Raw genomic sequence first — 72,089 nt, 5'->3', positions numbered from 1 at the left:
ATTAAAATTAAATACACACTCAAATACAATTATTTGCACACATACTAAAATATTTCAAAACAGGTAAAGTCAAACCAAATAAAATCACGGACGAAAATGCCTATTCATGATTTTCTATTTAACGACCGGATTACGGTTTGAATTATGCAGGACACATATATTTTTTTTGAATTTTATTTTAATGAAGTAAATAAATAAAAATGGGTCAAAGTCACAAATAAATCAACAAGGTGCCGCACAGAAATCCGAAAATTGTACAGCAGGGCCAATTATATTTTTTTTATTTCTTTTTGGAGCGATTGTCGCGCGAAAACAAAAATCACGTGCTCACAGCTGCCCCTCTTTGTTCGGAAACACGAAGAGTTTTCGTGCAAAGATAAAGTGAGCGTGTATGAGCGATTTTTGCCTATGGACTACTCCGTATGAAGCATGTTTCTGAAAGATTTGACCGAATCTTGCTTCAAAAATTTCCTACATATCCTGGGCTAAATAGGAATCAGGTCAATGTAGTTCGGGAAGTTTTGGTAGCTGGGACTACCATGGGATTGCAATGCTTGCTGCTACTGCTGCTGCTGTTGTCACTGCTACGTCACTGACCGCCTTATTACAAACAAACGAAAATTAGAAACTGAACTAACTACTTATATGTATGTCAACTGCTAGTTACAAGATTCCTATCTATGATTCTTTTACGACTTGATCTTGGGTCTTAGCTGATTCTGCTTGTAGACTCCGATCTGAATCTTGATGCTTGCGAGTTGCGGCGACTTGTGTAACCTCTGGGATACTGAGTGAGACGCGATTGGCAAGGTTCAGGCCCTTAATTAAACGTTGGAGTCAATCCGCTCTCCATTCACTCTGATATCTCGGAATGTCTTTTTTTTGTCTTTTTCTTCTTTGATTCTGAGTTGAGACTCGTCTCGTAGGTCATTTCGATCCGTGTGGCTCGAGGTTAGACCTGCGGGAAAAAACAAACAAACGAACGAAATTTTCTGCCCCAGTTTCACTAGGAAAATTTCGTTAATTATTCACCAGGAAGTTCATAAAATTGATGAAAGAGGATATGCATGCTCAGTTCAGGGTTGGAGCCCTAACACCGGCTAGCTGGGGAGAGGTTCGGTTTGGGGTTTAAAACCCTAATGCCGAACAAAGGAAGAATTCAGTTTAGGGTTTAAAACCCTAATGTCGATTGCATGGAAAAACTCAGTTTAGGGTTTAAAACCCTAATGCTGGCTGGAAGAAAAAGTTCAGTTTAGGGTTTAAAACCCTAATGCTGACTAAAAGAAAAAGTTCAGTTTAGGGTTTAAAACCCTAACGCCGAACAAAGGAAGAATTCAGTTTAGGGTTTAAAACCCTAATGCTGACTAAAAGGAAAATTCAGTTTAGGGTTTAAAACCCTAATGCTGATTGCATGAAAAAGCTCAGTTTAGAGTTTAAAACTCTAATGCTGGCTGAAAGGAAAAAGTTCAGTTTAGGGTTTAAAACCCTAATGCTGACTAGAAGGAAAATTCAGTTTAGGGTTTAAAACCCTAATGCTGATTTCATGGAAAAGCTCAGTTTAGAGTTTAAAACTCTAATGCTGGCTGAAAGGGAAAAGTTCAGTTTAGGGTTTAAAACCCTAATGCTGACTAAAAGGAAAATTCAGTTTAGGGTTTAAAACCCTAATGCTGACTAAAAGGAAAATTCAGTTTAGGGTTTAAAACCCTAATGCTGATTGCATGAAAAAGCTCAGTTTAGAGTTTAAAACTCTAATGCTGGCTGAAAGGGAAAAGTTCAGTTTAGGGTTTAAAACCCTAATGCTGACTAAAAGGAAAATTCAGTTTAGGGTTTAAAACCCTAATGCTGATTGCATGGAAAAGCTCAGTTTAGAGTTTAAAACTCTAATGCTGGCTGAAAGGAAAATTCAGTTTAGGGTTTAAAACCCTAATGCTGATTGCATGGAAAAGCTCAGTTTAGAGTTTAAAACTCTAATGCTGGCTGAAAGGAAAATTCAGTTTAGGGTTTAAAACCCTAATGCTGATTGCATGGAAAAGCTCAGTTTAGAGTTTAAAACTCTAATGCTGGCTGAAAGGAAAATTCAGTTTAGGGTTTAAAACCCTAATGCTGATTGCATGGAAAAGCTCAGTTTAGAGTTTAAAACTCTAATGCTGGCTGAAAGGAAAATTCAGTTTAGGGTTTAAAACCCTAATGCTGATTGCATGGAAAAGCTCAGTTTAGAGTTTAAAACTCTAATGCTGGCTGAAAGGAAAATTCAGTTTAGGGTTTAAAACCCTAATGCTGATTGCATGGAAAAGCTCAGTTTAGAGTTTAAAACTCTAATGCTGGCTGAAAGGAAAATTCAGTTTAGGGTTTAAAACCCTAATGCTGATTGCATGGAAAAGCTCAGTTTAGAGTTTAAAACTCTAATGCTGGCTGAAAGGAAAATTCAGTTTAGGGTTTAAAACCCTAATGCTGATTGCATGGAAAAGCTCAGTTTAGAGTTTAAAACTCTAATGCTGGCTGAAAGGAAAATTCAGTTTAGGGTTTAAAACCCTAATGCTGATTGCATGGAAAAGCTCAGTTTAGAGTTTAAAACTCTAATGCTGGCTGAAAGGAAAATTCAGTTTAGGGTTTAAAACCCTAACGCTGATTAAAAGAAAATTCAGTTTAGGGTTTAAAACCCTAATGCTGATTGCATGGAAAAGCTCAGTTTAGAGTTTAAAACTCTAATGATTGAAGGTTCTCAACGGGGATTTTATTGGAGGTGTTCTGTGGGAACTTGTACAAGAGGAAGCTATGCGGGGGAAATATTTACAAAATGGATTCTTTGTGCGGATTCTGTACAATGGGGTATGCTGGGTTTTGGTTTCAAAACGGGTTTCCCAGGGTTTGTTGGGGTAAGCTTGTTGGGGAGTATTTACAAAAGAAACTCGCTGGGGATGTGCTGATGAAATTCCAGCAGGGATTTTTTTTTTTTTTTTTTTTTGAGATACTTTGTGGGAGATTGTGCAAAAAGAGAGACTCTGTGGGGTTTTGTACAGGAGGAGACTCTGTGGGGATTTGTCCGAAGGTGGACTTGCTGGGGAAGATTTCAAGATTTCTCTCTTTTTCCTCTACTCCGGGACGTCATGACTCATCATGCTTGGGTAATCATATCAACGAGATGAGGTGCTTTCCTTCATGAGACGGGATTCCGTGCGAACAAACCTGCCACCTGCTCTTTCCGGTGTGTCCTGAACTCGGGGTTAAAATGCAAAAGGGATCCGAAAAGAAACAAAGAAGGGGGAAACAAATCAGAAAAGGAATACCCTTTTCGGGACGAGAAAGACTTATCTGAGGAAGATAACGCTGGATTTAAATGACATGACATGCTCTTTGGACTGGACGTCCGACCTTCCATGAACTTGCGTTTTCCTGAACCAGAACAGATCTGTGATTCCAAAACCGGTGGAACTTTGTCGAGACCTTCTTGGGGTGGCGTCATTCCTTTTCGGCCAACAGCGCCCTTTGCGGGTTTTCGCTGGCTGACCTCTCTCATTTCTCTTCCTGTCATCGCTTGATAGCACTCTTTGCGAGTTTTTACTAAACAAGCTCTCTCATTTTGGTTTCTCTACTCCCGTCGCCTCGTGGTGCCCGAAGGTTTTCACCGCCGAGACTCTCTCATTTTATCTCTCTCAATTCAGAGTGTGCTGGTCTCCATTTGTGACGCTTATTGATTCCCCACCATATTTGGTAATTGATTTGAAGGCTCGTGCTTGGTAAAGAGGGGTAGTGATACTAACTTCTCAACTACTCGATGTGCCCCGGTTTTCAATTTCAGGGTGGATGGGATTTTATTGTTGGTGTGACTGAACCTCAGGGAGAGGCTGCCTACGTATCCTTTCGGAATCAAGTCAAACGTAGTTCAGGCCTCAATCAATGTTTGTTTTGTTTTTATTCTCTTTTTTTGTTTTGTAAGCGGCTCAAAAGTTGGTAGAGAGAATTGGGTAGTTTTTGGGGAGTAGTGGGGAATAAAACCTTCGCCATTTTCAATCGTGTCAGGGCCACTTGGAGTATGATCTAGACGTAGTATCTCTTGACTGCATCTGCATTTACTGCTGTGTCGGGGTCATTTCCTTCGATATCACCCAAATACAATGCTCCTCTCGGCAATATCTTCCTTACGATGTATGGGCCTCTCCAATTTGGGGCAAACTTTCCTTTTGCTTCTTCATGATGCGGCAAAATACGCCTTAGTACCAGCTGACCTACTTCGAAATTCCGGGGTCGGACTTTCTTGTTGTAAGCACGGGCCATCCTTCGTTGGTATAACTGTCCGTGACAAACTGCAGCCATCCGCTTTTCATCAATCAACGTCAATTGCTCTAACCGAGTCTTAACCCACTCGCTGTCCTCGATTTCTGCTTCGACAATGATTCGAAGCGAAGGAATTTCTACCTCTGCCGGTATTACAGCCTCGGTCCCATAAACCAAAAGATAAGGAGTCGCTCCCACCGATGTGCGTACCGTAGTGCGGTACCCCAATAATGCAAAAGGTAACTGCTCATGCCACTGTCGGGAACTTTGTATTGTTTTCCTCAAAATCTTCTTGATGTTTTTATTTGCAGCTTCCACAGCACCATTGGCTTTTGGCCGATAAGGAGTGGAATTCCTGTGTGTTATCTTGAATTGCTCGCACACATCTCCCATCAAGTGACTGTTCAAGTTTGCTGCATTATCTGTAATGATAGTCGCAGGAATACCGAAGCGACAGATAAGATTTGAGTGTACAAAATCCACCACAGCTTTCTTGGTGACCGACTTGAGAGTGACAGCCTCTACCCATTTTGTGAAGTAATCGATGGCAACCAGTATAAACCTGTGTCCATTCGAAGCCTTTGGTTCAATTGGTCCAATGACGTCCATGCCCCAAGCGACAAATGGCCAAGGTGCGGACATGGGATGCAGTTCCGTGGGAGGTGCATGAATCAAATTACCGTGCACCTGACACTGATGACACTTCCGAACGAAACTAAAGCAATCCTTTTCCATGGTCATCCAGTAATAACCTGCTCGAAGGATTTTCTTTGCCAAGACATACCCGTTCATGTGAGGTCCGCACACACCTGCGTGTACTTCGTGCATGATCTTTCTCGCTTCCTCGATATCGACACATCTTAGGAGATTGAGGTCCGGAGTCCTCTTATATAACAATTCACCGCTCAAAAAGAAACCACTTGCATGTCGCCTAATGGTCCTCTTTTGATCTCCAGTTGCATGCTCGGGGTATTCTTGTGTCTTCAGGAATTTCTTGATGTCATGGTACCAAGGCTGCGTATTTGATCCCGCCTCGATTACACTGCAGTAACCGTGTCTTTCCTTGATTTGGATTTCCAAAGGATCGACGTGGGCGTTGCCCGGGTAGGGTAGCATAGAAGCCAGAGTAGCAAGTGCATCTGCCAGTTCATTGTGACACCTCGGAATATACCTGAACTCTATTGAGGTAAAGCGCTTGCTGAGGTCCTCTACATGTTGTCGGTATGGGATAAGCTTGACATCCCGAGTTTCCCACTCGCCTTGAACTTGCCGGATGATCAGGTCAGAATCTCCCATAATCAGTAAGTCTTTGACATCCTGATCGATTGCCATATGTATGCCCATAATGCAGGCTTCATATTCAGCTGTATTATTTGTGCAGAAGAAACGAAGTCTAGCTGTGGCGGGATAATGCTGACCGGCAGGTGAGATCAAAATTGCCCCAATCCCTATACCCTTGGCGTTCACGGCTCCGTCAAAGAACATCTTCCAAACATGAGCTTCCTCTCGAGATCACTTCTACGGTGTTTACCTCTTCATCTGGAAAGTAGGTATCCAATGGCTGGTATTCCTCATCGACCGGGTTTTCGGCCAAATGATCTGCTAACGCCTGGGCTTTCATTGCCGTGCGAGTGACATAAACTATGTCGAATTCCGTAAGCAAGATTTGCCATTTAGCCAGTCTCCCAGTAGGCATTGGTTTCTGAAATATATATTTCAAGGGATCCAACCTGCTTATGAGGAATGTAGTGTGGGCTTGGAGATAATGCCTCAGCTTTTGAGCAACCCATGTGAGAGCGCAGCATGTCTTTTCCAACAGAGTGTATTTGGCCTCGTAGCTGGTGAATTTCTTGCTCAGGTAGTAGATCGCCTGCTCCCTTTTCCCGGTTACGTCGTGTTGCCCGAGGACGCAGCCAAAAGAGTTCTCCAAGACTGTCAGATACAAGAAAAGTGGCCTCCCTGGTTCTGGAGGGACCAAGACTGGGGGATTCGAAAGGTACTCTTTGACTTTATCAAAGGCTTCTTGACACTCCGTTGTCCACTTAATCGCCGCATCTTTTCTTAACAACTTGAATATGGGCTCACACGTGCTTGTCAGCTGGGCAATAAATCGACTGATGTAGTTCAGCCTGCCCAAAAGACTCATCACGTCTTTCTTCGTTCTCGGGGGAGGTAGATCTTTGATAGATTTTATCTTAGTCGGATCTAGCTCGATACCTCTCCTGCTTACGATGAAACCCAAAAGTTTACCCGACGGAACTCCGAAAGCGCATTTGGCTGGATTTAGCTTCAAGTCATACTTTCTTAGCCTCTCGAAGAATTTCCTCAAGTCTTGGATGTGATTATCCTGCGTCCTGGACTTGACTATTACATCGTCCACGTACACCTCTATTTCCTGATGCATCATGTCATGGAAAATGGCGGTCATGGCCCTCATGTAAGTAGCCCCAGCATTCTTTAGACCAAATGGCATGACCCGATAACAGTAGGTGCCCCAAGGCGTGGTGAAAGCGGTTTTCTCGGCGTCCTCTTCATCCATCAGTACCTGATGATACCCAGCATAACAATCTACAAAAGACTGTATCTCGTGTTTGGCACAATTATCAACGAGGATGTGGATGTTGGGCAGCGGGAAATTATCTTTGGGACTTGCTCTGTTCAGATCTCGGTAATCTACACATACCCGAGTTTTCCCGTCCTTTTTCGGTACTGGAACCACATTCGCCAACCATGTTGTGTATTGGACTACCCGGATCACTCCTGTTTTCAGTTGCTTGGTGATCTCCTCTTTAATTTTGTCACTGACCTCGGTTTTGAACTTTCGTTGCTTTTGTTGAACCGGAGGACAATCAGGATGAATCGGCAATTTGTGAACCACTAGATCGACACCTAGTCCCGGCATGTCATCATATGACCAAGCAAACACGTCTTTGAATTCGAAAAGAAGTTGAATTATCGCCTCTCTCGTTTTCTTGTCCGTGTGAATGCTTATCTTGGTCTCCCGGATTTCTTCCGGGGTTCCTAAATTTACCGGTTCAGTGTCATTTAGATTCGGCTTAGGTTTATTCTCAAAATATTCCAACTCTCGGTTTATCTCCCTAAAAGCCTCTTCCGCATCATATTCTGGTTCTGGGTTCATTAATTCGCAGTTAAATAGCTCATTGTGATCTGGGCGTGAAGTCCGCAAGCATGTCATATTTAAAGCCGCATTATTAGGACTGAAAAGGAAGATGAAAGGAAAACTAATAAAAATCAGAACAAAGAAAGAATAGGAAAGCAATGATGATTTTTTTTGTATTGTATATTTTCTTTGGAAAATTGGAAGACAACAACGTTTACAACTAGGAACAACAATTGAAAAGAAGAAAACGTTCAAGTCATGTCCCGGAGATAACTTGTGATACAGGAAAGGTGGCAGGACAGGTCTACCCGGACTTCCGTCTAGTTGGGAATGGCGTGATCTCCCAGTTTTGGAGTTTGGCGTTTGGCCCCATGTACATCATCTCAGCAGTGCTCGTGCCTTCGCCTGGTTGAACCATGTGGACCTCGTAGAGCATTTCCCTCATTGCCCCACATATTTCCTCGATTTCCTCAGCTGTGAAGACCTCATCATCTTCTTCTTCAGCGTACCTTGGCCTGACGAAAGTCGCATGTAAATCCGGCAGTGGTTGAGGCAACTTCCAGCCCTCATTTCTCCTTTTCTTTGCCCATTTTTCGTCTGTTGGGGTAGGTTTGAAACCTAGTCCAAAAGGTTTCTTGATGACTGGTAAAGTAATGGGTTCCGTCATTCCCTGAAGGGTTCGTCCAAGCCCCTTCCCCGGCCTAAATCCGTGTCGGATCATCTCTTTGGCCACCATAACCGAAGCGTTAGACAAGAAAGGCTGGGGGCAAGGTACTCCCTCTTCGTGCTGCTCTGCCAGTACCACTTCGAAAGCTTGATAGACCGTATGTTCGCTCCCTTCTCTCGGTTCAAGATACGGGATGGATGGGTCCCGATAAATGGCATGTTCGTCTTCCCCATGGACCACGATCTCCTGGTCTTCGTACTCGAACTTCACCATCTGGTGAAGAGTGGAAGGCACGGCTCCTGCCGCATGGATCCAAGGCCTGCCAAGGAGGAAATTGTAGGATGTGTCCATGTCGATCACTTGGAAAGTGACTCGAAATTCGACTGGTCCTATGACCAGCAGCAGGTCTATTTCTCCCATGGTGTCTCTCTTGATGCCGTCGAAAGCTCTTACGCAGATGTTGTTGGATCGGATTCTTCCGGTCTCAATTTCCATTCTTTGCAGCGTGGAGAGCGGGCAAATGTCAACACCTGATCCCCCATCCAGCATTACCCGCTTGACATAGTAGTCCTCACATTTGACTGTTAAATGCAATGCCTTGTTGTGTGCTGCTCCTTCCGGGGGTAGATCGTTCTTGCTGAAGGAGATTTGGTTGACGGCGAAGAATCTTTCTGTCATCCGCTCTAATTGCTCCACCGAGGTTTCAACCGGCACATATGCCTCATTCAGGGTCTTCAGTAAGATCTTTTGATGCTCGGCCGACCTTGTCAATAATGATAGCATGGACACCTGCTCAGGGTGCTTGCGCAGTTGATCTATCACTTCGTAATCCGGCATCTTCATTTGTTGGAAGAACACTTCCGCCTCTTCAACACTCACAGGCTTCTTCGGAGGAAAGCGCCTTTGTGTGGCGTTGTTCAGTTCTTGGGTATTTGAGTACCCTCTAATGAAAGTATTTTCTGGAAGTTCTCCCACGACCTCTTTTCCTTTGTACATCACCAAGGTCTTTTGATAATTCCACGGCACTGTGGTCGGGTTGGTCATTGGCTTTTGTGGCACGCGTCCGATAACCACTGGCTCATTCAGCCGAGGTGGTTGAATCGTCCCCCGGACCACATAGGCCCCTTTTGGCACATACATAGGTTTTGTCTTTTTGATCCCGGATCTCTGCGTCTTCTCAGCTTGACCTCGCGGTACGTAAAGAACTCCGCCCTTTGCTGGTACCACTTTCTTTTCCACCTTCTTTTCAGACTTGCTCTCTGCGACCTTGGCCTCCTCCCCTTTTTCTGATTTTTGGTCTATTTCAGGCCTCTTCCCCGTGTCGACAATGGCAATTATGGCTTTCAAAGCAGGGTCGAACTCTTTGTCTTCACAAATCATGCCGATCAACGGCCCATTATTGTGAGCGGGCAATGGATTGTTTGTTACATTCGGGATCTCCTCGTCCCTTAGCACTATTTTCCCCTGCTCTATCAAATTTTCGACCACTCTTTTCAATGACCAGCAGTCGTTTGTATCATGTCCCTCGGCCCCTGAATGATAGGCGCATCTGACTCCGGCTTTGTAAGAAGGAGATGTCGGGTTTTGCCTTGTTTGAGGGATGGGTTGCAAGAAACCCAACTGGACCAACTTTGGGAACAAAGTTGAGTATGGCTCACCGATGGGCGTGAAAGTCCGCCGTCGAGGTGGCTCTTGGGGGCGGTAGTTATTCTGCGGGGGTTGTGGGTTATAGTGGTTGCGGTAGGAGGCTGATTTCTGGGAGGTGGAGCTGGGCCTCGGTTGGCTTGTTGTGGTGGATGGTTATAAGGTTGGGCATTCATGACCATATAAGGTTGATGAGCATATGCCGAATTTGAATGGGGGTAATAGTGTTGTGGGGCTCTTTCCGGAAAATGGGGCCTGGGATGACGATACTCCCTTGCTTCAGAGGCTGCCATAGTCGTTTCTTCTTTCTTCTTCCCCCTTGTTGTTCCTCCAGACCCACTTTGGACGGCCTGGGAGGTTGCCCTTATGGCTGCTTGACTCAAAATCCTTCCCGTTTTCAAACCGTTCTCCACCATCTCTCCAATCTTGATCGCTTCCGCGAATGGCTTACCCATGGCCGACATCATGTTCTGGAAATAGTCAGACTCTTGAGCCTGGAGAAAGGTAGTGACCATTTCCACTTCATCCATGGGAGGCTTCACTCTCGATGCCTGTTCACGCCACTTAATAGCATACTCTCTAAAGCTTTCTGAAGGCTTCTTCTTCAAATTTGAAAGAGAGTTTCGGTCTGGCGCAATGTCGATGTTATACTGGAATTGTTTTACAAAATCTCTGGCAAGATCATCCCATATATGCCATCGGGACATTTCCTGATCCATATACCATTCCGAAGCTATCCCTACTAAACTTTCCCCAAAGCATGCCATTAGTAGTTCTTCTTTTCCGCCGGCTCCCCGCAATTGGTTGCAGTATTTCTTAAGATGTGCGATGGGGTCACCGTGCCCATCGTACTTCTCAAACTTGGGGGTCTTAAAACCCGTTGGCAGGTGTATGTGAGGAAACATGCATAGGTCGGCGTAAGAGACGCTCTTTTGCCCGCTCAATCCTTGCATATTTTTCAGACTTTGCTCAAGGCTTCTCATCCTTTTGGCCATCTCATTTTGTTCTACAACTCCGGGGTTCTGATCCTGCCCTGGTACGAGCTCGCATTGAGGTGGTAGAGGATTAGTACTGGTAGCGAACCTATTTGGTTCCATTGAGAATGACAGTGCTTGGAATGTAAAAGAGGATGAGTCAAGGCTTGGCTTGTATGTGGCAGGCTGTGCCGTAGCTGGGCAAGGCGATGCAGAAAAGATGTTCATGCTTGCATCATTGGCCGACATTCGGGGATGAGGCTCAGAAGGTGATCCTGCAGAGAAGGCGGAGGTGGCTGGGTACCCAAATGGGGTGGCAGGGTAATTTATGGGAACATTAGAAGTCCCACTTGACCTGGAGAATAGTTCAGGGAATCCGGGGATGACACTTGGCGGCTCTTTCCCATTGTTCCAGTCATCCAACATTTCCAACATGCGGAGCCGTAGGATTCTATTTTCCTCCGCAGTTGCGGATTCAGGTGTGAGGACGGCTGAGATTGAGCTCTCCTCAGAGACGGGGACTGTTTGCAATGGAATTTCCGAAGACATTTCCACACTTCCTTTTGACCTGGTGAAGTAAGTGTGAGTACTGCTTCTGGTCCTAACAACAGGTAGTTGAACACCTCTCCTTGACCTCGTGAAGTATGAGTGCGAGGCCAGACTTTCACCAAACCAACCGTCTTTTCAAAAACCCTGGAAAAAAACATGCTCAATGACAAGCGCACGGTTAATTTGCAGCAAATAACAGATAGTTAATCTCACGTTGGGCATGATGCACCTATACAGTTAAGTGGATTACTATATGTCTGCTACGAGAGCATGCGTCATTCCGGTATTTTTCCTCTTATTTCCCTTTTTTTTCTTTTTTTTTTCTTTTGTTTTCCTTTTATTTTATTTATTTTATTTTTTGTAGTAAAAGAAAATGTGATCGGATCCGATGAGGATTGCCTACGTATCACGATACTCACGTGAATCAGATCATTACGTAGTTCGAAAACACAAATGAGCGTGAAAGAAGCAAACTCTTTATTATTGAAGCAGTCTATTACAAACTACATTTTGCAAAAGAAAAAGCAAACTTTGAAAATAAACCTAGACTCAAAAAATAGACTAAAAATCACCCTGATGAAAAAACAGGCAGAAGATGCTAAGATACAGATTTGACCTATGAATGCATTATGGTTTTAAAAATTGGTTTCCGCGGGGCGTCGTTCGGCCTCGCCGCGGTCCTAGGCGTGAGATCCCTCTCAAGTTGCTCTAGCTCGTGCATAGTCTGCTTGACATAAACCATTACTGCCGAGAGGAAGGTAACACTAGACATGTTCTCACATCGTAGACATCGTCTGGTGATGGCGTGGGCAACGGCTTTGATCCTATCTCTGGTTTGCTTCTTCTCTACAAGCAGGTGCTTTATCTGATCGCTGCATATCTTGAAGACTTGAACATCTTGCACGTGTTGATGCTTCAATCGCCGTACTTCCAATTTCATATGGGCTATTGTGTCATACCAGTATCTGCTTTCCATTTGGAAATCCTTGGCCTGACTAGCTGCTTTGATTTCAAGTGCTGCCATCTCTCTCTTTATTTTAGCAACAGTCTTCTCGTGGTCGCCTTCCAATTGATTCAGGTGTCTGCGATGCTTATCTGCTCTTGTATCCCACTGTGCCTTGAACTCTGCTATGATGTTTTCAGATTTCTCCAAACCATCTCGCCATTCCCTGATTTCACCTTTTAGCCCTTTTATCAGCTGCTCGTCCGATCGACGCCTTGGTTGTCTATCTGCGTCCAACCTTATTTGTTTGATCTGAGCTCTGAGCATCTCATTTTCTTGAGTTAACCTGTTCCGCTCTCCCAGATCGGTAGCAATTTGCACGCTGTGCTCGTATTTCATGCCTTCTACTTGTTGTTTTAATCTGCTGATTTCGGCACAATAACCTCTTTCCTTTGCTAACCAATCCCAATGCCTTTTCGATGACTCGGTGAAATCCCGGATGTGGGGTCTCTTAGCTGGCCTTTCATGCTCGAGTTCCCTTCTATACCATGCAAGGTAACCTGGCGCCGTTTCTCCCTTGGCTCGATCCCGCACGCAAGTATCTGATTTCAAATATTGACCCTCATTCCAGATTTGGCGAATCTTCGCTTCTGGGAATTGTCCGTTAGGACTTATCTCAACTGTTTGAGTGCTAAGATCTTCCTCATGAGGTACTGTCTGGCACCTTCCGAACTGTCTCAAAACTCGGCAGGGTGCGTAAGGTTGAATGCTCTTAAGCCCCATCAGTAAGAAATGAGTTTTAGCCGCCGACATATATAAGATCTCATCAACAGGTAACCATCCCAACGCCCATTGTATTTGGCTGGCAGTAAGAGCTTGCAAGAACGAGGTCCATGCCAGGACTCCTTTAGGCCAAGTGATCTCTCTGGTTCTCGTGTAAGATTCTTCTATGCGGGTTTTTTCCGGGGAACCATGGCTCAATACCCCGGAATGATGGCAGAGGTGCTCGGTCATCCATATCTGTAGGAGCAAGTTACAACCTTCGAAGAAATTTCCCCCAGCTTTACAAGTTGTGAGAGCTCGAAAGATGTCAGATACCACCATTGGCGCGAGAGTGCTGCCACTTTGCGTGAGTAAAGTGCTGGCGACCCCAGATATCTTCAAATCAATGTTTCCATCTTTTCTCGGAAATACCAGAAGACCCAGAAACGTTATCATGAACGCCACCCGTCTGTGCTCGTCCCACTTCTGACGAACTCCTTTGCTGCACAGTTTGTTGATTGGATTATTGAATCCCCCCTCGTGACCGTATCTATCATATATGAAGCATGGAGTACAGAATCCGGCTGCTAGATCCGGGTTGTGGACCGTTCTAGGTATTTTCAATGAATCCAGGAACCGATGTACCGTGACGACTCTTGGGGCGACCAAGTATTTTTCCCTCAACGGGAGTTCAGTATTCCCGATGTATCCGGCCATTTCTTCCAAAGTTGGGGTGAGCTCAAAATCAGAGAAATGGAAAACATTGTGCGCCGGGTCCCAATAGGTAACCAAAGCTCTTATGATATCTCCCCGAGGCTGGACTTCCAACAGACCCACAAGACCTTTCAAATATTTCTTAACCTCATTTTGTCCTTCAACACCTAGATCATTCCACCATAGCCGTAACTTGACAGGGATTTTGGTCATTATTGAAAAATGTTCATTTTGCATCGTGCTCATCCTGCACATTTATTAAGGTGATTTTAACAAAATTGACTGACTCAAAAAATATATATTTTTTTTAGAGAGGATCAAGCTTTGCCCACGGCCTTTAAACACTTCAGAGACAAAGATTTTAAGGCTGTGCGGGTCTAAAAAAACGCTAAACAAGACCCAAAGGTGGCTGTTTATGCAAAGTCAGCCTTCCGGCGTCCCTTTCGGGAACATTTGGCTATTTATGATAAAACAATGTCACCTGACTTATTTACGACTCTATTAAAAATTTGACACATCTTTTATTTATTTATTTACTGATTTTTGGCTATTTAGAAAAATGGGGTTGAACCCGACGAGGGTTGCCTACGTATCTCACATCCGGTGAGAATCAAACCGGCGTAGTTCGGGCATATAGGAAAAAATCGAATAAACCTAGAAATCAGGAATGCGTATTTTTTTTGAAAAGAGATAAAGATTAAAAGAAACTATTTATTTTTTTTATATTATTTTTTTTTGGAAAAATTTGGACTATTAGTCTGAATTCATAAAAGGGGTACTACGAAAGAAACAACACATTTTTTTTAATTTTTTTTTAAATTTTTTTTTTTTTTACTTTTAAAATAAATAACCCCCCTTTTTTTTTGAAAGTGATAAAAGAAAAATTTTATATTTTTTTAATAACTCTCAAATAAACAAGACAGTTTTTTTTTTTTTAGAAAAATTCCGGCGAGGTTTTGACACTACTTGGACATTGGTTTTATTTTCCAAAAATAAGTAATTATCTCCCCTACGCTGCTATTTTCCTCTTTTTTTTTAGGAACCGGTCGACATGCGGAACCGAAGCAATTAAATGCACAACACATATAGGAATGCAGCATGATGGTCTTTTCCATTTCTGGTTGCCTGTCCTAGACGGACCCAACCCCTGTGTTGAGTCCCCTAAGTCAAATGCAATATGATGCAAATAAGCGTTCCTACTAGGGATCCGGCATGAAGTTTCGTTATACTAGGTTTAAACCTTGGTATATGTTCTAGACTGTGTACCCGAGCGGACAACTCGAGTCGAGGAGGGGGCTACGTACCGGGGACCCGCGAGATCGTCCGGCTTTGTAACTTGTCCAACCTCTTTCTTATTTCAGGTATTGATACTAACAGAATAGGGAGTCTCGACCAGCGAGCTTCTCCCCGGAGGTAAGAAAAGAAGGGTTTCGGCACAGTTTATATACAGTTCAGATAATATCAAAGCGGTAAAAGACAACATTTAGCACGTTATGCAAAAACATGTAATAAATATCAAATAATAAAGCCAAATATAACAATTATTCTAAGCTCGAATTCTTGAACCCTGAACCAGTGGTTCTGGGTTCGTTTCCCCAGCAGAGTCGCCAGAGCTGTCACACCTCCTTTTTGCGCGCCCGCCCCGAAGGGTTAAATGCGCGGGTGGAGTTTTTCCAATTTAAGTGACAATATTCGAAATGGGATTATTTATTTAATTCAGAGTCGCCACTTGGGAAAGGTTTGGCTTTTGGTGTCCCAAGTCACCGGTTTATCTTGAATCCCAAATCGAGGAGATTTTCGACTTTTCCAAATGAAGTCTGCGAACCAGAAATTCTAAGTAAGGAATTCTGTTGACCCGAGGGAAGGTGTTAGGCACCCTCGAATCCCGTGGTTCTAGCACGGTCGCTTAAATTGTTATAATGGCTAAATATCTGATTTAAATACATATTATGACTTACGTGCTTTTATTAAGTTTAAAACCGCTTTTATTATTATCACTTATTTTTTATAGAATTGCAACGTCGTGAAAACGCATCTCGAACCACGTCACAATCAATGCACCCGTGATCGTCGACACATTTGGACTTCGTTGAGATTCGGATTTGGGTCACATCAATGTGCACCCGAATTTAAGAATGTGATTTAATTAAGCCGCGCCTACAGAGTCTAACGCGTTATTATCCTTGTAGAAGGCCATGAAATTTATTAAATGGCCTATCTTGAATTCTAAATAATTATCATGATTATTTATTGAGGGCCCCGCAATTTTGCATCTTTATTTGGCGAGGCTCATCTCTATTTTAGAAAAAGGATATCCTAAAATGGCTACATTTCTAACGCATTTGTCTCTAAGACTAGAAGAAAAGGTACATGCTGATTCAATTATAGGCTTTTGTCTAATCCGGATTTTTGTCAGTTTCTGATTAACTACTTATAAAGTAAAAACGTCATGCCTCGCGAGGATGTTTCAGTCGAACAAAAAAACTACATATGAGATTGATGAAATGCAATACCTAATCCGAATATTTCTTGAATTGAACTTAACTGAACTTATTTGGACTAGATTAAAGGATAACTGGCAAAGTAAAATACTTTAGTTTGGCAAGGAATCCTGTACGAGCTAAACGAAATACAACACTTAATCCGAACACTTCTCGAGTTGAACTCAACTAAGCTTATGTGGACTAGTCTTAACTAAACAAAAACTAGTGAAACCAGAACAGTATTGTATAGGGTCGAAATATACATGCCCACAAACAACTACAGAGTTAAAATACAACAGGGAAAACTCGGTCAAATATCAATACATACTTTCAAACTGCTGGATTATAAACTAATCAATTTTCACAAGCCTGTTAATGTACTATGAATATTACAGCAAATGCTTGAACTTTTTCAACCTTTTTCATTTCATGCTTTCAAACTGTTTCAATTACATCAATATGGGACTTGAAATGTGTACCTGAAAATGCTGAATGTGCAAAGGAGAAGAAGAAGAAGATGTGGAAATCAGCAGCAAAAGAAACAGGACTAGCAATAGCAGCAGGACAGGGCAGCAGCAAAACAAAACGAACAGCAGAAAAGGCTCAAGTGCAGAAATGCAACTATGGCCAATAGAAAGAAATAGCCAAATGAGAGCACAACCCAGTGGAATAGAATCAAGAACTCCAAGCAGACCAAACCAGTAGTGAACCAATGGAAAACACTTGACTAAGTAGACACAACTGGAACTTCAAACAATCAGAGTTGATTTCAACGAGTTTAAACAACTGAAAACCCAAATAACAAATAGGAAGAAACAATTTCTGATTGTAGATTGTATAATTTCTGTATCTCTTTGTATGTCTTTCAAGCTTTCTTTTTCAACACTCCTCACAGTGTGTTCCCCTTTCCTTTATTTTCTGATCTCCTCTCCCCTCTAATTCTGTATTTGCTCCTATGCCTCACTCCCTTTTTTAGCTCTCTAGCTCCCTCCCTCTAATTCTGTATCTCCTCTCCTTTTATAAGCCTCGACACCATCTCTTTTAACAGCCTCCTTTCCAAATGTCACAGTACCCCTCCCATGTGTCTTTTACCTTTTCAGATCCCAATTAGTTATTTAAGTATATAACCCCATCAATATTCCCTGGCAGGCTTTCCTTTCCTATTTTATTAACTAAAAGCAAGCATGGGCAGTAGAATATATCTGACAGCATATGCTGTCAAACAATTTTTAAAAATCAAAAGCCTTCCTATGCAGGAAAACAGGCTGTGCACAAGTTCACATGCCATCAACTCAGATTTCAATTAACAGATCAAGCCTTAGGTTTCTGAAATCACATTAACAGCTATAAGTACCTGGACTTGGTTCTTAATTGATTCAGGCAAATGTTCAATAGAAGCAAGTCAATTTGTTATTGTTCGGACAGTTGAAACTAATTGACGACATATGTCGACTCGACTATATTAATCATAACACATACAACCGTAACCAAAAATCAGACATTCAAAGTATAGGGCAACATGACTTGAATTGTACTGGCTAAACAAAATTATACTTCGAGGGATCAGTTAATCAAAACAAATTTGGAACACAACCAATACACATGCCTTATCAGAACAGAAGGGGAGGGATTCAGGCAAATCCAGAGGTTCAAACAAAGTGGACAAACAAAAGTTGATAAAATTAAAACAAATATGAACAGTCTTTTAAAACAAATCACACGGCTAAAAACAAATAAAGGAAAGAAAACAAGACTCACCTCAAATCTTTTTAAGGAACAAATCAGAAAAATCCACCGGTGTTTGAACAGACCTTCTTTAAGGTTGAATGGACTTTTAAACGAAGTGTTTCTCGGGTGAGAAACACCTCGATTAAGGTCCATTAGACCTTAATCTCTTCGTTTTGAACAAAACACGGAACATGCACAGGGAAAACTAGAGTTCAAAAACTTAGATCTGGGATTCGTGTTTCCCTGGTTAGATTCGGACCAAACCAAGTATGGTTTGGTCACGAGGAGGGTCCGGGGAGTGTCTGGTATGAAACTGGGGTTGGTTGGGTTAGATCGAGTTTTGACTCGAATCTTCAAATGAAGATTCGAGGACCTGGGGGGTGATTCGAACCAAACGGTTAACAGGTCTATGTTCAGGGTGGCGAGGGGGTTCTATGGTGTTCAAGTGGAGGTCACCGGCGTTCAGGCCGCCGGGTTTTTGGTGAAGGTGTGCAGGGGCGGCTAGGGTTTGAAGGGGATGGGTTTGGTGAAGACGAAGGCGGGGGTGTTGGCTAGGGGGCAGGGTATGGTGAATGGTTTATATAGTTAGTGGGTGGGTGAACCTCGACCGTTAGATCAATCTAGATCTACGGTCTGGATCTGAAGGCTTAAATGGAACGGTGTCGTTTTGAGGGTTGAGGGTTGGGGTCGGTCCGGGTAAGATGGGTCGGGTTTATTGATGGGTTATGGGGAATTGATCTTGGCCGTTGATCACTCTGAGATCAACGGCCCAGATCAGGCACGACTCAAACGACGTCGTTTGGACGTCCTGGGCATCAGGTGGCCTGGACCGGGCAGGCCTGGGTCTTGGGCTGTTTGTTTGGGCCAATTTTGTTAAAATTGGCCCAAGTCCGGAAGGGAAGGGGTCTTTTCTTTTTTATTATTTTTTTTTATTTCCTTTTTCTTATTTATTTTAAAACAAAACTAAGCCAAAAAATCAAATTAAAATTAAATACACACTCAAATACAATTATTTGCACACATACTAAAATATTTCAAAACAGGTAAAGTCAAACCAAATAAAATCACGGACGAAAATGCCTATTCATGATTTTCTATTTAACGACCGGATTACGGTTTGAATTATGCAGGACACATATATTTTTTTTGAATTTTATTTTAATGAAGTAAATAAATAAAAATGGGTCAAAGTCACAAATAAATCAACAAGGTGCCGCACAGAAATCCGAAAATTGTACAGCAGGGCCAATTATATTTTTTTTATTTCTTTTTGGAGCGATTGTCGCGCGAAAACAAAAATCACGTGCTCACAGTATATAGTTGAATTGCACAGATTTATTTGGTAGTCTGGTCCTAGCCTCGTCACTACTTCGTCGAGGTTGGGCTAGGCACTTACGAGCATATGGGGTCGGTTGTGCTGATACTACACTCTGTACTGTGTACAGATCCCGGAGCAGCAGCTTTTGGACCGTAGATTGGGTGGCTGCCTTTAGTCCACGTGGAGATCCAAGGTAGTCCTGCAGGCGTCCGCAGGCCCTGGCGTCTCCCTCTATCCCTTTACTCCTGTTTCATTTACTTAGTTCAGAAACAGTGTATCTTTTATCTTTCAGACTTTGTATGTAGCATTCTTAGATCGTCTGTGAAACTGTGGCACCAGTTCTGGGTGGTCGAGGCTCAAACAATTGTATTAGATACATATTTCAGATAGTTTACTGCATTTCTTCCACTTTTTGTAATTTTCGCTGTCTACACGTTATTGCTTTTATAATTGTTAAAGAATATAAATTGGTAAAAAGGTAATTTGTTCAAACAGTCGGCTTGCCTAACTCATATTAGTAAGCGCCATCACGACTCCTGAGGGTGGGAAATCCGGGGCGTGACATTAATATTGACTGATTTTGTGATGTTTCTTTCTCCAGCATGTATGTTTACTTTATTATATATGTAAGCAAACTTTTATTTGGTTTTGTAAACTCTTTTTTGTTATTTAGATAAACATAGTCGTGTACCCTTATATTACATTTATTATAAAAGAACTTTATTTTATTCAAATCTAGCTACATTGTTCAAAGTATTATATTTATAGGATTTTAAATGTGAAAGAGTTCTATAGTTATATGGAATATTTTTTTTTGCTAAAGGCGAAGTAGTATTTAAATAATTAGAAAAATAACAAAAGTTCCTAACATGATTGCATATGATCATTAACCGAATTAAGTATGATAACATGATAAAAAAAGATAAATTTTATTTTTAATTTAAATTCAAATTTTAGGACTTTATCTATAAATTTAAAATAATCTTTTAATTCAAATTCCGTATATATATATATATATATATATATATATATATATATATATATATATATATATATATTATTGTATTTAACTAAAATAGTCAAATATAGAATAAAGTTATTATATACTATTGACATTTATTAGCTTACCACTTGACTTAGCCATAATATCAATTATATATGATAATTTTCTTACTTTAATAAATAATATAGATAGTTGCGTGTATAAGTATGACACGAGGGGGGTAAATAATTTTTAGCTGAATACTAAAATACAAAGCAATAATAATAATTATCTTAAAAAGAGTCCTAAGAAAAAGATGTTTAGACATTGACAACCGTACTGTGAATAGATTCCTAAGCTTCACAATCCCATTTGATGTCATTTCAGTTGTGGAGTAATACCTAACAAATACTAAATCAATCATAATTTCATATCTACTTATCAATCTTTAATATGCACATAGTTATCTATATGTCAAACACCAATGAAAGCAAATAGTAAGAGTACTTGCATTATCCCTTTGGAGATGCCCAGTTAGTTTGGAGGGTGGTCATTCATACAGATGATTTGGGATTGATCCTCCTTCAATGCTTTTTAGGTTGAGTCTGTCGCACAAGGTTTGCCTAGTGCGGTTTACATTCCTTGTACGGTTTGCAGGTTGTTACATAGTGGGAAATTTATGCAGTATGCATAGAGTGCTCACCCGAAAGACAAAGACTATAGCGATTGCAGGTTTTCCTGAAAGTTTCCAAAAAAAAAAAAGAGTACTTGCATTAAGGTGAATGAAGGTGTCGTAAAAGAGCTCAAATGGCACTAGTGTTCTTGATTAAAGTTTTATGGTACACAAACAGGTTATGTACAAGATAATTAAAAGTAAATATTTATAATAAAGATTAATTAGTTAGTACATGATAAAACTAGGTAACTAATATACTATCGGATTTTAAATTATAATGATAGTGTAAAAATATAAATTGTGCTCAAAGATCCTTCTTAAAATTGGAGCAACCACCAACTACGAGCAAGGAGAAAAGGAGATGACTTATCACGCTGTAATACTACTTTTTCTCTAGACGGGGTGCATTCGATTTATCGATTCGATTTTGATCCTTATTGATTATCGATTTGTACATATGCTTATCGTTATTGTTTCAATAAGGTTTTGATTTTTTCGATTTCAATTTATCGATTTTTTCGATTTCTCGATTCGGTTATCGATTGCACCAATAAGAAAATTTGCGGGATTCCACGGAAGGTATATCGCTATAAACACGCCTAACTAATATGGTCAAAAAGAAGCTAAAATAAGACGAACACCATTTATAACATAAAAATTGTGTCAACAAACACATGCAACGAAACTAAAGTAAGGGATCAAATGTATGCCACCAACTCTCCAAGGGTATAAAATCATTCCCCCTTATCGGTATAAAAGTTATCTTTTTAATATATCTTATCGGTTTATCGATAAACCGATAACCGAAGAGGACAAAATCGAAATCGAAATCAAAATCGATAACTCGATAAGAAAAATTTCGAAATCGAAATCGATAAATCGATAAACCGATATCGATAAACCGATAACAAATAATTGATTCGATTTATCGATAAACCGATTCGAATGCACACCCTTATATTTAAAAGGTGTGGAACTATTCTTCATTTTGTATCTTTTTTAATTTCTATATCTAAAGGAGTTAAAAGGTGTGGCACTATTCTTCATTTTGTATCTTTTTTTAATTTCTACATCTAGAGGAGTTGGAAATATTAATTAGAATCAATTTACTTTCATCTTTTGATCAATCAAATAAATAACTTTTGGGTATTAGCTTCTTTTGGTAACATTTGAAAAGGATGTACATCCATTTCCTTTTTTTATTTTCTTTCCCCAGAGAGGTACATGGAATATAACTTTCCATTAGATAAAGTTGTGACAACCATGAATATTCCTTATGTTGCATAAATGTTATCCAAATTCAGATATTTGTATCATCGTATGTCTGAAATATGAAATACACCAATGCGGCAAAATGGTTAAAATAAAATAATTATCCACCCATATTATTAATTAAAAAATGGGTTGGATAGTGAACATTTTAAAAACAGGTCAAATATGGATAAAAACCATGTTATCTATTTAGAAAATGGATAACTAATGAGTATAACTCTTACATTTGTAAAGCCTCAAATTAGGGGTTCATCAAGTTTGGGAGACTAGGAGTTCTCCCAAAAGTGATCATATTCAAGAAGTCATATTCATATTATCCGTCGGTTAACCCCCTTTTATCCTTATTAAATATGAGTTTGGTCGGATAATTCACCTGTTTTTTGTATTACCTATTTTCCCGCTCATATTCGACCCGACCCGCCCGTTTATCACTCGTACTTGTAGCAGTAGGAGTACTTTTAATAAGATTCAAACAACATAGGCCATAATGGTACATTGTTTATTAGTATTCATAATTAAAATTAGAACAACAATACTTGTGTTTGTTTGTTTAATATCTGAAACTACTCTTTTTGAATAATGGAATTTGATGAACAATTATCTGTTTGCATTGATGAAAGCAGCTTCACTTGCAAATGTAGGTCTCTTTTGTCTAAATTAATAAAGTGGCCAAACTCCATGCGTTGCTTCTTTGTTTTACTTGGAAAAAGTTTGGTCCACTGCTTTCTCATTATTGATTACTATAAGATACTGCCAGTGATGCTACGTAATTCACACTTTATGTCATAAAAAAGGTTATATAGTCAACTAATCACAAGGCCCTGGCACATCTTAATTACTAGTACCTGTTTCCTTTCTTGATTTTGACTAATATTTTACAAATTAGTAATATTTCCCTCCAGAGAGTAAATTAGCACAGATATATTGACTACTTGAAATAAGAATGCCCTTTTGGAGGAACAAATATTTGTGGTTCTCAGTTAGAAAAAGTTAACTTAGTGCTTTTTATTTATTTTCTTATTCTTGCGATGCCGTTATGTTTTTTATGATTTTTATTAATGGTATTGTTCTATTATTTCTTTTCGTCGTCTTTTCGTCTTTTTGAGCCGAGGGTCTATCAAAAACAGTCTTTCTACCCTCTCGGGGTAGAGGTAAGATCGGCGTACACACTTCTCTTCCCAAACCCCACTCGTGGAATTTCACTTGGTCATTGTTATTGTTGTTGTAGTTAGAAAAATAGTTAGAAAAAGTTAACTAGCTAGTGTTCTCGAAAAATGAGCTTATGGTTACTTATGTTTTTGTTTCCCTTCCATTCTCAGAAAAATAAAGTACTAATTGCAAAAATATGGGCATTCTTTAGTTTGTTGTCGAAATCATATATGATAATTAATGTAATGGAGTAACAGCACTACCCCGTTTGGAGCTGTTCTTGAATACTACGTACTCAGTGTTTTTTTCACAATAATAAAGATTAAGTAGTATTACCGTTCACTATTAATTATTTTGAAAAAGTTTGAAAAAGGCCAAAAAGTTTAATTTGAATCTTTGAATTAGGAATATATGTAACTGATGTGAAAAATATGCGTGATATATGTTGATTCATTAAAGCATATCCTTTAACAAATGGCTGGCTCTGAAAAATATAAATATATAATCAATGCCTATAATACAACTCTGAAGTGGACTGTATATAATACTTGATGTCTAAGGAGAAGTATACTCAAAATTGGAGTAATAAATACTGAATTTCATTCTGTCAAAAATAAATGAAAGGATTTTCACCTTTAATTTCCTGATCTATTAACAGTTAAACACCAACCCTCTCCGGTAAAACTTCTCTATGTCTCAACATACACTGTTATATTAAATCATACATTAATGCACATTCTTGCCTCAATTTAAAATTATTTTTTACCTATGGTAAATTAGTATAATTTGATGCAAATACCGGAAGGGGTAAATATTTATCCCCCATCCACCATTCACTTTTTTATGGTTTGCTCATTGCACATTTAATTTACTACTCCGGAATAATTTTTAAAACTGAGAAGCAATAAATTGGTGAGAAGAACAGAAGCATAAGAAAATTCCAAAAATGGGAAAAAAAAGACAAGAATATAATATAGATGGTGGCCAAAAAAGGCAGGAAACGTGGGAATAGACAGACAAGTAAAAAGTAGAAGAAACATTGAATGGGGTATATATGCTAGGAGAAGAGGTTGAGACACGCTGTTTTCTTCATTAGTTTCAATCACGGATCTTGGTAAAAATTCGAAAATCCGAACCAAAACGAAAACCAAACCAAACAGACCAAAAAAATCGATACTTTTTAGTTTGGTTTGATTTTGATTTTGAAATTCAAAAACTGATCAAATTTGGTTTGGTTTTGGTTTCAATTAAAAAAAACACGGATCAAACCGAATATAGGAGTACCTATTTTAAATTTATTATTACACCTATATATATGTATACTTTTATACAAAGTTTTAAATTTTTTATAGTAAATAATAGTCGTTTGCACTTTTCGTACAGTTCTTTACCTTTATATTTTAGTTTAATTGGTAGTTTTCTTTTGTTAAGTGTAAGAATCTATTTCATGTTAAAAATAATATATTTTTAATTGAGTCCTTAAATTATTCATCACTATTTGATTCAATATCATCAATATATCTTGGTAAATAATAGATTTCTCAAAGGGCAATTGATTTGATAGTGTTACGTTGAAAATGTGGTCGCCGAAATGTGTGTTTGGTAGTGTGTCTTATATTTAAGAAAAAACCGACAAATAATCGAAAAAGCGACATAAACCGAATCAAGAAAAAAACGACTTAATTGGTTTAGTTTTAAGAAACCGACTTAGTTGGTTTGGTTTCTTTTTAGGGAAAAAACCGATCCAAACCGAACCATGAGCACATCTAGTTTCCATCAAAATAACACATGCATATCTCTCTCTATATATAGATATCTGTATTATTATTATTATTACTAAAATTCCCATTGGAGTATCTTTTTTATTATACTATAATAAGCTATTGTAACTGTAATGCCTCCTTCCTTACATAGTACCATAGCATTAAATTCTCAATCAATAAACATTTACTACTACTTCTTTTCTTGCTATAACTATTAAACACAAAATAATATTTCATCATTCATCATCACGCACAAAGTGCAAGTCCTAGTCCCACTTTCTCTTTACCTTATTGATTCATATGAAGTTTCCCACATCAGATAATTCATGTACTTCTCTCAAAGTTGAAGCACCATTTCTGTCCCCAACTACTGTCCTCTCCAATTTCCAAAATAAGTTGCAGTCCGAGCAGAAAATGGAAAGTCAAACAACAGAAGAAGTGCCACAAAATCAAAGAACAGATGAACAAGAAAACAATGATCTTATTTTAGATCTAAGCCTATGTAATACAGACCACTTGTTCAAGTCAAATATTCAGACAAGTTCATCATCGGATCCTAATTCTCGAGGTAATAATAACAACGAAACTGAGCCACGGGTATTTTCTTGCAACTATTGTCAAAGAAAATTTTACAGTTCTCAAGCACTTGGCGGCCATCAAAACGCACATAAACGAGAGAGAACAATGGCCAAAAGAGGTCAAAAGATTAATTCAGCAGCTGCTAATTTTGGTTATGACAAATATTCAAGTATGGCTTCACTTCCATTGCATGGCTCATTCAATAGGTCTCTTGGAATTCAAGTTCACTCTATGATTCACAAGTCCAGTAGCCCATTTGGTGCACCCTTGTACGGACATCCAGGTTGGTCAATTCGACGGCCTATTGATCAGCAACCGGCTATTGGTCGACTTGCTCCGCCAGATTGTTATAGCAATAATACTTACAACGGTGGAACATCGTCAGGTGGTGGTGCGGCTAGGTTTGATAACAATATTCAAAAGTTTCCTACTGTGGTTGATGGTATTTCAGCATACAGATGGGATAGTGGTGGTGGTCCTCATATTTCCAAGAGTAATAATCAAGAAGAATTGAAGAAGCTTGACTTGTCTCTCAAACTCTAGGAGTCCTAGTAGTAGAGTTTTAAGTTGGTTTTTTCTTACAATTTTTCGTCCTTTGTTTTATTCAGATTTTACTTTCTTTTTCAAGTTTCGTACTTAGTAGCATATCTGGTCGGGTTAATTTAGGTCCACTGTAAATGTTCTTATGCGGCCGGCTGCAGTAGTACTCTAGCTGCAGACGACTAGTTAATTCTTATGATGTGATTTGCAACATTTTGGTTTAAGATCATGCTCAAATCTTGCCTTCAATGGTACATTAAATAATTGAGTTCAAAGTTTACAAGTACAAGAAATGCATGTTTCACAACCCATATATACAAACAAATTAACTGTACATTTGGCCTTGGAAATTGATGAAGGGAGCCTAACGGTCAAATTGTATCGGGGTTTGAGCCGTGAAATCACTAATATAGGCGTCATATATCACACCTCTTCCCGGACCCTTTTTATATATCTGTAAGATCATGAGATCGATCTTGAACGTGACGAAAATGTCACATGCTGACAAAAATCGGTACTGTTAATGAATTAATAACAACTACTACAAATAATCTTGCACTTTCTATGGCTGAGATTTTATCCAAAATGGGCAGTGAACAGTTGCTGAAATAGACTATCTATTGAGGGGTCTTTCTCATTGAGTTGGTGAAAGCATGTGGAAAGTATATAAGTTTCTGTAATGACTCTTGTCCACGCTCACTTTGATATCTTTTCAAGTCTAATAAAACATTTTTAAGCTATTCAATCACATCATTATCGTCATATATTTTAATGCTGTAAAATCTTGATTGCATTGATTTCTTACCTAAGAAATCTTTTAAACAGGAACACTCCACAATTTGGTGGGACCAAATTAGACTTTATGATGGATTTAAAACTTAATCATGTCATTTTCTCAAAGTAAAATCCAACTCAAAGCAACAAGCAAGAACAACTGACCTCCACTTAATTAATTACAAAGCATGATGTGCATGTAAAGATAGTTCATGATTAATGTTGAAGAAGAGACACTTGGCGCGTGCAAGAGAACATCCTAAATTGTCTATGTACGTGAAATCCAACGAAATTAAAGGTGTAGGGTTGGTGGGCATACTGAAATAATCAGAGTAAGTCAAGAAAATATGTTTCTCTAGTGTTTTTATGGCAGGAAAAACGACAAATAGTTTGAAAGCTTAAAAATGGACAACGTGGGCCAAATCTATGTATTTTCATTGCTTGATTGATGGTACTTTCTCCCTGTCATTTTTTCAGCAGCTAATGAAAGCAATATGTACAACTTAGCATCTCCTCAACCACCACACTTAATCTCATTTTGCTACTTTGATCCAAAGCATAAGCAAAAAGCCATATGTATTTGACATTCCAGCTATCAAATAAACAACGGAAGACTGAAATGACAATGGCCTTTAAAAGGAAGGGACACGTGAGTTTTCACTCTCTACGGCTAGAATGGATTAGAATAGATATTTTCAAGAAACTGTCTTTCTGATTTTGTATCATATCCACCCTTCAATTATATTACTAGGAGTATTATTTTGTGAACCTTCAATTAAGGATGTCTCTTAAGAAACTGCATTCATTAGAGCCTAAATGGAACAACATAGACAGTAAACGCATTCATATAACTGACCCCAATTTGCTTCTGTAAGACTGTAGTATAGTAGTGGTAATAGTTATTGTTAACTACCGATAATGCCACTTGCAAGAGGAGTTATCTATACAAAAAACCAAAGATTAAAGAATAGTCTTCAACTAATTTTCTATACTCCAATCCACTTTAAGTAAAAAAAAATTTGGCTCTTTTCACACACATTATGAAATTCATCTTTTAGCATTAATTAAGAATGAAATTAACCATATTAACTTTAATTTGTTCATTGGAAATATAACAAACTACTCCTAGGCTCTTTACTCCAAAGATAACATTGGAAAAAAGAAGTTTAATTCCTTCTAAATCTATGAAAAAATCAAATATTATGGACCACAAAAAAAAAAAGATGACCAAAAAATCACTTAAAGTGGAACGGAGGTAGCATATAACGCATAAGTTTCACACTAAAACGAAGCAATACGTCGGACACTGCATGTTTTTGTTATTTTTGGCGGTGACGTGAAAAGTACTTTACTCATTCGCGAGTCACTCATTTTCTACATCCCATATTTCCAGTAAAATTAATTGACAAGGAATTTGCCAGTAATTCTTTGCTAACTATGAGGTGAAGGAAATTGCTTTCCACCTTTACTCAAGGATAAAGAGGACAAGATACCTATATACCGAATGCTAAGAGGTCATTAAAAGAAAAGGTAGTACTAAATAATCAAAAGACATGAAGTAATGACAAGCAACCTGCAACTTAGACTTACGTCATTTTTACTGAAAATGCTTTTTCCCCTGTTTGGTAGGTTAAGAAACTGTTGAAGAAAAAGGAAATGTCCACTTTCCCTTTCCATGTGCTTTTCAGGGAGAAACTGCCAGTTTATCTGTATGCTTAAATGATCTATAAGTTGGTTGTAGCCAGCACAAACCAGCCAATATGGTATGACCCAGAGGAGATATACAATGCTACTAGTTGTCTCAGATGTTGCTTTCCCTTGACAAAGCAACTCCCACCCATGACGATAACATTTAGACAAGGAAAGCAACAACATTGAATAAATCAATTCAACCACTAATATAGCACAACAAAAAGACGTTTTCAGTCAAACTACAAATGGCAATAAAAGTTTCCACTTTTTTGAGGGTTTGACCATTTTAAACCATTAAACTCAACATACAGTACAGGTGTTTGTAGTGGTAGAAAATTGATGGCCATTAACTTGAGACTACGAGGAAATAACATGCACATTACCAGGGCAATAATTGATCTAGGCGACCAATCCTCTCTTCCCCATTACTGGATATAGCTTAGACCATACAAAAAGTCTGTTGAATCAATGAATATATATCATACTTGGGCTCAATCATAGTGAGTGGATGCAGCTAAACAGTGAGAATTATATGAATTACAATGAAAAACTAACCTTCAAGCAAAATAAGACAACTTCTACATAAAGCTGTACCTTTCATAAATTCTCCCAGATAACATTAATTAGCTTACTAAATGGATAAGGGACTCCAGATATAGAAATAGCACATAACAGTGAGTACTTTTTCAATAAGAACTCCAAACAAAGAGAGTTGAGTTAGTCTGAGAAATAGCAAATACCTAATACATCATCTCACAAGCATGCATACAAACAGGAGTGCAAGAGTCCACTTAAACCAGCATCAAATGTCAAATGCAGATAAGTGTAATGTATCAAGCCTAACCTTCCCAACTAAAAAAAGGAAAGAAAATTTGACTAGATATTAGATAACTCTATAATATATCCAATGCATCTACAGCTAATGCTGACATCTACCACCATTAAAAGCTAAAGGTATCTTGGTTATACTAAGTTACAAACGGATGGAGGAAAGCTGAAGGAAGCATGTATGCTGCATCAAAAAAGATATGATTGAAGATGTGCAGTAACTGCAGCATAAAATGCGAAACAGTCTATACCATGAAATCAAGAATACTAGAAAATGACAAGAAAAAGAAAGGGACAAAAGAAAATAAGATGGTCTAGCCAAATATAATTTACCTTTACCAGCAATACAGAAACTGGATAGTGTTTTCTGAAACAGGAAGAAACAACAGCCATAAGAGGACATGGTTAAAACGAAACCTCCCGAAGTCAAAAGAGGAACCTTTCTACTGAAGTAGGCCACACTTACCAATTTGCTACTAAAAATTATGACGTACTGGATACTCTCTATGCATCAGTAGTATCTTGAGTAGAAGGTCAACATATAGCAGTCTGAAAACTTAACAAGTAAAAGTGGTGTGGCAGAGAGGTCAAGTAAAAGGAGAAACCTATAACCCCAAACACATTGGCTTCATGGCAAAGCCCCTACCTACACTTTGCTAACCATGTAGAGAAAACCTTGTAAATTGAAGAATGTGGTCTTAATTTTCAAATTCATACAATACATCACCTAATTAGTAATGTTATTTCCTTTCTTGTTAGTAAATGCTGATTTTGGTTGATGTAGAACGAAACCTTGAAGACAAACAAATCAGCATGGCCTGACTTCCAATTGAGCTAAAACAAAAGTGTCTCTTTCTCATTCCAATTATAGTATCTCTCAAGTTATGACACCCAGAGCATGCTCCATAATGTAAAGTAACTCAACAACGCAACATTGGCAGGAGAAATGCAACCCCTCTCCCTATTTCTTCTCCATGAATGATTTGGCTTTTTCCATCCAGCGGATAAATTCAAGTTTATCTTTGTTCGCCATGTATTGATGTAAGAATACACAAAATTCATCATTTATTCCCCTTGTCTCTAGGAAATCATAAAGAGAATCCTGCAGTTCATCATCCAATTCCCTGCAAATCACAAGTTAAAAAAAGAAAACCAATCAAACTATCAGGCAAACTGCAATTGCTAGCAATTGGAGTACATCAGTAGCACAGGAAAAGGAAAAAGAAAGAGAAATATAGATGAACAATTAGGAGTAAGATCACCAAAACAAAACCGATCAAAACTAAATAATGACTGCTCACAAACTCTCAAATTTAATTATTCATTATTAAACAATGCAAGAATGATTCAAAAATGGCAGTAAAAGAGTTGAGGAAATTTCAAAATGTTCAGTTTCACACATTTCCGACTCCTGAAGTTCTTACCAACCACATAAGCAGGTTCAACAGAAAACTCAAATAAGAATTTTTGGCAAGCCAGATGGAGATTAGGTAATTAAATCTTAGATACATACTTAAAAGGAGGGCCTGCATAAGGCTGATCCACTCTGCCATTTTGCCCACGCACGTAAACTTTACGAATCTCAATGTTGTTCGGCCATGCAGAGCAAACGAACTCCAGCACATCATTGCCTTCTCCTTTGAAAACGTTCACAATCATGGTTATGTGAAGTTGCACATCATCAGCAACAGATGCATCATTACCTTTTTTAACAGGAACAGATGCATCAAACATGGTTACTTCAACTTTAATTTCTTCATTCTCTCCAAATTTCTTGTTTAATTTAATCCATTGCTCTCCAGGTCTTTCATCAATGATAAATGAATTAAATTCTGCAATAGGCTGCAGTTCGGTAATTGCAAAAGATTAGCACTAGAGACATTGCTGAATCACGCTATTCAATATCTGACCAAATAAGTAAACAACTAGTCAAAATAATTAAATAATACAATCCATAAGTTACCTTATGCAACACGAATAAGTATACCACGAGTTGCATCCATACAACAGAGCATAAATAAATAAACAAAATTATTAGATAGCTATTGTTAAAGACAATCGTGGAGCCAGAAATTTCAATGGAAATCCAAAAAAAATTAGAATGCAACACCAGGGAATTTGACACAATACTACAAGTTTCCCTTATGTCATGGAGATTCAACAATTAATATATGTATAAAAAGTTTTGTTACTCCATTTGCACAGTATAGTTTCCCGACGAAAGGGATTCAATTGAATCCCCTCAATTAAACTTAGCTCCGCCCTTGGTTAAAGCTAGTCCACATCTCATGTATCAGCCAAGAGTACACATCTCTATAGCACTGCAAACTCCTGTTCTAGCATTTTCAGGGTTTAATTACCACAAAGTATATTCAGTAACATATGTAGATTGTAATAGAAATCTGGGTGCAGTAACATTCAGATCTGATCATGTAAAGCACTAACTGTGTTATATTACAGGAAATTGTGCTAAATGAACACATGTATGTCTCATCTATTAGGTGACCCAATATTTAAAAGTCTTGGATACTTCAGATCATATGATGATTTAGCTAACAAGCAATATCTAAGATCTTCTTGTCCTTGTGATTTTTTCAAAAGTAAACAAAAGTTTCTCGTTTTGGTTCGAGAATCGGCTTATCCTATCTATGGTGTGGAACAGATCAGTGCTTTTAACATGGAATCCTCAACATCTTTGACCACCCGGGGGGGGGTGACAATGGGGCTTGACAAGGTTCATCTTTTTCCATGGTTAAGAAGGTATCATATGAAACTCCTATGTCTATTCAACTCAGCTAAACCTAATAAATTGATAAAGGTTCAATTGCCTGCTCAAGGGGACTACCTGAAATAAACAAAATAAACTATTACGCTAGACCACCATCATATATTACCTTAGTTTGCAGCCACCACTTTAACAAATAAGCAAATAATCTCGTATTTTGTTTACTAGCTTTTCTTCCTGAGCCTAATGTATGTATAGCTCGAGATTGAGGCGTAGTAGTAGTAGCAGCAGCACTGGCAATTTCTCAATTGGCAATCCATTTATTCACCAAATTTTGTACACTACCTCAGCAGTTCAGAAGAGTGAAAAAATCAATTAGAATTGGAAAATATTTTAGCACTTCCCTGCCCAGCAATAATTCTCTTGTTTCGAATCCAACTTTAGTGCAACCAATTCCCACATATTCCGACAAGGAAGGGACCAAAACTAACAAGGAATGAGAAAGAGGGTACCTGAGAGGGAGGAGAACGCTCAAGCTCGTAGCGAATCTCATAGCGAAGGAGTCTCAGAATGTTCCCTTCAAATGCTTCCTTGCGCATCTCCGATATGTAACTTCTACTCAAATTAAAGATGACTGGCCGGGGTTGCTGCTGAAGCAAAAGCCTTTTGGCCATTCCTCCTAAGGGTCTGACTATTCGCCGAGCCATTGCCGATGGAATGAATAGGCTAGTTCCCAAAGGAAAGCCAAGGGCTTAAGGAGGGTTTATAACAGTTTTCAACCATTCCTCATTTTTATGTGGGAGAAATTAAAAAATAGCCATATTTACAAGTGGTCTTTAAAAAATAATCACATTTTCAAAAGTCATCGAAATTTAGTCACTTTTCATGTAAAGATAAATCTGAACGAAAACATTGTTCAGAATTCGGAAAATACTTCAGTATAATATACTGGAGTTACAGCAAAGTATACTGGAACTCCAGCATATTATACTAGAGTTTGAAGTTCCAGCAAAGTATACTGGAACTCCAGTATATTATACTGGAGTCCAGCAAGTATAGTTGTCCAGTATAATATACTGGAGTTTGGAGCACCGGTGCTCCAGTCTCCAGTATAATATATACTGAAGTTTGGAGCACCGGTGCTCCAGTCTCCAGTATATTATACTGGAACCAGCAAAGTATACCAATCCAATATAATATGCTGGAAGTTCATGCACATGTGCACCGAACTCCAGTATACTATGCTGGACCGGTCTCTGTTGCAGCAAAATAGTGGCTATTTTTCAATGACTTGGCAAACACTGGCTATTTTTGAATGACCAGTCCGAAAACTGGCTATATCGTGCTATTTTTACATTAATTCTCAACTATGTACTAGTTGGGATTTTATACTTGCATACATGATTAGATGGATGATGGATAAGAAGAATTAACCTAAATAGCCACCCACCCAACAATTGAAATTAAAAATAGTCGGTGAATGTATAATATATGTATAATCCATATATAATGTGTGCAATCGTGTATAATCAATGTATAATTTATATATAAACCGACTAAGAAAAGTAAACAGTGAATTCAGTCAGACTCGAGGTACTTAAGGTAGTCCTTATTAAAGAAAGAAAGAGACACTTGGGTAGTGCTGTAAAAGAAAGGACGCCGTAGATTAACTGAAAGAATTGTAACAGTAAATACTCATTTTTTCAGGTATCTCATATCTGTAATATATTTAAACGACGCCTGGTTCGAATTTGGACGAATAGCAGAAAAATGGCTTAAGTGCCTTCTATTATAGAAACTAGTAAGGTGTAGCCCGTGCAAAAGCACGGGCCCAACATGAATAGAGTATTCTTACGGCTCTTACATTCTAGGAATTTTTACATTTTTATGTCATATAGAAAACTATATTACCTTCAATGTTTAAGGTTTGATATAATTACATTTAGTATACCTAATTACCAATTTTATACCATAAGGTGTTTTAACTGTACATTAATTGTACCTTATATCACTCCTAAATTTATGGTACTGTATATTCCTCCAAATCCCCCCCCCCCACGTTTCTCTCTCCCAACCCCACACCCTCACCCACGCACCACACACTTACATTTCAAACCATTATTCTCTCTGCTAAAACCAGAAAAATAATTGAAACTCTCTACCATTAACGTCCAAAATCAAGTTTTTTCTTCTACAACCAGTCAAAATTGAAGTCAAATCTTCAAAGTTCATACACAACAATAACTTTTGATGGTTATGATTTCGGTTCCTTCAGTAATATAAGAGGGAAGGAAAAGAGAGCAGCAATTCCACCATTGACAACCATTAAAAAGCTTTAAAGTTTTGAATTCAAATTTGGGTTTTCAAAAATCATTATTTATTTGGATTGGTTGTTGTTGGAAATAATTGAGAATATGGTTTGGAGTTTATATCTCAATTTTGAGGGGTTTTGGAGAAGATTAGACTTGGTTTTGGCTGAATTTCAGATTGAAACTCGAAGAAGAAGAAGACATGACATACATTATATTGCAGCAATTGTAGATAAATTGTAAAAAATTTGTAGACTGTTGTTTCTTTATTATTGAGCTTTTGTGTTTTTGTGTTAAAAGTTTTGATGAGAGCTTGTTATTCCACTTCGTCTGTTTTGGAGCTAACTTGTGCAGAGGAGAAGAGGTTTTTTAAGTTATATATATTGCTATACCTTTAAATTCAAGAAAGTATGGTTGTATTGTATTTAAAAAGACGTGAATTTGTGAGGAAGGAGTCAAATAAGGCTCGCAATGGCTTGTTTTCTACATTTAATCTAAAACAAAACTACATATCATTTGAAAAATTAATATGAAAATACAGAATTTCAATGTTTCTACAAATTATCTACAAAATATCTACAAACTGTTCATAACAGAATTTATCTTTATTTTCATGCATGTTCGTCTGGAACACTAAAGTTACTTGGTATGCCAACATCTCCCGTTATAGAGGAATACAACTTATCTACAATTTTCTACAACTTTCACACATTATTTTCACCCTGTGAAATACAACTACAATAACATAAAACTTACATACAAATTTATACAATATGTCTTTTGTATATTTTGTATCTGATTTATACATACTAAAAATAATTTTCATACAACTAATTATATATTATACAACTTATCTACAAATTATCTACAATTTTTGTACATTATTTCTACTAAGTTATATACAACTACAATATAATACCACTTAAATATAATTTTTATACAATGTCGTTCAACTTTCATACAATAGTTAAATGAATAAAAGAAAAATAAATAAACAACAGAATACAATTTTTCTATAATTTTTCTGCAATTTCTGCAATATAATGTATGTCATATCTTCTTCTTCTTCGAGTTTCAATCTAAAATTCAGCCAAAACCAAGTCTAATTTTCACCAAAACCCCTCAAAATTGAGATATAAACTCCAAACCATATTCCCAATTATTTGCAATAACACCCATCCAAACAAATAATAATTTTTGAAAACCCAAATTTGAATTCAAAGCTTCAAAGTTTTTTAATGGCTGTCAATGGTGGAATTGCTGCTCTTTTTTCCTTTGCTTTGTATTACTGAAATTTGGATATAATTGCGTTTGATGTAGAAGATTTAGTCGTTTTTGATTTGTGAATTGTAGAAGAATAATCAATTCGTTTTTAAATTGTAGAAGAATAATTGCGTTTGATGTAGAGACGCTAAATTTGAAACGAAACTGACAAAGAAGATTAATGTGCGTGATTTGCGTTTGGAAGATCTGGAAGAATATTTAATCCCCCAATTTTAGCGCGCCTAAATAAAGAAGCCTACAACTACAATGATTCTTTATTTAATGCATAGTCTATATTTTGTAGAAATACTATTAGCATGAAGGGTAATATGCAAACTGTGAACATATTTGGTAATATAGTTTCCTATATGGTATAGGAACGAAAATTTCCCTACATTCTATTACCTTCTAAAATAACTTCAACAATATGAAATCTAGCAAAGTCACTGTATATCAAGAACAAAGGCAAATATGTTTTAAAAAAACAGTCACATCAATTCAAAAATTTTATTTTAGACCTCTCACCATGACTTCTTCCACGCTCTTAAGCGGTAAACAATATAGGACCTAATGTTTACAAGCAAGGGAATATATACCAAAAGAAAAGAACTAAAAATCACACAATACAGTAGAAGTTAGGTAATCGGACAATCACAAAATCATTAAGTTGATTAAAAGAGAAACAACAACAAACGCCAATGACTTAAAAATTCCTTATTTCACCATGCTAAACACTAAATAAATCTTACACTATGGGCGTAAAAGTATGAATGACTTAAAAAATTCTCATTCACCATGCTAAACATTAAATCTTACATTAGTGGCATATGCATCTTTCTAATATTAAAGGTAAAGAAGAGAATGCTTGTAGATTTCGGACAATTATTTACGCTTTTTCCTCTCTGCTGAAAAAGTTTTGAAGTTTCAACTACTTCACTTGGAAGACTGAAGCTTTACAATAAAAACAATAGATACTCTTCATAGCTTCTAATGTTAAAATAATATCTTCTCTCCTCTTCGAAACATCCTCTTCTACACAAGATAGCAAAACTTTGACAGCAGTTGTGGACTTCCATACATTCAATAAGGTCTGCTGAAAATACTAGCTTATCAACGCTCATCCGATACTATAGATAAAACATATATTAGCTCTATATATTTCAGAGTTTTATATATCAATAATGTCCACTTCCACTAGATGCTAAAGGCAAAAACTTCATCGGCACTTTACAATGTGGACTCTTGATGAATGTACAATGACAAGGTATAGAAGAATAGAAAATGGGAAAACTTCCACTATTATTTTCCTTCAAAATGCCATGTGCCTCACCGAAATGATTGATATATACTGAACAAAAGGAGAAACAACTCAAAGAAACTACAAAAGAGTTATTTAATAAGAGGATATCTCAACTACAATATCAACTAAGAATGGTAACTCTACAATCATATGTTTACTTTTAAGTTCCACACTCTCACTGACAAAGGCCAAATGGGAGAACAAAAAATAGGGCTTCTGCTAAACTTAACATTCACAAATTATCTGCTTTGTGCAAATAGACACAAGATATCGATGGTTTTAGTTCAATTTATAGTTGTCTTGAAGACAAAGGCTAATAATTTAATATATTTAGTCTCAAAGTACTCCTCACAGGTTTCCCAACTATTGCCGCACCTGAAGTTAGGATAGATTCACTTAGGAGTAAAAAAATTAAAAGCTATATATGAACTTGAATACAATTAATAGGTACGAAAGCAAGATTTATCTAAAAAAAATTAATATTCGTTGAACTTAACTTAGTGCAAACAGAATTAGCAATTGTTAAACTAACCCAATTTTACATATTGTCGTCCCTCTTGTACACCAAGAAATTTCAAGCCCGCTAAAATTAGCTAGAAAGAGAGAGATCTCTAAAATATATGACTGGTCATTTCCTTGCTGTCAAATGGTGTATTCGTTAGCCTATTTGATTTGATTAAGATGCATCTTTATGGGGATCAAGGAAGTGTCTTTATTTTCACATTCTTGATTAAGATTAGGGGGAGTGACATGTTACCCTATTGGAATCAGGGGCAGTTACAATTTGAGTTTTTTCCCCTTATTCTTCATTTAAAGACAGTCTCAGCGGCCTTCAATTTACTGCAAAATAAAAAACCATGTAGTAGGACAGAGTTAGCAGAAAGTTAATAGAGTTGAAGGATTTTACAACTTATCAGGATGATTCTTTCAATTTTAGATTCTTTAGTCATTTGTGCACGTTGTCCAGTTGAGACATATAAACAAGCATTTTAACAAACACTTGATGCTCACTGTTTGGGGACCTAGATCCTGTCAAAACTATCAAAAATATGTCTGTTTCGTACTATAGATGAGTGCGGTACCAATGTGGTGCATTCCTTCATAGGTGGAGAAAAGTTAAAACTAATCTAGATTTTATACGAATCTAGTGGCAATTAAGACTTAAGAGTAGTAATCCAGATGAAACCATATTTCCATTCACATTATCCATACTTACCAAGTAAATTTGTTAGCTCTCCCTTTGTTTTGAAGCATATCAGAAGAAGTGAGAATAGAAATGAATTGCCTCACAAATAGAGACACACACGAATATTTATAGTTTGATACTGTATTTAATTGCACACTGTTGGATTTTGCTCAGCACGTACTAATCTAGATATTTCTGAACAATGAAAGAGAACCTACCACAAAATTGAGGCATGTCGCACATCACCTATTCCCATGGCAACATACATATAGTCCAATATGCAACTAATGTAGTACATAGAAGTTAAAAACATTCTTATAATACCAAAAGATAAAAGAGCACATTACAAACAGAAGTCCTATCTGAACTTCATTGCACACTTTCACTAATTGTTCAAAATCAAAACTCTAATACTCAACCAAATTATTTCTGTCCGATTTCAGATCAGATTTAGACATGCATGGTCAAATAGAGATAGGACTCGATTCACATGGAAATGATTGAGAAAAATTCCAAGACAATAAACTTTGATTTCTAATATAAATAATACCATGAGGAGAAAATCCTAAAATTGTTCACGAATAAACACAAAGAGACACCAAATTAGCACTATCGTGTAGGAACTATTATCCCTTAGGTCCGTTTTCATAATTGCAGCATACCCATATTACATTCTAATAGCAAGAGAGATGTAAAATTGAACTCTTCCTCCTATAGAAGGTCAAGTAGACACTCATTAGTGTAAAAAATTAAGAGGAAGGATTGTAAGAAATGATGTAATGTTTCAACCACACATAGAACATACATCTCAATGTAATAAATTTGACTAACTTACACCATATGTTGCATTGACTCCATAAACATTTGCAGTCCTAAAGTCTCCATGACAGAAGTAAAAACAGCGATGTCTTATGTATCACTAACCAAAGCAGAGCAGGAAAATCAGTACCTAAAGGAAAAGAATGAACAATTTATACAATATTTGCACATTCGTGCATATATGCGTTATTTGTGTAGGAATATGGTAGTAAAACTAAAAGCACAAAATAAAAAGCATTTGAGTACATTGGTTATCACAAGATATTAGAAGATAAGTATGCGTATGAACTTTGTCCCAACCATGAAAGATGAGAGAATATGCAAAAATTATGCAACATTGGAAAAAGATCAGCTGGCATACTTTAGGGATTACTCATCATAAGTAGAACTGGATTTCTTTTACAGCAATATTCAGCAACAGTAAGAATTCGATCCTGAAAATCCGTAAATGGAGAATGACAAATCTGCTGCAAGTTGTTCTCTGGAAACAAAAAAGGAAAAGAGTATAGTTTTAAGCCTAGTTACTACATTTCAAGTATACTTACTTGGCTCTAAGGATTCACAAGGCGAATTTCCTCCACAAGAACAACCCAAAAATTACTATCAGTGTGACATCCAATTCTGCTAGACAATGACATCCTTGAAAATGAGGAACAAATATTAAAAAGACATTGACAGGATTAAACAACAAAAGAACCCCCAAACGAAGGGGACTACTAACAAATGACCATCAAACTCCCATGAGTAACAAAGGGTAGCAATAAAGAAAGAACAAAAAAGAAACCTCAAGAGAGCGACAAATACAGTAGAATCATGAAAGCAACGACGAAAAAAATGCAAATACAACTCAAGAAGCGCAAGGCGAAACAGATTACTGGTAAGAAAGAAGAAGGGAAAAGCAGTAGAACAAAAAAACTTCTCCCATTCTATTCAAGTAAAACAAAGAAGGAGAAAGATATGTTATCTAATTACCAGTCATCACCAAAGTAATCACATAAAAATTCTTAAAATTTACCCTGAATTGAGAAGTTCATCCCTTACCTAGAAAGATGAGGCACCACCAAATGATCACTTCAGTAGTTACCCGAGGAAAACTACCACTCTTGGAACTTCTATTGAACCCTTTGATGCCAAACCTGGCTTTTCTGTTCTTTCCTGGAGTACGATACCTATGGGAAACTCGATTATAAAAGACGATACACATGCACCCCCACAATCTACCTTTTTAACTCCGACAAACTGACAATAGAGAGAAGCAACTCAGCAAAACATATAGATCTGACACTGAAAGACAAACGGAGAAAGATATGCGCTTACCTCTTAATCTGAGCCGCCACATATCACTATGAAGCAGGTTCTTTGGAGCCTTTACCTGTTTTCTCTTGCACTCCAGAAAACCCTATGTGCCTTTCAGTTATTTGGTCAAATTGAATTCGTAAAACCCAATTTCAAATCTTACATTAAAATCTCAAATTGTCATTAAAATAAAAAAAGTTACTTACATGCAACAGCCAAAATACATATAGAGAAAGAACCGTGGACTGGAGCTCGAAGTTTTCCAAGAGCCAAAAGGAAAAAAGAACAGCAAAAAAAATAAAAAAATAGGGAAAATCCAGAGAAGAAGAAGAAGGAAAGCAGGAACATCAAGAGCAAAATTAGAAATGCTTAAAAATGACAGCAAAAGGATGTAGGAACAATGGAAATGAAAGAAAGGTGTCCCCACCAAAATTTAAAGACCAACTACGTGTCAGGAAATTGAAGAGAATGAAAGGGCTGAATCGAAGAGTAAAATACAGAAATGCCCATGACAAATATTTGTAATTTTCATTTTACCAGTGTTCGTCCTGGTGTTCGTCTCATCTAACTGTTATTTCTAAATAGTAGTAATTATACATTCCCGTGTACCCAGATTCTTAAAAAAACAATGATATTGTCAAATGTCTGATGCTCCAAAACTAAGCTTTTCTGCTAATGAAAACCTCCATTAAAATGGCAGCAATAATCCTTAGCAAATGTTACATCTTCCAAATGTCTTCTAATTCACATTGATTTGAGAAAAATGAAGCAACAGCACTTTAAAGCAGTGGCTTTTCCCTGTTCTGCAAAGCTATGCACTTCGAACTCTTCAAAAAGCTTGACTATGCGAAATAATATATGCTAAGGAATTCATTTCTTCGCGTCAGGGGAGGAACCTTCATTTTTTATTTGCTTTTGATCAGGCAAAGATGTTCTTGGTTGAGTTTTTCCATCACTAGAGGGAGTTGTCTTTTCCTTAGCATCAGGAGTTCCTGGCTCGGTTGTTCCAGGTCCTTTCTTGACAGCATTGCTGACTGATCTTTCGGCAACATCACTTGATTGTTTCTTGGAATCGACCACAATTTCTTTTATGGTCTCCTCCAGCTTATCTAGTCTTGCTTTCACCTCAGAAAGCTGTGGATCAGTCGCTTGTTTTTCCTCCTCAGCCATCAATTCCAGCTCTTTTGCTTTTGCTTCTTCTTCAGCTTTCTTTTTCAATTCGGCTTCCTGATAGTTTTTTGAACAAGATAGACAACTAAGAACTAATACTAGCAAAAAGCAATTGAAGTATGCGTAAGCAAAGAAGCTTGATCTTTCAAGTGAGGCACATAGGTAATGTTATCAGAAGAGTGCTCCTACCTTTTCCGATTAACGAATTTAATTTCAAAAAAAAAAAGATGTACACCTAGAGGAAAAAATTAAGATGACACAGTCATTATAACATGTTTTTTAGATAGCATAATAGACAGAATTTCACTAGACAAAAGAAAGTATATTCAGTAGCTTCATAAAATATGATACTTTGGAGAGAGTCAAGAAAATTTGAAAAGACTGCCTTTTAGTTTAATTATCTATTCTTTAGACAATTTATTAATTACTTTATTCAAATGGTAAAATTTTAGATGAGATCCATAGTTGATGTAATAATCCCATACAGAACACAAATGTTTCCTAAAACAATCCATTTCACATCTCAAAGTAAATCTTCAACTTCCAAAAAACCTAGCAGCACAGTATAACTTACCACAGCAAGAACTATGCTGAAACGAGTATATATCTAGAGATGTGGATGCAACTTCCCCAATTCCTGGGAAGTTAAAACTGATTTAACTTGCAAAGGAACACCATTTAAACCTTCTTCTGCATTTCTGCATTACACAGTCCTAGGTAGTAAGGAGAATTTATGCTCTTCACCATCTTATGAGACTACCGCCTTTTCTTTCACCTCTTTCGGAAGATCTCTGTCCCTTTCTTTTAGCTTTCACAAATTGATGACAGCAATCCCAACAACAAAAAACCCCGTATAATCCCACAAGTGGAGTTTGGGGAAGGTAGTGCCTACGCAGACCTACCCCTACCTTGAAGGTAGAGAGGCTGTTTCTGATGACAGCAGTCCCAACGCTACTATAAAATTGCAAGAAACAGTCTTATGTTTATACTAAAAGGCACTACTTTTCCATTATTTTCTTTTTAATCAAAGGACTTCATCAGATTTACAACCAATAATGGTGTATGTAGTATTCTCGTTCTTCTACCATTCTTGCCCAACTTTCAATGCAAAATACTATTTTCTCTTCATATTAAAAGTATTAGGGGAAATAGAATCTCTTCAGACTGCCCAAATCCCGTTCTATGTGACAAAACATTCTTTTATTCCTCCAATTCCAAATGTCCAAAATTTACACAATGGTGTATTTCCCATAAAGTACTCATTTCCCTTCCGACTATATTAATCTTCCAACTCACTATCTCATCTGCCATTCTCAGTAGCAACAAAAAAATATTTATCCATATCCAGGGCAACAGCAACTACTACACTAAAACTACTCCAACACCTCAATGCCAGGCAAGTCAGGATCCACTATATGAATCCTCACTGTCCGTCGCCCCATTTAAGCGTATCTCAGTCCAAGATTATATAAAAATAATTTAAAATAAAAATAAGAAAACAGTTTGGTTTTTGAATTAGTATTGAGAGATTCTGGTTTTGTTTTTTCAGAAAAAATGTAAGTGCTTGAGCTGTTTAGTTTGCTTTGGAAAAATTGGTTCAGACCCTTTTACTTCTTCTGGGACAAATATCAATGAACTCCTAAAAATATTTAAAGAAGTTCTGTAACTAGATTAAAATCGACTAAATATCTCTTTTCCTACTAAATGTATTTTAAAATTAAATAAATTCTTAAAGGAAAAGCAATCTCATGCCATCAAGGAAAAAAACAAAAAAGGGGGCATAAGTATAACTTTGGATAGCATAAAAGTGAGTAAAGAACACATTTTACACTACAGGCATTGCCAATGCTCACAGTTTTGGATCTGAAAGCACTGTTCACGTTGTTTGCCATTTTGGTGTTATATTTCAAATTATCCGGGAGAAGAATTTGCATCGGTCTCTTATTCAGTTACATGTTAAAAAGTGATTAAATGCATTTCATCTAAAAACTCACTCTTCCAAACATGCCTCATCAGCCATTTAGAGAAGTTTGCAGTCTCTTATACCCGTGGGCACAAGTATCCCATGAAGAATCTTAAAAGATATCCCACAATCACATAGTGTAAACAAAAAGTGACCTTGATAAATGGAGATCTACCACTAGCAAGTATCATTCTAGATGGAAAAAAATAAAGAAGTAAAAGAAGGATAAGTTTACCGCTTCCATTCTTCTCATTTCATAGCGAGAATACTGAGCCACCAAATATACAGCTGTACAGGAAATGGCATTTCAGACAGTACTTCAAACATCAAATTAAAATCTGATAAACATGAGAATAGAGGTACCAAGTGAAGGCAAGCAGGCAAAAAAGAATTGTACCAGATGAAAATCAACCCTGATCATGAAAGAAGAGGGAAAAAATGTCAAACAACAAAATAAGGAGGGTATTTTGTTAAAAGTGCGCTTGTAATTCAATATAACAACCCGACAGGAGGTAGAGAACATATAAGAACAATAAGTAGAGATATTTACATCCAGAGTTCAACAGATTCCATGACAAACTTCATGTTGATGCAACTGAAAGGTTGAAGAATAGAAGGCATGTTCTAATTTCAAGCGCATAAGAAAAGTGAAATGAGTTATGCATGTGACCAGATTGTGTAACCGGACATAAAATAGCAGGAATGTGGTATTCAAAGTTCTTGTATCTCAAGTGATAATACCTGAACAAAATATGTTATGCGCTACAAACTAGCAACTGCGGAAACAAAAAATACATTTAAATTTTAAGATATAGCTGGTAAAACGGGAAACATCTATTAGCTGTCAAGGAGATTAAAACCGCAGCATACTAATTGCTCTATGGAAAATGCATGTCCAAATTTGGTAGAAAATCTGCAGGTAGATTAGCAGTGCTTGGACTGAACAAAAATAATATATGAGTATTCAGAACCACATTTATATAAAAAAAAAACTAGCAACAACTTAAGAGCCTGCCATCTTTATATTTTAGCTTATACAACAACAACAAGTCCCAGTCCCAAACAAGTTGGGTTCGGCTGTTTTAATCCTCAGTGACCATGTTACTTCATATATTTTAGCTTATGCAAAGCAGAAATGTGCAGAAATTACTTAGAGTCAAAATGAATCACTCACTAGTGAAAATCAGTGGCAGCATATCACAACCCTCCAACCATGCAATCTTACTTTACAACATACCTCATATCTAGGCAATTCAAAAAACATTACTACTTCCGATAAGACATGTTAAATTCAGCATTCAGAATCTCAAAGCTAGTGTCCAATGAGCATTTACATACCACTTGACACTTGTAGCATGCTTCCAGATCATACTGTTTTAACTAATTTTCCAACATAGTTCACATTGAAATCTATACAACTTTCATTTTGACCTGATGAATTATGCCACAGCATAAATGAAAGCATAAGCTTGGTTAAAACGCATTCGAGTGGAATGAAGAGAACTGAAGCAAACTGCTTGATAAAATGCCAATGAGAAATGCAACAGCAAAATCAATAAGCAAAGTACCCGAATTTCGTCTTCTTGGGCGGGTCCGTAAAAAGCATCTTGGCAGCAGTCATAAAGTCCAGGTTCTCCAACTGTTTATAGGCATCGTGACGACTTAAAGAAACAGAGTTGTTAACTTCCTCGGCACTATTACTACTGACCTTGCTGTTGTTATTGTTGCCGAGGGTGATTTGCTTGTCGTTGCCACAAAGTGTTCTTTTCTGGAGGAGCGTAGATCGCCGTGAAAGACGGACCAAAATGCTTCTACCTCTAAACATTACACTCATCCTTCCCCCAACATTTCGCCGTTCAAAGAGAAGCCAGAAGCAGGCGGCGTTACAGAGGAAAGGAGTGATGTTCTTTTGAAACTTGAACCGGAAACTAAACCGGACAGCTAATTACTTATATGGACATAAATAAAACATACGAAGATACCTACTTAACATGACAGAAATAAATTGGACTCATACAAGTGTTGTAGTTGGGATGCTAACTTGAGTCTAAGAAATTCTGTTAACCCGGGAGAAAGTGTAAGGCATTCCCGAGTTCCGTGGTTTTAGCACGACCGCTTAACAATTTACACTTGGCTTATTTTATCCGGATTATTACATTCTTAGAGCCTTTTATGCATTACAACTTTTAACCATGTATTTTAAGTAGTCATGAAGTTTATTTTGAACAAGTCAAGATGTCGTGCACTTGTTGCTTTGCACGTATTGCAAATCATGCCACGCGAACGTACCAATAATTTACAACACATTCATTATTATTTATTTGAAGTTAAGGATCAAGGCACGCGAGTGCGCACTTGAATTTGGGATAAAGTATCACAGTTATGTCACGAAAATCGTACTCATAACTTGATGATTTATTATTATACGCGCCTAACAACATGCTAGCGATGTTTATGATTATTCTTTCTAAGTTCGAGATTATTGTAAGGCTAAAAGTTTATGGACATTGGGCTGTGGGAAGTCAAAAATATTTTAGCTATTTGGAGTATTAACAAGCTATTCACATTTGGAGATGTTTACAACATACCATTCATATTATCAAAACTAACTAGTACACCAATCTAACGATTATATCTAGTATTCTACTCTATCCAAACCTCGAAGATTAACATAAACTTATCAAAACTCACTAGGAAAATCCTCTTTCATTCTGAAGAAAAATTCCATACGATTCAACTATTCATGTTCATTAAATAATCCCAATGAATCCAATCAAACAAAGCAAAATATTTATCTCCTATTATTCTTTCCTCTTTTGCCACATGCACAACCTCAAATTTCAATTTGAAGAATACTTCAAACTCTCAAACGCTGAGCAATAATCTAACTCATAATAGCCACAAAATCGTCTACTAGGCAGATCCTCTGTAACCATGTTTGAATTCATAACTTGTACTAATAAAGGCATTACATTTTGATAAAGTGGACAAGGTAAAAAATCTAAAATAAAGAATGAATTTGAACATAATAATGACGTAACTCAAATGAGCAAAAACTCAAACACCTTGTAGGCGGCAAAGACTTGGATTGAATTACTCTACAATACATGGCCTAAATAAAGCTAAGTTGAACAGCCAGATCTCATAACATTTACTAAGACAGAATATTGAACCTCAACAATTTTAAGCATGAATCATAACGTCACCACACCATCAAAACTTAACAAAAAATCATACAAACATGCAAGTTCCTTAAATAAAAACAAAAGGGGTTAGATATGGACCTTTAACTTTTAAGATGACACTTTTCAATTTAACAAGAGTCTCAAGAAAGCTTCACATTTGGATAAGTATCAATCAAAACCGGGACAAATTCGAAAAGGAGCTAACGAAACGCACATCGAACTCAATCGAAGCTTGTGAGTTTCATCGTATTTGGGGGCTGGTTTAGAGCTGGGTTTTAATGAAAAAACCTGCTGGAATTTAGGTTTGGTTTTGCGGTGTTTTTTGGGAAAAAACAGCTGGCCAATTATGATTAGTTCTTTCTTTTTGTATTTTTCTTTTTAAAAATAGACAAAATAAATACTACTCCTAAATTAAAAAGAGCAAGACAAAACACTAATTACTCAATATGTAATTATTATTAAATCCTCTCACTTGAAACTAAACTAGACTAGATGATTTTTTTTTAAAATTTACTTCTTTTGTAATCGAAAAATAAAACTAATATCTAGAAGTAGGACTGTTTTGAGGTTTTTCAATTTATCAAATAAAATCTACGAAGAAATAAAATAAAAGCTAAAATATAAAGATTAAACCTAAAAAGAATATTTAATGTTAAAATAGTGTAAAAACTTAGGTTCAGTCGAAAATTAGGTGCTCACAAATATTATCATAACCAACCTATATTTCTTATCATTAAATACTAAAGAGTAGTACAAACTTGATTTTGTGGCTCTATACAAACTTATTTACGGTACTAAAAGCGGTTCTTTGATAATCTAACACAACAGCCCCTAATGCTTGCTATTGATTTAGTTTACAAATATAGATAAAGATTGTATGCTGCTAACCTAAAGGATAATACACTACTAGAAAACAGTCATTTTTCGTCCAAGTCTTACCGAGTGAAATCAGTCGGGAAAAAAAGCCTACGGAAATCGGTCGGAAATTTATATTTGGTAGCAAAAGTCAACAAAAAATTTTTTGATAATGGAATTAATGATCCCGCAACAAAAAAATAAAAATTCCGACCGATTTCGGTCAGAAATTGATACATATTTGACCCACACATGGTCAAACTTGTATATAATGCACAAAAATAATTTTTTATTAAACTTTTTCCAAATTTCCGACTAAACGTTCGGAAAGTTTAAAATTAATATTTCCCGTCCAAGACAAAAATGTAATATAGCTTATAATTAAATATTTACGACCGAGTTCGGTCGAAAACACGATTTTAAAATAATTAAAATTAAAATTAATAATATTTTTGTGTGTGTGTGTGTAAATAATAAATATCTTTTAAATAAATAATAGTTAATACTTATTTGATATATATATATATACATACACACACTATATTATATGTACATTTTTTTTGGTGATTTCCCACTCGGTGTCCGGCACCCGTATTGGAGCCCGACCATATCCGGATTCGCGCCGCATAGCACCCCATTCGGGGGGAAGCGCTCCCTTCCAAAGATTTTTCCATACCCAGGACTCGAACTCGAGACCTCTGGTTAAGGAAGAGCAGTCTCATCTATTGCACCACATCCTTTGGTGATATACATTTTATATAGCTTATATACTATACACTTAGCATATATATATAGTGTATATATATATATATATAGTATAGTATATATTTAATTTGGATACTCGTGTTAGAGTGTTCTTATTTCTAGATTTTGAGTATGTAATATTGAGTACGTAAATATGAAAATTGGATTGTATCTAAATTTCTTTTTCACATTCATAGTTTTAGAATAATATACTTGCTCTGATCCATTTTATATTGTATATTTTTTAGTTCGTTACAAAAAAAAGAAAAAAACGACATATTTTGCATTTAAAAATATTTAATTATAAGCTTATTATTTTACCCTTAATGAGATGATTTACAATGCACAAATATCTATAATTTTAACTTTTTTAAAATATATGCCCAGTTAACTCCACCAGCATGTGGCATTTGATTTTTAAAAAAGAAGCGTGTACTCCAATTACTTCGCCTATATAATTCTTATCTTACGATGAACAAAGCATACTTATAACTAAAAATTCTCTCTTTTTTTGGGCTGGTTCAAATTTTCTTGAATTCAACTTATTCTCTATGTTTTGCAATGAAAGTCTCACACTAGAATCAAAAGTTTGTTTACATACCACAAATTAAACCTTTAAAAAAAATTACACCTTAATAAAGATAAGATGACTATAATAAGGAGTATTGGATAATTGAGTAAGACTATTAATTATCATGATTCTAGTTATAATGAAATTCAATTTTTGTTTCCTACAGTAATTATATTATATGTACATTTTTTTTTGTGATTTTCCACTCGGTGTCCGGCACCCGCATTGGAGCCTGATCATATTCAGATTCGCGCCGCGTAGCGCCCCATTCGGGGGGAAGCGCTCCCTACCAATGATTTTTCCATACCCAGGACTCGAACTCGAGACCTCTGGTTAAGGGAAGAGCAGTCTCATCTACTGCACCACATCCTTTGGTGATATACATTTTATATAGCTTTTATACTATACACTTAGCATATATATATATAGTTGTTCAATGTTAGTATTCTACCTTAATTATTAGATTTTTAATTATTAATTTTCGGAGTATAATTTTATGTAATTATTTAGGATTTTTGTATATTTAGGATTTGTGTGACTAAATAGGATTTTTGAGCTACATTAGATTTAAATTTAGAATTGAACTACCTAAAATTATAATTTTTTTGGATTTTTGGTTTTAACTACATTAGGTTTGTAACTTAAGGTATAAATTATGAATTGTATAAACTAGTACACTGCAACTTAATTCTATAATTTTGTAATTTAAGGTATAAATTATGAATTATATAAACTAGTTCTTAAAAAAATGGATGCTATAATGTTTACACTATCAAAGAATATAAGTACATTGTAACTTATTTAGGGGATTATATTGTTCTATTAGTGTTTATTGCTTTTAGAAAATTAGGCTTAACTAATTATGATAGATTAATGAGTGTGATAACAAATTATAATTTATGATGTACCTTAATTCTATAAATTAATTTGAACTATGATTAATATAATTTATTTGTCTTCTATGTAGATGGAATATCGTAGTTGGATGTATAATAGGAATTATCCTATCATCGGTTTTTTAGGGAGGAATTTATAGAAGGGGTTAAGGAATTTATTAGGCATGCAATGTCACTTGAACTGTCTTGAATTGGAGGGATGATTAAGTGTCCTTTTACGAAGTGCAAGTGTTTGCATTTTTTTTTGTTCGGAGGATGTTACGACTCATCTTTATAGAAAGAGGTTTATGGACAATCATTTTGTGTGGACTAATCATGGAGAGATTGATGGTACTGATGTTGTATTTCATAACGTAGTTGTTGGTGAAAGTAGTAGGTCGGTGGAGAATAGCGTTCAACATCCTAGATACCATGAAATGGTTGCGGATGCTTTAGGGATGCACTTCGATTTTCAAACCCATGAAAGTGTTGAACAACCTCCTAATGAAGAGGCAAAATATTTTTATGAACAGTTAGAGACCGCCAGTCGTCCACTAAGACAAGGGAGCATGCACTCTCAGTTGTCTGTTGCGTTTAGATTATTAAGTATAAACTCAGATACCAATATTTCTCAAGCAAGAAGGGATTCTTTCATTGGCCTTATGAGTGAACTAGTTGACCCAGCTTTCAACATACCTGAAGATTTCTATAAGGCTAAAAGATTGGTTTCTAAGTTAGGAATCTCATCTATGAGAATCGATTGTTGTGAAGATGGTTACATGTTGTATTATAAGGGTGATGTAGATTTAGAAAGTTGTAAATTTTGTGAAAAATCTCATTTTAAACGGCTTTCCAGCGGGAAGAAGGTTGTTGTGAAGTCAATGCATTATTTACCTCTGATTCCTAGATTAAAGAGATTGTACGCATCGTTAAGTTCCGTTCCTCATATGAGATGGAACTATGAAAACAGAAGGCCGCCTAGTGTTATGTGTCAACCTTAATATGGGGAAGATTGAAAGCATTTTGATAGGACGTATCCAGATTATGCTAGTGAACCGAGGAATGTTCGGTTGTGTTTGTGTGCTGATGGTTTCACGCCATTTTCTGTTTCTGCAATACCATATTCATGTTGGTTGTTCTTTATTACACCGTATAAACTTCCGCCTGAAATGTGTATGACTAGTCCATATATTTTCTTAAATTGTGTTATTCCCGGTCCCCGCAATCTAAAGAGTTTGATTGATGTATATTTGCAACCTCTGATTGATGAGCTTAAACAATTGTGGTATGATGGAGTAGAGATATATGATATATCAACTAAGAAAAATTTTAACTTGCGTGTTAACTTAATGTGGACCACTAATGATTTTTCTGCGTATGGAATGTTGTCTGGGTGGATGACTACTGAAAAGTTAGCATGTCCTTACTGCATGGAAAATCATAAAGCGTTCACTTTAAGACATGGCTGAAAACAGTCATGGTTTGATTGTCATCGTTAGTTCTTGTCGGTTGATCATGAGTTCAGAAGGATGAAAAATATTTTCATCTAAAAGAATACAGTTGAACATGATTTGCAACCTCCAATTATTCCGGTGAGGAAATTTGGGAGGGTTCAGAACTTCATGAAAGTTACCGAGGCCCCAACTGGACAAAACATGGCATATTTTGGGAGTTGCCATATTGGAAGGATAATCTTCTCCGACACAATCTTGATGTCATGCATATTGAGAAGAACTATTTTGACAATTTGTTCAATATAGTGATGGATGATAAAAATAAGACAAAAGATAACCCAAAGGCTAGACTAGACTTACAAGAATATTACAGGCGACCTGAATTACATTTGAAGTCTGGGAACAATGGTAAAGTGTCCAAGCCCAAGGCCAGCTACACATTCACTTTGGAACAAAGACGACAAATTTGTGAGTGGATTACAAACCTAAAGATGCCCGAGGGATAGTATCGAACCTGGGAAAACGTGCCGATATGGTTGAGGGAAAGCTGACTCATATGAAATGTCATGACCCAAAAATCCCTCCAAAGAAGTCGTGATGACACCTAGTCTCTAAACTAGGTAAGCCTAACATTTACTGTAATTATATGGATTTTTGCTAACTTTAAATTAAATTATCCTGAACAAATTACAATTCCCAAAACCTGTGATACAAATCATAAGCTTTTCTAAGAGTAGTTATACAAAATAAATACATCACTATTCCGAAACAAAAGGAACACATAGAAATAGTACAATTGAAGGTGACTCCGAGGCCTGCGAACGATGTAGCAGGTTTACCTTGAGTCTCCACCGCAATGATCCGTACAACCACTAACGATCAATTACCTGTATCTGTACAAAAAAAATATATATAAGAGTAGTATGAGCACACCACGGCGGTGCCCAGTAAGTATCAAGACTAACCTCGGTGGAGTAGTGACGAGGTACAATCAAGATACTTACTAGTCTAACAACCTGTGCAATATAGCGTACAAAAATAATAGAAAACAGATAACAATGATGGCAACAATGATCAACCAGTGATATAAATAGCAAGTAACAAGAACACCATAAATATTTCTCAACAAATAATAAATACAAGTGCAATCAATTAATCAAGTCCTTCAAATATAAATCTTTCACCTATAAATCCTTCAAGTAATAATCTCTAAGATATAATGCTTTTCAATAAATATATTTCGAATATATTTCCTTCAAATAAATATCTTTCAAATAAGCATCTTTCGAATATAATTCTTTCGAGTAAAGGTCGCCTTGTGACGCCTCATTTCATAATCATAAATAATATAGGTCTCAGCCCACTTTCATATTTTCATGGCACCTCGTGCCCATATTTCTGTCACAACCGCACGGACAACTCAAGTGCCATTAAATAAAACCATAATATTTTCTCCGGCATTTTGTGCCCGCATATTTCTGTCTCACATTGCACAACAATATTCTCACGTTACTCAGTTCATAGGTTCCATAAACCAATACAAATAAAAATGTTCAAGGAGCCTCATTTACTTAACATAAATGGAGTACAACTTCTAAACCAATTAGGAACTCAGCAAGAAAAGATGAAGTTATTTTCAGAAATTATTTAAATAAAGAAAGTACCATTTGATAATTAAAGTACAACATCAAATGAAATATTACCTTTAACAAGGAATTTAATAAATTAACTTAGTAGAAATTCCATTTTTAAGTAACATACAACCTCAGACGGTTTAAGGAAACTTAATTGAGTAATTAAATGAATTGAAGATGAAGCAATTATTGAAATTTGAAGTATTGAAAAACGATGGGGTTCCTTCACAAAGGATCACAATGGTAAAGGAATATGAAAAGTTAAAAACACTTGAATTGGTAACAAGAAGTAAACATAGCAAACAGAAAGTGCACGGCATCACCCTTCGTGCTTTTATTCTCAATCCCCACCATGCAATCAATAATAAAAATGTGCACAGCATCACCCTTCGTGCTTTATCACTTTTCTTCACCATATGCATCAATATAATGTATATGTGCACGACATCACCCTTCGTGCTTTATCACTCTTTTCTCACCATATGCATCAATATAATGTAAATGTGCACGGCATCACCCTTCGTGCTTTGTCACTCTTTCCTCACCATATGCATAATATAAATGTAAATGTGCAGGGCATAACCCTTCGTGCTTTATCAATTTTTCCTCACCATATGCATAATATAATGTAAATGTGCATGACATCACCCTTCGTGCTTTATCACTCACAGAATATGGCACGACATCACCCTTCGTGCATTAACTCTCATAATCATGGCACGACATCATCTTTCGTGCTTTGCACTCTTCCTCACAATATCATGCACGTCATCACCCTTCGTGCTTTACACTCTTCCTCACAATATCATGCACGACATCACCCTTCGTGCTTTACACTCTTCCTCACCCAAATAGTAGAAACAATACATCCCGACAAGGGAATCAACAATACGAACAATAACATCCCCCCAAGGGAGTCAACAACAATCCAACAATCTAATCACAAGGAAATTTCACCACTAAGAATATGATTACATAGCAACAAGAGAATCATGGAGAAACTAAGAAGTGTAATAACCTTAACAAAACAAGACATAATAAGCATGTGATAACTACTCCGACAATCACAATATTTTGGACACATAGCATATATACACGGGGTCATAGAGGAACTCACAACTAAGGGATAACAAAACACTAAGGAGAGCAATCACTTCAATTAAGGCAAATAAGGGTCAAGTAACAAGTGGGGAGTAAACAAAATCTAACAACATCGTATAGAGCGTGTAGAGGTGAAACTAGCAATTAGAAAATCTAATCATATCAGAACACTTCCCACTTAATGAACATAAGGATAAAGAATCCCTAAAAGTCAAAATTTTCCACAAATAAGACCGAGCACACACTCGTCACCTCACATGCACGGACTACAATTAGCATAGAGGACTCAAATCCTAAGGGGTAGTCTCCCACACAAGGTTAGGCAAGATACTTACCTTAACGGAGTTAGGTCGATATTCCAAAATAGCATTCTCACGTGAATTGACCTCCAGACGGCTCCAATCTTTCTTGAGCTTTCTTTGCATTACTACAATATTTCGGAAATCCTAGCAACTTCAATCTATTTAGAAACATAATAAGAATGAACCATAATTAGGAAGATATTCATGGGTTCACCTCATTTAAGCATTTCATCAAACACTATGTGTGCACATTTGACTACATCCCCTAACCATAGAATTAGGTCATCCAACTACTACAATTTACCAACAATTCATCTCACCATCATTCTTTAGCAATCTATACTCCCAACATCACATGTGTGATCAACCATTCACACTCAACCAACAAAATTCCATCAAATGATTACTTTTCAATCTCTACAATGGGTATTAATTTAACTTGAGAATTTATGACTTCCAATAATCATACCATGATTTCTAATACTTGATTCATGCTTAAATTTCCATAATAAATCCATACATGTAAGTCTAAGGGTGTAGAATTACCTTTTGGAAGAAATCTTGTAAAAGTCCTCCTTTGAGTTCTTGAAGAAATTTCTTGTAGATCTAATGATTTCATGGTGGATTGAGTTAGTTTTAGGGTTGAATTGATGGAATGAAATACCAAATTAGTAGGGATTACTCACCTTGAATATGGGAGGAGTTGGTGGTCTTGAGTGGGCGAAGAAGAACCCCAAGTTTCGTCCAAATGAAATGGGGAAAATAAACCTCGAAATTGTGTTTTTAGGCCCAGATTTTGGATGCTATGGCAGCACTTCACTGCCAGTCCCTCTTTTCGGACGCTATGCGGATGCTTCGCATCCGCGCAGTCCTCCGCAAACCTTTGGTAATTTGGTCATAACGTCTTATAGGAAAGTCCAAATGACGAACGGTTTGAAGCGTTAGAAACTAGACCCAAAGAGCTTTAATTTGATAGTTGTGCATCACACAAATCGTTATATTCATGTAGATATGCTCATCCAAAGTGAGATCTTGTGCGTGCCCGTTTACAATTTTAGTTTATTATGAAATTTTTCAACTTGGCTTAGACTTAGGACTTTCCTTAAACCCCGTATCACTTATAATATGCATCGTATACTTATTATCAAATCCAATTTATATCCATCATATTATTAGACCTCGTTCGCACCCAAAATAATATTAGTAGAACACATCAACTTCCTAATTTTGCCAAAATGTGTTGAATTGTCCTATGGACTTCCAAATCCAAATTTGAACACATGTCTAAGTCCGAAATCACCATACGAAGTTATTGGCATTATTAAAATTCCATTTCGGGATCATTTGCTCAAAAGTCAACTCTCCGGTCAACTCTTTCCATTCGAGCTTGAAAAATGAGATTTTATTTTTTTCTCTTTAAATTTAACTCCAAATCTTACGAAAACCAAACTCGACTATACATGTTGGTCATGATACATATTACGAAGCTCCTCGAGGTCTTAAGTCGCTAAACTAAAATGCTGATTCTTAGAATGAAAATTCGGATTGTTACATGAAAAGTCATGACTGTCATATATTCATGGAAACCCTAATCCCTATTGCATTTTGTGGTTTTCCTAAAAATATATGGAAACCCATCACATAAATAAGTTTGTTTATCAAAGACTTATGTTCTACCACATTAAGGGAAGAAAACCTATTTCAAATGAATCGGAACATTCCTGTAATCAGTAATAAGCTGGAAAGCAATTTTCCATGTGGTTTCTTTGATGTGATAGAACAACTTCCAATTCACCTTGTACACGAGGCGCGACTTGGAGGCCCGGTTCAATGCACGCGGATGTATCCATTCAAGAGGTAATGATCAAACCTTGATTTATTCTTGTAATTTTCTTTAACGTTATCGTCTAATATGACAATGTGAAGGACTATTGGCAAGTGTAAACGATTTGTTAAACAAGGGAATGAGATTGAAGGATCGATATGCGAAGCCTATCTTGCAAAGGAAACTACCCATTTTTGTTCGTACTACTTTGACAATCATGTGACATGTGCTAGAAATAGGCCCAATCGGCACAATGTGGTGATTGAGATTGATCCATTATATCCACCAATGTCCACATTCAATCAACTAGGCCGAGGTTCTAAAGATCGAACAAAAAGGGGCCTAAGTAGTATGGAGTACAAATCAGCTTCAAATCATGTGTTGCTAAATTGTCCGGAAGTTCAACCCTTTCTTAAGTAAGTGTTGATGTAAGAATAATTTACATGGGCTACTATTTAATTTGGTTGATGAAACTAACAAATAATTTTCAATGCGTCGCTTAGTGACTTCGTGAGTCAATTTGGTCATGGTGCTGTATATTCTACATTTGAGGCATGGTTTAAAGAGTGTGTAAGTGCATCTTATATATTTTCTCACTTGTGAATATACATACTTGTGAATATACTTGCTCACTTGTGATTTATTTAACGCTATATGTAGGTCAATAATACAAACAACGGTGTTAATCAATTTTTGAAAGACATATCTTGGGGACCTGCACCTACGGTTACGACTATGTCTAAGTATTATGTGAATGGTTACAAATTTCACACCGAGAAATGCTCTAAGTATAAAAAAAGCAATATCAGTGGTGTGTGTGTCAAAGTTGGTAAAGGCAACTGGGATGGGGAAAATGATAATATGTTGTGATCAAAGAGATTCTAGAATTGTCATATTCAGGTTGGCCAAATAAGAAGATCATACTTTTCCGATGCAAGTGGTTTGACCCAACACCTAGAAGAGATACAAAATGTACACTCGCAGTACAACATAATTGAGGTTAATAAAAAGAGGAAGTATGATCCCTATGATCCTTTTATAATTGCAGAAAGAGTTCGGCAAGTGTACTATGCTACATATCCAATTGCGGAGGGATACGGTTGATTAGTTGGTTGTAATCAAAACAAAGCCTGTTGGTAGGGTAAAAGTTGAGAATGTGCTAGATGTTGCATACCAAAATGATACCTCAAGTGTTAACCAAATGGTGGATGATCAGTTAAAATATTACTTGGAGCATCCTCAATGCATATCAGAAGAAGTTGATATGGAGGAAATAATAATCATAGAAAATAAGGACGAAGAATCACCTAATGAAAATGAAATAAACAAAGAGGAAGGATTTTCAGACGAGGAAGGATACGTTGACGAAGACGACTAGCATGTTAGTTTTTTCAAGCATTCTGAACTTATATAGATTTATATTCTCAATTCTAACATTTTCTTTAATTCATGCAGATGACCGGTAGAGGTCGAGGTAGGTCTAGGAAGGATAAAATGCCTATTGATCATAATGATGGTGCTACACCCTCGCTTCCTTCCACTCCACACTTACATCCCTCTACTGCTGATGGCCGGCAGCAATCTTCTAGGCACACATCTATTCCACTACATCCACCTACTCATCATACTACCCATCATTCGCCCTCCCAGTAGTATTATTACCATTCTCCCTTACAGGGCTATACCCTGCTTCCTCCATATGATCCTACATGTAGTTACATGGGTCCATCGAGTCAGCAGTCACAGAGCCATGTGGTACGCCCGTCATCTGCTCCATTTGATTCATCACCAGCTGGATCGCATCCATCTAGATTACAGATGGCCGGATCGTAGAAGTGTTCAAGATCGTAATAGGGGTCTGGATCGATGCATGGGTGTGTATCACAACCATCTTCATCAGGGACCACATCTCCCTATCCACAGAGTTCGTCTCCTAGAATTTCTAGACTTCGTCTTCGGGATAGTAGCGTTGAGCCAGATGCCTCCCCTTCTACGCACGCTTTAGATTCATCAGATGATGATGATCCAGATGAAGTGCGGTATAATCGTTATCATAGGATGATCATCAGGCCTGAGGGCAACAACAACAACAACAACCCAGTGTAATCCCACAGGTGGGGTCTGGGGAGGGTAATATGTACGCAGACCTTACCTCTACCCCGAGGGGCAGAGAGGCTGTTTCCAGGAGACCTTCAGCTCAAAGAGGCAACAAGAGACACTATATTAGTACTATCAATAGACTCATAATAAAACACCATAAAATACCATAAAATCTATAACATAACATAAATAGCATAAAACAAAGTAACAGCAATATAAGAGATATAAAAAATACGAGAATATGTAAGGTATTAATACACAGAAGATAAAGCTCATCATCAGTAGTTGATCAATAGCATCCTAAGACTAATTCCTAACTAGCTAGTCTCACTCTAGTGCGCTGTAAAAAAGACATCACAATTTTCCCTAACCTACAACCTTAATGCTCGATCTCCACAATTCCCTGTTTAGGGCCATGTCCTCAGTAACCCTAAGTCGCGCCATATCCTGCCTGATCACCTCTCCCCAATACTTCTTAGGTCTCCCTCTACCTCTCCTCGTACCCACCACCGCCAGTCGTTCACACCTTCTCACCGGTGCATCAGTGTTCCTCCTCTGAATGTGCCCGAACCATCTGAGTCTTGCTTCCCGCATCTTGTCCTCCATGGGGGCCACACCCACCTTCTCTCGAATATCTTCATTTCTAATCTTATCCTTCCTTGTATGCCCGCACATCCACCTCAACATCCTCATCTCTGCAACTTTCATCCTCTGGATGTGTGAGATCTTCACCGGCCAACACTCGGTCCCATACAACATAGCAGGCCTAACCACTGCCCTATAAAATTTACCTTTCAGTAACAGTGGCACTTTCTTGTCACACAGGACTCCCGTCGCTAACCTCCATTTCATCCACCCCACCCCTATACGGTGTGTGACATCCTCGTCGATCTCCCCGGACCCCTGAATAAACGACCCCAGGTACTTGAAACTACCCCTCTTAGGGATGACTTGAGAATCAAGCCTCACTTCCACTCCCGCTTCCGTCGGCTCTGCCCCAAATTTGCACTCAAGGTATTCCGTCTTCGTCCTGCTCAACCTGAAACCTTTGGACTCAAGGGTATGTCTCCAAACCTCTAACCTCTCGCTGACGCCGCGTCGTGTCTCGTCGATTAGGACTATGTCATCAGCAAATAGCATGCACCATGGCACCTCCCCCTGAATATGATGCGTCATAGCATCCATCACCAGGGCAAATAGGAAAGGGCTGAACGCAGACCCTTGGTGCAACCCCGTAATAACCGGAAAATAATCTGAATCGCCTCCTGCTGTCCTAACCCGAGTCTTAGCTCCATCATACATGTCCTTAATCGCCCTAATGTAGGCAACCGGGACCCCTTTAGCCTCTAAGCATCTCCATAAGACCTCCCTAGGAACCCTGTCGTACGCTTTCTCTAGATCGATAAACACCATGTGGAGATCCTTCTTCTTATCCCTGTATTGTTCCACCATCCTCCTAATAAGGTGGATAGCTTCTGTGGTAGATCGCCCCGGCATGAACCCGAACTGGTTGTCTGAAATAGACACCGTCCTTCGCACTCTCATTTCTACCACTCTCTCCCAGACTTTCATGGTATGACTTAGTAATTTAATACCCCTATAGTTGTTATAGATCTGGATATCGCCTTTGTTGGTAAGATTTATTTATTACTTCTTTATTTTTGCTAAATTATAATAGCTACTTTTATTTATTTAATATAATTGCTACGTTACAGATTCATACCTCATAGAATATATGAGTCCACCAAACTATATAGAGACCAGGTCTTCTATAGGTTTCCACTGGTAGTGCTAATGAAACAGTAAGTAAATGGAACAGGGAGTTTTTACGTAGAAAAATCCCTGCTCAAGGGGATAAAAAACTACAACCTACACTAGTAGGATTTCTACTTCATTATGAGCAACTTTAGATTGCAACCTATGCAATCTAGGAATTAAACTCTTAATCCATTACTAACTTGTAATACACCTATTACAAGCCATTTTGCAATACACCTATTACAAAGACTTCAACTCATGACTAACTCTAGTCACGACACAAACACTGAAGGTTTATGGTTTACAAGGGGTTCCTAAGTAAGCTTCTAGATAAGCAAAGTAGGAATTACAATGAAGAATAATTACAAAGTTACAACTCAACTAAGGACATACAATATACTTATTGTAGGAACTGGTCCGTAGTAGTGTTATTCTTTGTTCTTGATGACTTGAGAATTGAATGCTTGATAGATGAATGGTTGGAGTGCTTGAATTAATTCTCAAGTGTTCAAGTGATGTTTTGTTGTAATACTCTTGTTAATACAACTTGGATGACATCACTTGAATGATATAATCACTTGGTTGGTCAAAGCGAAGTGTTTGTAGTACCGTGCTGCACTATTTGCGTGTGTAGTACAAGCAGCCACTTTCCAGCTATAAGCTGTTGACTTCGTCACATTAGCTCGAGTCCATTGATTGAGTTGTGTGATAGGTCCCTTATCTGGTTCTTTGACAGTAAGTTTGTTAGATCATTAAAACATAAAGCTAAGGTACTATAAACCTATCAATTTTCCCCTTTTTGATGATGACAAACTTAGAAATTGATAACCCATATTCGGAGTAAAATAAACCAGATGAAGTAACAGGAACTTCGCAAGTTCCCCCTGACTTTATGCTTCCCCCTTAATCATATCCATGTTTCAATTATTATTCCCCCTTTTGGCATCATTAAAATACACAACTAAACAATCAGCCTAAAGAAGTCTAGCCTAGAAAACTCATGCCACATATGTGCACACCATATGATAGAAAAGAGAAGCAGAGAAATATAAGCATTTATAGCAAAAGAGGATAGCTTTCATTACTTTGTATAAAACATAAGCCTTTGCCATTACAACAACGGTAGATTTGGATTGTTATCAGCATGAGCAGTACAAGGAAATTCCATCCACACCATAAAATAAAAACAAAAACAACTACCATAGAGTCATCAAAACAAAGGCGATAATCTGGAAACTGGTCACCGAAGGATTATCCTAGGGTACACTAGAGGAATAGGGCTTTGAAGCTGTAGAAAGAGTGTTGAAAACGAGATCAAGTCGAGCATTGGCCGGTATTTGCTCTGCGAGCAGTTTCTCCTTCAGGTTCTTAACTTGTTGCTTGAGATCAACATTTTCTTTGGTTAGATGAGCAACCTCTGTATTTGACTCTGGTGCCCCTTGAGCTTGCTGATTCTCCAAAATGGTATTCCTTTCCTTCAACTTCCTAATCTCCTCAGTAACACTATTCTGGGCATTGATAAGTTGTGAGATTGTCGAAGTGCTTCCTACCCCTCCACATATTTCAACACATTCACATTCCTCCAAAGTAGTTTGGGAGAAGGTCTGCTTCTTGATCCCCATCTTGGACTGTCCCAAAGGCACATCAAAGAACTTGAAGATATGAGTGATAAGAAATCCATAAGGAATACTATGGTTCTCATCTTTGAAAGTTGCCACCTTTTGTATGTGCTCAATTAATATGGCTGGCAGATTAACAGCTAGGAACCCATCTAGTACTTCTATCAAATACAGATCAGACTTGGAAGTGATGGATCTTCTCTCGGCACGGGGTAGACGGGCCTTATTTACCAACTCAAATAGGAGCTAATAAACAGGAAGCAGAGCTTTCTTATGCACCCGTTCCCCCCGCTGGACTGCGCCCTCCTTTACAATAGCATGCCTAAAATTTGAACCACGTACATCCTTGACAGAAGATATACCATCAGTAAGGACCTTAATTATGTCTCCAAGCAGAGCAGCATCCAGAATAATATCAACTTTATTGACCAGTATGGTCAGATTCTACAATGAAGAGGTCAGCATAAAAACTTTGGACCTCATCCTCATAAACTTTGGGCACATACACCTTGAACAGATGGCCCCACTGTTGAAATTCAACTATTTCAAGGATTTTTCTCATGCCAGGCATCTCAGATATTTCGAGGTCAAATGTGTGACCCCACAAAACCTTCTGGTACCTCAATCTTTCTTTTCCGAACACACTTTCGCGTTTCACTTTCTTCACAGAATCAAGTTCCCTCACAGTTTCCAACTTTCTTTTCCCAGACTTCACGCTCGACTTACCCTTTCCACTTGATTTCACTAGAATGTCCTCATCAGACAGTGACTCCTCAACCACTACTTATTTCAACTTGTCACTGCTTTTTACAGACTTTGAACATGGCGTTGAAATACCTTCCTCTAAAGCATTTTCAGTGGATCGCTTCTTCTGAGATCTCTTGACTAAGGAACCTGGTTCCTCTGCATCCTCATCCACTTCCACTACAGGGATGTTCTTATCACACACAACCTCTCTATTTTTCATCAGCCTCTTTTGCTTCTTCTTGATACTCCTTTTACTCTTCTGCAGGGCAGACTCAAGAGCCTCATTTGCCTGCAACCTAGCAGTAGGTCTCTTAGGAGAGGGCTTAGGAGTGGCTACTAGCCTTCTTCTGGCAAGGAACGTATCTACAGAGACATTGTCATAATTTTCTTCATCACTAGACCTCATAGTAGGAGCCAAAATTTCCAAAGGCTCAACATCAAAGTAAGGATAAGGAACAGGGTCGAAACTGACCGTGACAACCCGACCAGTCATCTCATAAGTTACCACCCCATTTCCCCCATTTCTACTTTCTTATGCTTTGTTTATCCGTGTTATGTGGTATCGGGTTGGTCTGATCGAATCCGGAATGATTTTGGTAAGGTTTGAGACACTTAGTCTCTTTGGAGTGAGTTTATGTTGGAAAAGTCAACCGGATGTTGACTTATGTGTTAGAGGGCTCAAATGTGAGTTCCGATAATCTGGATAGCTTCGAGAGGTGATTTGGGACTTAGGAGCATGATCGGAATGAGTTTTGGAGGTACGGAGTAGATTTAGGCTTGAATTGGCGAAATTGGATTTTTGGCGATTTTCGATTGATAGGTGAGATTTTCATATAGGGATCGGAATAGAATTTCGAGAGTTGCAGTAGTTCCGTTGTGTCATTTGGGATGTGTGTGCAAAATTTCAGGTCATTTGGATGTGGTTTGGTTGGGTTTTTTATCAAAAGCGTAAGTTAAAATATTTTGGAATTCTTAGGCTTGAATCCGATGCGAATTTAGTGTTTTGATGTTGTTTTGAGCGTTCCGAAGGTTGGAACAAGTTTGAATGAGGTTATGAGATATGTTGGCATGTGTCGTTAAGGTTCCGGGGGCCTCAGTGAGTTTCGGGTGGTCAATCGGACCATTTCATGATGTTTGGAATTGCAGAAAATTGCAGATCAGTGTTACATGGAAATGACCTTCACGTTCGCGAGTGGGTCCTCGCGTTCGCGAAGGGTTAGTTGTTGAAGGCTGGGATTTAAGCCTTCGCGATCACAAGGAAGGCTATGCGTTCGCAAAGGGATGGGTATTTGGTCACCGCGTTCGCATGAAGTGGACCGCATTCACATAGAGGAATTTGGTCAGCTGGACTTGAGGTATTTTATTCATCGCGTTCGCAAGAGGGATAACACGATCGTGAAGGGTTGGTATGAGGAAGCATCACATTCGCGCTGGGCATGTCGCGATCACGAAGAGTAATATTTGGTCAAAGTTATTTTGTGCTTCGGGAACGCGAGGCATTGACCGCGTTCGCAAAAAAGGATTTCAGACCTGGGTAGAATGTTTAAATAGTCGTCTTGTCCGCGATTTTGGGGTTTATTTCCACCATTTTTGATCGTTTTTGGAGCTTTTTGAAGAGGATTTAAGAGAATTCAAGGGGAATCACTTGGAGGTAAGATTCATGGACCTAAAACTCGATTCTAATGTGAAATATACCTAATTAATCATGGAATCTAAGCCTAAAATTGAAGAACTAGGGCTTGAAAATGGAGACCTAGAATCTGGGATTTGAGGGTCATTTGTGGATGGATTTTGATGCTTTTGGTATGAATGAACTCGGGGAGTGATAAGGAATCCATTGATGTGAATTTTATTGGAATTCGAGATGTGGGTCCGGGGGTCGGGTTTTGTTAATTTCGGGATTTGTGTTGTAAATTGATTATTTTTGCTTGGGCTTCGTTCTCTTAGAATATTTTGACGCTGTGATTCTGATTTCAGATAGATTAGATGTGAGTGGAGGCCGATTCAAGGGGCAAAGGTATCGCGAGCTAGAGTTTGGACCGAAATGAGGTGAGTAATGATTGTAAATGTTGTCCTGAGGGTATGAAACCCCGGATTGCACATCGTTGTGCTATATTGAGGTGACACACACGTTTGGTGAGGAGCGTGGGGTTGTGCACTATTGGGGATTGTGACTTAGTCGGTATCGAATGACTATTTTACCGCGTATTTGACTGAAATCTATTTGTTATCCTCATGTTTTGGGCTGAATGCCATATTTGGGCCTCGTGCCAACTATTTGAACCCTTAGAAAATTTTTATTGATATTTTCTCACTGTTTTGACTTTATAGTTGAACTCAGTCATGCTATATTCCATTGTTTTTCCTAACTCAACCATGTTTACTCTGTTTTAACACTTAAATGATCTTTTAAATGATATTTTGGCTTAGAACCATGTTTTACTACTGCCCGAGCGGCTTGTGAGGATTTTGACTGAGTAAGGCCAAGGGCCTATGATGTGAGGAAACACTGATTGTGATTATGAGATTGAGGTCCTAAGATATGTACGCCACGAGATGGCTTATTGATATGGGGCCGAGAACCTAGTGATGATGCCACGAGATGGCTTGATATTGTGCTTGCGGCCCCTACAGGAGTCTGCACACCCCTAGTGAGTGCGGGTACCCATTGTGATATGAGATATAGCCTGAGGGGCTGGTATTGTTCTGAGATATTGCCCGAGGGGCAGATTTGTTGACCTTGTGCCCGAGGAGCGAACCTATATATGTTTATCTTTCTTATTTGTCTGTCATTTACCTGTTTAAATTATTGAGAAGGCATTTCATGAAGTTTAAGCCGAACTTAAATGATTTTACATATCTTTACTGATTCATTGTTTTTACTGGTTTTGCTGCTTCCTAATAGCCGGTAATGTGCCTTACGTGTTTTCATATCTCTCAGTTGTTTATTTATGATTATTACTAACTGAGTTGGAGTGCTCACTTTACTCCTTGCACCCCGTATGCAGATTTAGGCATTGCTGATCCTGCTAGCGCGAGTTGAGAGCTCCCGACAGATTTCGGAGTCCACGAGGTAGCTGCTTGGCATTCCCAGTCCCGTGTTTCTCCCCCTTTATCTCATTTCTATCTCTTTATCAGTTATTCTGCAATAGTTTAGTAGGCAGTTCAGACTTCTAGCGTATTGATAGATGCTCATGACTAGTGACACCCCGGTATTGGGCTGTGTTGGGTTTATCTTCTGCAACTGTACTGTTAACTGTTTACTTTTGATTATTTATCATGTTTTAGACTTAATTCTTATTGTTTAATTGCTTAAACTAGAATGGGTAAGTGTCGTCTGGCCTTGTCTTCACGAGAGGCGCCATCGCGACCAGGTCCGGGTTTAGGGTCGTGACAAGTTGGTATCAGAGCCTAGGTTACATAGGTCTCACGAGTCATGAGCAGGTTTAGTAGAGTCTCGCAGATCGGTACAGAGACGTCTGTATTTATCCTCAAGAGGCTGCAGAACCTTTAGGAAAAACTTCATATCCTTGAAATTCTTGTCGTGCGAATTGTTAATTCGAGTACTAAACTTCTGTTATTCTATTCTCTCACAGATGGTGAGGAAACGCGCTACCAGTCAGGATGGACGGCCACCAGTACCACCAGTTGTGACCACTAGAGGCAGAGGACGCGATCGTGGTCGCGGTAGGGGCAGAGTTATGGCCTGCGCAGCAGCTAGGGCAGCACCTGTAAATCCACCAGCCGCCCTAGTTTAGGATGAGGTCCCAGTTGTGGATGCTCTAGCAGCACCAGCTCAGGCACCAGCTTAGGCACCAGTTGTGCCCATTTTGATTCCGGGTCTTCAGGAGGCCTTGGCTTAGATCCTATCAATATACATTGGCCTAACTCAAGCGGTCTCTACTACTACAACCGCAGCTACTTGTCAGGCCGGGGGAGGTAATCAGACTCCCGCCGTTCGCATACCTGTGCAGGTCGTGCAGGGACTTCAGACACTGGAGGCGCATCCAGCCCAGCCAGTTGTAGCTGTTCAGGACTATGTAGTTCCTGCCATGCTAGAGGACGAGCAGCATAGGTTGGAGAGGTTTGGTAGACTTGAGCCTCTGACTTTCAGCAGTGTAGAGGGCGAGGATGCCCAGGGTTTCTTAGATAAGTGTCCGCAGATGCTTCGTACAACGGGCATTCTGGAGACCAGCGGGGTCGCTTTCACTACTTATTAGTTTTCTGGAGCTGCCTTCACTTGGTGGGAGGATTTTGAGAGGCGTAGGCATGTTGGTGCAACACCCCTTATCGACAACAGTTCTTTGTTCTCTTTTTGGAGAAGTATGTGCCGCAGTCTCGCAGAGAGGAGCTGAGCAGGCAGTTCGAGTGGTTGTGTCAGGGAGAGATGACCATGTTGCAGTATGAGTTGAGGTTCTCTGAGTTAGATCGTCATGCTATTTGGTTGGTTTCGACAGATAGAGAAAGGATTAGGAGGTTTGTTGATGGTCTCACTTATCAACTTCATATTCCCATGACCAGGGAGAGGGTCACTGGTGCTACTTTCGAGGAGGTTGTGGACATTGCTTGTGAGATTGAGTTTGTTCGTCGCTAGGAGCGAGAGGAGAGGGAGGCCAAAAAGCCTCGAGGATCTGGTAGTTATACTGGTGCTCCTTCGAGAGGTCAGTTTCAGCATGGCAGAGGCCGTCCATTCTGGCATGCTCAGCCAGCTTGCCTAGGTTATCATGGGGCGTCATCAGTTCAAGGCTCTTCTATGCCAGGTGTATCTGCTAGTCACTCCGGTGCGAGGGGTTCCCTTCAGTCCCCTTCTCCAGCACCTGGAGTTGTTATGAGTGTGGAGAGATGGGTCATACGTGGAGACAGTGTCCTCGTCATATTGTGGGTTCATCTCAGAAGAGAGGTCAGTCATCGGCTTCAGCGCCAGTTACTTCAGCACCACCCACCCAACCAGCTAGGGATGGAGGTCAGTTAGCTAGAGGCCGTCCCAGAGGGGGAGGTCATTCAGGTGGCGGTCAGGCCCATTTCTATACACTTCCAGCTAGACCCAATGCTATTGCTTCCGATGTTGTTATTACAGGTATTGTTTCAGTCTGCCATAGAGATGCCTCTGTATTATTTGATCCTGGTTACACCTTTTCTTATGTGTCATCATATTTTGCTCGTTATTTGGGTACGCCTCATGAGTCTCTTGTTTCACCTGTTCATGTATCTACTCCAGTAGGCGATATTGTTGTTATGGACCATGTGTACCGATTGTGTGTGGTGACTATTGGGGGTCTATAGACCCGAGTGAATCTTTTATTATTATCTATGGTGGATTTTGATGTTATTTTAGGCATGGATGGCTATCTCCGTGTTGTGTTATTCTGGACCGTCATGCTAACATAGTCACATTGTCTATACCGAGTGTGCCATGGATTGAGTGGCGAGGTGCGACTGATTATATTCCCAGTAGAGTGATCTCATTCTTGAAGGCCCAACATATAGTTGGGAAGGGTTGTCTTTCATATCTAGCCTTTGTGATGGATGTTAGTGTAGAGACTACCAGTATTGATTCTATTCCAGTTGTGAGGAATTTTCCCGATGTGTTTCCTGCAGACCTACCGGGCATGCCATTGAACAGGATATTGACTTCGGTATTGATCTGGTGTTGAGCACTCAACCCATTTCTATTCCGCCGTATCGTATGGCACCAACAGAGTTGAAGGAGTTAAAGGAGCAGTTGAAGGACAAGGGGTTCATTCGGCCTAGTGTGTTGCCTTGGGGCATGCCGGTTCTATTTGTGAAGAAGAAGGATGACACTATGAGAATGTGCATTGATTATACGCAATTGAACAAGGTAACAATTAAGAACAAGTATCCTTTGCCTTGCATTGATGATTTATTCGACTAGCTTTAGGGAGCGAGAGTGTTCTCTAAGATTGACCTTCGTTCAGGTTATCACTAGTTGAAGATCAGGAACTCAGATATTCTTAAGAAAGCCTTCAGGACCAGATACGGTCATTTTGAGTTCCTTGTTATGTCTTTTGGGATGACCAATGCCCCAACAACGTTCATGCATCTAATGAACAACGTGTTTAGGCATTATCTTGATTCGTTCGTGATTGTCTTCATTGATGATATTCTGGTATACTCGCGTAGGAAGGAGGAGCACACAGAGCATTTGAGAGTTGTGTTGCAGAGGTTGAGAGAGGAGAAGCTTTATGCAAAATTCTCCAAATATGAGTTTTGGCGCAGTTCAATGGCTTTCCTGGGGAATGTGGTGTCCAGCAAGGGTATTCAGGTTGATTCGAAGAAGATAGAGGTGGTTCAGAGTTGGCCCAGACCGTCCTCCGCTACAAAGATTCACAACTTCCTTGGTTTGGCGGGTTATTATCGCCGATTTTTTCGAGGATTTTCATCTATTGCATCGCCATTGACCAAGTTGACTCAGAAGGGTGCTCCATTTGTATGGTCGGATGAGTGTGAGGAGAGATTTCAAAAGCTCAAGTAGCCTTGACCACGACTCTAGTGTTAGTTTTGCCATCAGTTTCAGGTTCATATACCGTGTATTACGATGCTTTGAGAGTTGGTATTAGGTATGTGTTGATGCAAGAGGGTAGTGTTATTGCTTATGCTTCTCGTCAATTGAAGCCCCATGAGAAGAACTACCCCGTTCATGATTTAGAGTTGGCTGCCATTGTTCACGCGTTGAAAATTTGGAGGCATTACTTGTATGGTGTGTATTGTGAGGTGTTTACTGATCATCGTAGCCTCCAACACTTGTTCAAATAGAAGGATCTCAATTTGAGGCAGCGGAGATGGTTGGAGTTACTAAAGGATTATGATATCACTATATTGTACCGTCCGGAAAAGGCCAATATGGTGGCCAATGCTTTGAGCCGAAAGGCGATGAGTATGGAGAGTTTGGCATATATTCCAGTTGGGGAGAGACCTCTTGCAGTTGATGTTCAGGCCTTGGCCAATCGGTTCGTGAGGCTAGATATTTCAAAGCCCAGTCAGGTATTGTCTTGTGTGGTTTCTCGGTCTTCCTTATATGATCGCATCAGAGAGTGCCAATATGATGATCCGCATTTGCTTGTCCTTAAGGACAAAGTTCAGCATGATGATGCTAGTGACGTGACCATTGGTAATGATAGGGTATTGAGGATGCATGGCGGATGGGCTTCGGGAGTTGATTCTGGAAAAAGCCCATAGCTTGCGGTATTCTATTCATCTGGGTGCCATGAAGATGTATCACGATTGAGGATGCATTATTGGTGGAGGAGAATGAAGAAAGACATTGTGGAATTTGTAGCTCGGTGTCTCAATTGTCAGTAGGTAAAATATGAGCATTAGAGACCATGTGGCTTTCTTCAGCAGATGGATATTCCAAAGTGGAGGTGGGAGAGGGTCACTATGGATTTTGTAGTTGTACTTCCACGGACTTTGAAGAAGTTCGATGCTATTTGGGTGATTATGGATCGGCTGATCAAGTCTGCGCACGTCATTCATGTATGTACTACCTATTATTCGTAGCGATTGGTAGGGATCTATATCCGGGAGATTGTTCGTTTGCATGGTGTTCCGGTTTCCATCATTTCAGATAGAGGTACTTAGTTTACTTTGCAGTTTTGGAGGGCCGTGCAGAGAGAGTTGAGTTGAGCATATTTTTTCACCCTCAGACGGATGGGCAATCCGAGTGCACTATTCATATATTGGAGAACATGTTGCGTGCTGTGTCATTGATTTCGGAGGGTCATGGGATGAGTTTGTACCGCTTGTAGAGTTTGCTTATAACAACAACTACCAGTCGAGTATTCAGATGGCTCCATATGAGGCTTTGTATGGGAGGCGGTGTAGATCTCCAGTTGGTTGGTTTGAGCTGGGTGAGGCTAGGTTGTTGGGAACAGACTTGGTACAGGATGCTTTTGAAAAAGTGAAGGTGATTCAGGAGAGGCTTCGTACAAAGCAGTCGAGGAAAATGAGTTATTCTGACAGGAAGGTTCGAGATGTGTCCTACATGGTTGGTGAGAAGGTTCTGTTGAAAGTTTCGCCCATGAAGGGTGTCATGAGATTTGGGAAGAAAGGTAAATTGAGTCCTCAGTTTATTGGGTCTTTTGAGGTGCTTCGGAGGATTGGGGAGGTGACTTATGAGCTTGCTTTGCCACCCAACTTGTCGAGTGTGCATCTAGTATTTCACGTTTCTATGCTCTGGAAGTATATTGGGGATTCGTCTCATGTTCAGGATTTCAGTACGGTTTAGTTAGATGATGATTTGACCCATGATGTGGAGCTAGTAGCTATTTTGGGTCGACAGGTTCGAAAGTTGAGATCAAAGGATATAACTTCAGTGAAAGTGCGGTGGAGAGGTCGGCCCGTGGAGGAGGCTACCTGAGAGACCGAGCGGGAGATGCGGAGCAAACATCCTCACCTGTTTGAGACTTCAGGTATGTTTCTTGACTCGTTCGAGGACGAAAATTTGTTTAAATCGGAGAGGATGTGACGACCCAGCCAGTTGTCTCATGAGTTACCACTCTGTTTCCCCTATTTCTGCTTCCTTATGCTTTGTTTATCTGTGTTATGTGGTATCAGGTTGGTCGGATCGAATCCCGAATGATTTTGGTAAAGTTTGAGACACTTAGTCTCTTTGGAGTGAGTTTAGGTACCAGATGTTGACTTGTGTGTTAGAGGGCTCAGATGTGAGTTCCGATGGTTCGGATAACTTCGGGAGGTGATTTGGGACTTAGGAGCGTGATCGGAATGAGTTTTGGAGCTTCAGAGTAGATTTAGGCTTGAATTGGCGAAATCGGATTTTGGCAATTTCCGGTTGATAGGTGAGATTTTGATATAGGGGTCGGAATGGAATTCTGAGAGTTGTAGTAGTTCCGTTGTGTCATTTGGGATGTGTGAGCAAAATTTCAGGTCATTTGGATGTGGTTTGGTTGGGTTTTTGATCAAAAGCGTAAGTTAGAAGATTTTGGAATTCTTAGGCTTGAATCCGATGCGAATTTAGTGTTTTGATGTTTTTTGAGCGTTCTGAAGGTTGGAACAAGTTTGAATGAGGTTATGGGATATGTTGGCATGTGTGGTTGAGGTCCCGAGGGCCTCAGGTGAGTTTCGGGTGGTCAATCGGACCATTTCATGATGTTTGGAATTGTAGGAAATTGCAGATAAGTGTTGTAGGGAAATGACCTTCGTGTTCGCGAGTGGTGTAAGCACGTGATTTTTGCTTCGCGGACAATCACTCCAAAAAGAAATAAAAAATAATGGCAAATGGACCCGCTGTACAATTTTTCGATTTTTACGTGACATGTGTTGGTAGTCATTTGTGGTTCTGTCCATTTTTCGTTTAATCTTATCAAACAAAATACAAAATATGTATGTCATGTGTAATTAAACCATAATTCGGTCATTAAAAGAAAATTCACAAAAATATGCATCTTTTATTCTAGGATGTGATTTAACCTATTTAAATATTTTAATATGTGCGTGATAAATGTGTTAAGTGTTAATTATTGGGTGTTTTAATTTCGTTTTATTTTTAATTGTGTTTAAAATTAGAAAACAAAAGAAATAGTGCAAGTTGTTTAGAAATCGGAGTGGGCCTATTTTTATTCTGAATTTTTGAGGCCCAAAACCAATTGCATCTGACCCAGTCCAAACCAGGCCTCAGGCAAACCCCCGCAAACGACTTCATATAAAGGCGTTGGATCTGAGCCGTCCGTCCATGCCAATCCAACGGCCCAGGACCCCCTTCAGCAACCCTTTTCCAAACCCGACCCAGTTAACCCCGGACCAGCCCGACCTACTTTAGATGGAACGACACCGTTCCCTTTAAGTTAAGGGATCTTGGCCGTTGAGATCATCTGATCT

General features: G+C 38.2%; 3 protein-coding genes across 6 annotated transcripts; 1 reads left to right on the top strand and 2 right to left on the bottom strand.

Annotated features, from left to right (window-relative positions):
• Positions 1-25,181: 25,181 nt before the first annotated feature.
• On the top strand, positions 25,182-26,388 carry LOC104222254 (zinc finger protein 1-like). Its single transcript, XM_009773465.2, has one exon. It carries the CDS (start codon positions 25,321-25,323, stop codon positions 26,140-26,142), a length of 822 nt encoding a protein of 273 aa, XP_009771767.1. The 5' UTR covers positions 25,182-25,320; the 3' UTR covers positions 26,143-26,388.
• A 3,710-nt stretch (positions 26,389-30,098) lies between these two features.
• On the bottom strand, positions 30,099-32,910 carry LOC104222253 (uncharacterized protein At2g39795, mitochondrial). The gene is made up of 3 exons (XM_009773464.2): positions 32,671-32,910; positions 30,947-31,275; positions 30,099-30,557 (listed from the first exon to the last, which is right to left on the bottom strand). The coding sequence occupies exons 1-3, from the start codon at positions 32,863-32,865 to the stop codon at positions 30,395-30,397; spliced, it is 687 nt and encodes a 228-aa protein (XP_009771766.1). The 5' UTR covers positions 32,866-32,910; the 3' UTR covers positions 30,099-30,394.
• A 7,924-nt stretch (positions 32,911-40,834) lies between these two features.
• LOC104222252 (uncharacterized) lies at positions 40,835-46,956 on the bottom strand. Of its 4 annotated transcripts, none has more exons than XM_009773461.2 (5): positions 46,749-46,956; positions 45,033-45,392; positions 43,828-43,877; positions 43,700-43,752; positions 40,835-41,558 (listed from the first exon to the last, which is right to left on the bottom strand). In XM_009773461.2, the coding sequence occupies exons 2-5, from the start codon at positions 45,296-45,298 to the stop codon at positions 41,202-41,204; spliced, it is 726 nt and encodes a 241-aa protein (XP_009771763.1). In that variant the 5' UTR covers positions 45,299-45,392; positions 46,749-46,956; the 3' UTR covers positions 40,835-41,201. The 4 variants fall into 4 exon arrangements, with proteins under 4 accessions (XP_009771763.1, XP_009771764.1, XP_009771765.1 ...); XM_009773462.2 differs by having other exon boundaries at positions 45,033-45,232; XM_009773463.2 differs by lacking the exon at positions 46,749-46,956 and adding an exon at positions 44,803-44,895 and having other exon boundaries at positions 45,033-45,117.
• Positions 46,957-72,089: the final 25,133 nt, after the last annotated feature.

Source organism: Nicotiana sylvestris, chromosome 3 (assembly GCF_000393655.2).
Source record: "Nicotiana sylvestris chromosome 3, ASM39365v2, whole genome shotgun sequence".
Taxonomy (NCBI): Eukaryota; Viridiplantae; Streptophyta; class Magnoliopsida; order Solanales; family Solanaceae; genus Nicotiana; species Nicotiana sylvestris.
This window is presented reverse-complemented; position numbering and strand designations above follow the sequence as displayed.

Excerpts from the sequence above, each read along its gene's own strand:
- LOC104222252 (XM_009773460.2), bottom strand. The coding sequence starts at position 45,298 with ATGAGTGTAATGTTTAGAGGTAGAAGCATTTTGGTCCGTCTTTCACGG. Across the intron at positions 43,878-45,032 it reads CCCAAGAAGACGAAATTCGG|GGTTGATTTTCATCTGGTAC; the intron begins GTACTTTGCTTA and ends TTTCATGATCAG. Across the intron at positions 43,753-43,827 it reads TGCCTGCTTGCCTTCACTTG|CTGTATATTTGGTGGCTCAG; the intron begins GTACCTCTATTC and ends TTTCCTGTACAG.
- LOC104222253 (XM_009773464.2), bottom strand. The coding sequence starts at position 32,865 with ATGGCTCGGCGAATAGTCAGACCCTTAGGAGGAATGGCCAAAAGGCTT. Across the intron at positions 31,276-32,670 it reads AGCGTTCTCCTCCCTCTCAG|CCTATTGCAGAATTTAATTC; the intron begins GTACCCTCTTTC and ends ACCGAACTGCAG. Across the intron at positions 30,558-30,946 it reads TATGCAGGCCCTCCTTTTAA|GGAATTGGATGATGAACTGC; the intron begins GTATGTATCTAA and ends TGTGATTTGCAG.
- LOC104222254 (XM_009773465.2), top strand. The coding sequence starts at position 25,321 with ATGAAGTTTCCCACATCAGATAATTCATGTACTTCTCTCAAAGTTGAA.